Consider the following 72,089-nt stretch of genomic DNA (forward strand, 5'->3'; position numbering starts at 1 on the left):
TAGTCTATTATCAGGTAAAATCATATGCTTATTATTCATAATTTCTCAAATATTTATTAGCTAATCATTCAGTCGAATACCCTATGCTACAGCCATTTAATCTGTCTTTGAGCGTTAAGGGACATTAATGGCTAGTACTGTCCACGACATGATGTTATTTTATTTTTCGATCTTGAAATACAAGGGCAAATGTTATTAATCAGTGACTGAAATTGTGCGCTACCTGATATTCACTGCCGGACTTGGAGAGCGCTCAAAGCGTTGTAGAACGCCCCTCTGAATAACGGGGCATGGTTTTGGCTTAACTGCGTTGGGGGGAAAGAAAGACGCCACCAGCAAGGGGGGAGGAAACAGGAAGTGTTTGAGATTCAGTGAGTGCCAAAAGATACAGTACTTCCTTCAGGCCGATGTTGAGAGAGAGAAGACAGACTCTCCTACAGAAGATGTGGAGAGAGAGAGAGAGAGAGATAGATGAGGATCTAGAGATAGAAGGGGTGGTCATGGAGAGAAAGGGTTGGGGAAGAGGGATCAAATGAGATGAGAGGGAGGGAGAGATTGATAGCCATAATATGCCATTTGAAATGTCTCTATTCCTTTGAAACGTTTGTGAGTGTAATGTTTACTGTTAAATTACTGATTGTTTATTTCAATTTTGTTTAGTTATATATTTCACTTGCTTTGGCAATGTAAACATATGTTTCCCATGCCAATAAAGCCCTTTGAATTGATTGACTCCCTCTGGCCTGCAGTGTGGTCTCAGGGAGTGGTAGAGGGAGGAAGAGAAAAAGGGGTCGTTGATGTCCGCTGATGAAAGAGGAAGACAGGAGGGAGGCAGGAGATGTGCTGTTGTGTTCAGAGATGGAAAAACACAGACGCTAGACACACACACACAACCTCCTACTGACAGATTCAGTTAGCTGGGATACCCATACTAGTGGGAGCTAATAGTTCCACCTAGGTTATCTGTATGTGTGCCAGCTGTCTGAAGTAGAGGTTTAACACGGTGTAATGAATGTGTCCTCTACAACACCACAGGAAGCCAACACTGCAGGACATTAGCGTGACTTAGTTGGTAGAGCATGGTGCTTGCAAAGCCAGTGTTGTGGGTTCGATTCCCTCGGGGGACCAGTATGAATATGTATGCACTCACTATTGTAAGTTGCGCTAGATAAGAGACACACTAAATGACAGAAGTATGTATGTGACAGACAAAGTAGGAGAGAGAGGAATTGTGTATCCAAACCCCTTAGACACTACTAGATATTTAAGCATTGTTTCACCTTGCCTTCTGAGTAAAATGTTTGATTTATTCCTAACACTTTAAGCTATCCATTCCTTTTAGATCTAGGAGTGCCTACACCAAGGAAACAGAAGGTTCTATCTGGAACCTAAAAGTGTTTTTCAGCTGTCCTCATGGGAGTGCAGCACCTGACCAGCAGTATGCACCTCTGAACAGTAGATGGCAGTGTTGCTGTATGTGTCTCAGAGCCATAGACCCCAGAAATGATAAACAATTGTGTGTTTGTGTTCCAACCATAGGGTGTTAATAAAGAGTGTTTTTGAATGTCCTGATGATTAAATAATGTCAACTGTGTGATCTCCTGGTGGATGTGAGAAGCTCTAAATATGGTCCTCCATAGGGGCAATTTTAGCATGTAAATCTTGGTGGGGCAAACTAAACAAATATGTTTTAGATGAATGTCAGCAAGCCACTACACAACACTAAACAATACATTAATTGCACTATAATGGTGACAAATGATTCCCACAAACTGTTAGGAACTACATAAAGCTTTCCCAACAGCAGTCCCAACATCTTACCACTGCTACACCTGGCTATCAGCAGAGCCTTGTCTGGCAGAAAAACAGTTCATTCAGCCTCATTTACTGCCTTTTAAAAACAACATAGCTGATAAGGCTGACTTGCTTAAACAAATGTGGTTTTCAACAGATAATTGAGATGTACAAACTATGGCATAAGGGGGGGACGAGCAGATAAGAGGCAATCCGTAATTTCGATTAAGACATTAATGAACGAGCTAGGACAAATGTAATCAATATAACTGTTTGTTCAGCACTTTTGAAATGAATTCAGAACATGGGAATTCAGAACATGGGTCTTTCTTACAGTATTCACCCTGTACACCAAGTCAGAACCGTAGGATAAATAAAGGGGGCATCTAAGCAGACAATGAAAGCTCTTACTAAATTATGACATTTCTATAAAACAGGCTATAGGCTACATGTGCACCACCAAGTCAGAACAGTAGGCTAAATTATGAGTGGAAAAGGGACACAATTATTAGGGTGAGGCACGTGGGCTATTAACAGCTTACAACACAACATACACAACATACTTTCTTAGCTACAGTATACATATCTTCCTGGCATATTACATAATGTATGCAGCAGCATATAATGCATTTTTGGACTCACCTTGTACTGTGCTCACTTGAACAGGAAGGTGGTGTGGCGGTCCTTTGTGGGCAAATTTTGTCATCAAACTTTGTTATCAAATTCTGGCACTATATGGATTTTTGGTGTTTTCAAGACAACTGGGAACTCTGGAAAAAAACAAGGTGGAATCATGACGTTAGTGATTTTCAGGTCGGAGCTCTAGAAAGAAGCCCAAGTTCCCGACTTCTGAGTTGGATGACCAATAAGAATGTATTTTCCCAGTCGGAGCTTGTTTTCTTCTGAGTTCCCAGTTGTCTTGAACTCACTAAAGTCTGAGATTTCCCAGTTCCTAGTTTCCATTTGTTTTGAATGCGGCAGAAGTCATGCTGGAATGCTCCAATGTTGAAGCTTGGAAAAGAGACCCTTCAACGCAGACTTAGACCACACATACACTCCACTGAATAGCGGGCTAGTGATTGCTTTGCAATGCTTGCAGTTAGACACGGATTCCTTCCAAACCACTCATTGTTGGATTTACGATTTCCAACTTGTTATGTAATGTTTATGTCCAATGGCCAATTAGCACTGATACCTTTTATCTATAATTTCTTCTCTTCATATGACACGTTTTGAAAAGGATTTGCCAGTAGATTGTCGACGTGATTCATGATGATGCCTGCTAGCTAAGATTTTGAAAGTATGATGTTGACATGATCGGTCCAATCAAAGCTACGGTTGATATAACGTGATTTGACGTCATTTTATCTGTGGCCAATGACATTGAGCCTTCTTGGACGGGCACATCTAATGTAACTCTATGATAGCACCAAAGGGGCTTGAATTTTCAAGCTCTCTCCGTAGATTTTGCGGGGACATAGTGTCCCCATGAGTGACAGAAAACTGAGCTAATCATGGCGCAACTAGAGAACTTTACCAAACCCTAAGCTCTGTATTTCCACTGGCTGCTCCACCACCACAGGAAGCACTGAGCTAGGCTGAAACACCTGCATTTTGGAGCTGCCTTACTCAAGGAAGCAAAAAAGAGACCATGTTTGTATGCAGCTTCATTAACTCAAATTTTTTGTTTTTTTTGTTGATTTTTTGCAAACTGATATGTGACACGTATTAATGTAAAAATAACATGCAAAACAGGCATTAAAAATAACATTCCCCACCTGCCCTGAATGACGGGTTGCCACTGGTCCTCTATCCTCCAGAGACCCAGCCATTCATTTTTGTCCTCTCCAATGGACATTAGTTTTTGGTCTGTATCTAAATTTGGAAAGTGTTCAGACCCCTTGACTTTTTCTACATTTTGTTACGTTACAGCCTTATTCCCCCAAAAAGTATTAACCTCATCAATCTACACACAAAACGGCATAATGACAAAGCGAAAACAGGATTTTAGAATTTTTTGTTCATGTATTAAAAATTAAAAACACAAATACATTTTTTACATAAATATTCAGACCCTTCTCTATGAGACTCGAAATTAAGCTCAGGTGCATTCGGTTTACATTGATCATCCTTGAGATATTTCCTCAACTTGATTGGAGTCCACCTGTGGTAAATTCTATTGATTGGACATGATTTGGAAAGGCACACACCTTTCTATATAAGGTCCCACAGTTGACAATGCACGTCAGAGCAAAAACCAAGCCATGAGGTTGAAGGATTTGGCTGTAGAGCTCCGAGACCGGATTGTGTCGAGGCACAGATCTGGGGATGGGTGCAAAAACATTACTGCAGCATTGAAGGTCACCAAGTACACAGTGGCTTCTGACGTTCTTAAATTGAAAAAGTTTGGAACCACCAAGACTCTTCCTAGAGCTGGCTGCCCAGCCAAACAGCAATATGATGAGAAGTGCCATTGGTCACTCTGACATAGCTCCAGAGTTCCTGTCGAGATGGAAGAACCTTCCAGAAGGACAACGATCTCTGCAGCACTCCGTTAATCAGGCCTTCATGGTAGAGTGGCCAGACGAATGCCACTCCTCTGTAAATCGGCACGACAGCCCACTTGGAGTTGCCAAAAGGCATCTAAAGGACTCTTAGACCTTGAGGAACAAGATTCTCTGGTCTGATGAAACCAAGATTGAACTCTTTGGCCTGAATACCAAGCCTTGAGAAAATCTGGCCCCACCCCTACGGTGAAGCATGGTGGTGGCAGCATCATGCCGTGGGGATGTTTTTCAGCGGCAGGGACTGGGAGACTAGTCAGCGTCGACGGAAAGATGAACGTTGACCTTCAGACAGGACAACGACCCTAAGCATACAGACAAGAGAATGCAGGAGTGGCTTCAGGACAAGTGTCTAAATGTCTTTGAGTAGCCCAGCCAGAGACTGGACTTGAACCTGATCGAACATCTCTGGAGAGACCTAAAAATAGCTGTGCTGCGACGCTCCCCATCCAACCTGACAGAGCTGAGAGGATCTGCAGAAACTCCCCAAATACAGGTGTGCCAAGCTTGTAGTGTCATACCCAAGAAGATCCGAGGCTGTAATCGCTGCCAAAGTTGATTCAACAAAGTACTGAGTAAACGGTCTGAATACATGCAAATGTTATATTTGAGTTTTACATTTTTTTATACATTTGCTAAAAAAAAATTAAAAACCTGTTTTTGCTTGGTTAATATGGGTTATTGTGTGTAGAATGATGAGGGGTGGGGGAATCATTGATTCCATTTTAGAATTAGGCTGTAATATAGTAAAATATGGAAAAAGTCAAGATGTCTGAATACTTTCTGAATGCACTGTATGCCACTGTGTTAGTCCTGTTGTACATTTTGAGAGGACACTCTGGGATGTTCAATGATTACACCTTGATAGTTTTCTTTCTGCTTCTTCAAAATGGCTGCAATCACAATTAGCTAATGTTAATGTAATTGTGTAATTATAATTTTTGTGAGTTTGATATTGATAATTGTTTCTTAAAAGTAAATATCTCAGGAACAGTTTCAGTTTTCAGAGCAGTGCAATCTTCTTCTTTTTTTTACATTAAATAAGAGCTAAATAAGAGCTGGTTGATACATGTTCTCTGGGGTGGACATCAGGATGCACCAACTATGTTTTTTACCTATAGATCTCCATCTGGGTCATGATTGGCTGCCAAACGCTGACACACATACATATTTTATTTATTTATTTATTTCACCTTTATTTAACCAGGTAGGCAAGTTGAGAACAAGTTCTCATTTACAATTGCGACCTGGCCAAGATAAAGCAAAGCAGTTCGACACATACAACGACACAGAGTTACACATGGAGTAAAACAAACATACAGTCAATAATACAGTATAAACAAGTCTATATACAATGTGAGCAAATGAGGTGAGAAGGGAGGTAAAGGCAAAAAAGGCCATGGTGGCAAAGTAAATACAATATAGCAAGTAAAACACAGGAATGGTAGTTTTGCAATGGAAGAATGTGCAAAGTAGAAATAAAAATAATGGGGTGCAAAGGAGCAAAATAAATAAATTAATTAAATTCAGTTGGGAAAGAGGTAGTTGTTTGGGCTAAATTATAGGTGGGCTATGTACAGGTGCAGTAATCTGTGAGCTGCTCTGACAGTTGGTGCTTAAAGCTAGTGAGGGAGATAAGTGTTTCCAGTTTCAGAGATTTTTGTAGTTCGTTCCAGTCATTGGCAGCAGAGAACTGGAAGGAGTGGCGGCCAAAGAAAGAATTGGTTTTGGGGGTGACTAGAGTGATATACCTGCTGGAGCGTGTGCTACAGGTGGGAGATGCTATGGTGACCAGCGAGCTGAGATAAGGGGGGACTTTACCTAGCAGGGTCTTGTAGATGACATGGAGCCAGTGGGTTTGGCGATGAGTATGAAGCGAGGGCCAGCCAACGAGAGCGTACAGGTCGCAATGCTGGGTAGTATATGGGGCTTTGGTGACAAAACGGATTGCACTGTGATAGACTGCATCCAATTTGTTGAGTAGGGTATTGGAGGCTATTTTGTAAATGTAAACATAGTTGAGAGCACACAAATAACTGCTGCTGCTATTGTTGTTGGCTTTCTCTCGTGATTTGTCTGAGATCAAAGTTGGTCTGGAAACAATTAGGGCTGAAAGAAACAAATCAAGGGCAGAAGGTCTAATGGTAATGAACCAACATCCTATATCTCTCAGCAGATATAAGATGGAGGACAATGCTCCTCTACCCATCACTTTTAGTCTTTCTCTCTCTTTTCTTTCTCCTCCCTCCTACTCTCTCTCCCCACCTCTCTCCCTTCCTCTCACTCCCCTCCCCCACATTCCTCTATCCTTCTCCTTCCATTATGCTTCTCCACCTCTCTCTCTCCCCTCTGTACAGTGGGTGGTATTTATATCATCTAGGTCCCAGTGCCTCCTGGGAGAATGGTTCCATATCCAGGTCAGAACTCAGCATAGCCCCAATACTCTCTACAGCCCACTCTACTCTGTTCCACTCTGTTCTATTCCACTCTGCTCTGTTCTATTCCACTCTGCTCTGTTCTGTTCCACTCTGCTCTGTTCTACTCTACTCTGTTCCACTCTGCTCTGTTCTACTCTACTCTGTTCCACTCTGCCTGTTCTGTTCCACTCTGCCTGTTCTGTTCCACTCTGCCTGTTCTGTTCCACTCTGCTCTGTTCTATTCCACTCTGCTCTGTTCTATTCCACTCTGCTCTGTTCTGTTTCACTCTGCTCTGTTCTGTTCCACTCTGCTCTATTCTGTTCCACTCTGCTCTGTTCCACTCTGTTCTGCTCTGTTCCACTCTGTTCTGTTTCACTCTGCTCTGGTCTGTTCAACGCTGTTCTGTTTCCCTCTGTTCTGTTCCGCTCTGTTCCACTCTACTCTGTTCCACTCTACTCTGTTCCACTCTACTCTGTTCCACTCTGCTCTGTTCCTCTCTGTTCTGTTCCACTCTGTTCTGTTTCACTCTGCTCTGGTCTGTTCAACGCTGTTCTGTTTCCCTCTGTTCTGTTCCGCTCTGTTCCACTCTACTCTGTTCCACTCTGCTCTGTTCCACTCTGCTCTGTTCCACTCTAATCTGCCTACCAGGAGGAGAGGCAGATCTGGCTGCAGGTAAGCTGCTCCACTTTAGTTCCTTTTGTGAATGGTGAATATGCTGTACTGTACAGTACATTTCAATGTGGAAATTAATTATACTTAGGAAACTGTTATGTAGGCTGAAAGTAATTTATTCATTGATTGATTTTCTAATAGTTTGATTGATTGGCTAGCAGCTAAGCAGTCGGACAGGGTGTGTCTCCTTTTCCAACCACGGGTCCAGAACAGTGTACATTAGCGTAGTACACTTCTTGTCTTCTTCAGTCACCTCTGGCTTTGTAGCAATATGGCTAAGAGTCTGGACAGCAGGTTTCTCTGTGTGAGCATCAATAGCCAAACAGGACAGACCTCAAATGGACTGATTGGCAGCCCGGCCACCTTGGCACCAGTCTTCAGAACAGCTCTTCGGGGTATTAATGGTTCATTATTAGCACAATATGATAATCATTATTATTATTATTCCCAATGGATTCCCTCACTTGTCCCTGTTGTGTGTTAAATGGAGAGGGTTACATTTATTATCACGTTCCTCTCTGTGATAGGGAGAGGGGGAGTAGCCTGACTGTGATGTAAGTGTTTACACCAAGGTAGTTTATACAGGATTACAGTGAGATAATCCAATTTCAGTATTTAGTGACATTAGCTGCCATCTGTACTCTGTTAGCATGCTGAGAACACAGGTTTATGCCAGCCAAAGTCCTTCTCAAAGACATTTCAATAGGATGGAGAATATACCTGAATATGACATGAAAGTTTTTCGTGCACGCGCACTTTCACTGTAGTCGCGTCAGGTGCTGATTGAAGGGAGCGCGCGCTGTTGGCGCAAGGTGTGGCGAGTGGACAAATGTGTCCTTTCTCCAATGAACCGAGGACAATTCAATCAGCGCTTCTAAAGCCGCGGACGAAGGGACAATACTGGTGATTATAAATACTGTTAAACTTGAATAGCGATATGAATCAATTTGACCTGATTTTGAATGCGTTGTAGTTGTCTTTCAGCGTTGCGAACAGTTGTGACGGTCTCACGAACTTCACGTTTTCAAGACCCAATAGGCCTATAACATGTTATCGTCGAATATAATCTTGAATTTAACAGTAGCCTACTGTACGATAAGTAGGCCTACATGTCGTTATATTGCTGTTTTATGTTATAATTAGGTCATTTCATTTGATTTTAGCTACTTTTTCACCGCACCCCTTTTGATTTGAACAAAACTTAACACATATTTGCCCATTGTAGAAGTAAGTGGTCAGAAAGTGGTATTTCTTTGGGACCTAAATGCCAAAACATTTAGGAGATGGAGGTGCTCAAAATTGACCCATTTTGCATACCCCACCATACCATGAGACATCCAGGTCTTCATCACTGGAGAAGATGAATGGTTGAGTTCGATATGAATTTTAAAAGCTTAACATGGTTATCAAACAATTGAATCATTCCTTGAAATGTGTTTTTATAAATAACTTTTTTTAACGTGAATTCTCAAAAAATGCATGAACTCAAATTATATATTTTCAAATGTTGTAATTTAATCCCTAATTTACATTATCTGAGGTAGCCAGAATATATTGCAAACCTACACTTGCTTACAGCTGCACGGGGTCAGACAGGCTTCCTGTTTAGATTAAGAGCCCATGTAGCCAGTCTGAGATATGGCTTGGTGAATGAACCTCATTCCAGGGATGAGCAATGAATTGTACTGTGAATAGTACCATTATCCCAACTGTTAAATGAGAAGATTGAACAACTGCTATGAAATTCAATATTCTCGGTGTAAATTGGGTTCATGGGACAATTCGGCGTATAAAGCATTTCTCGTCCCTGGATTGAGGTACATTTTGCGAGTCATATCCCGGTATCTTAATCTAAACATTAAGTCTGTCTGACCCCAGTGCAGCTGTAAGAAAGCGTAGGTTCAGAATCTATTCTGACTACCTCCTGAGGTGTATGTGTTGTTTGCCCACCATCATTTGAGACACCGCATACTCTTGGTTACTGGGTGGTTGTCATTTCAATCATAGAAATAGAATTAATAGAATGAACCTATCCCTTCAGACCACTGCAATTTAGCTGGTACACCATTGAAATTTAAATTAAATACAGATTTTTACTTCCAATAACTACCACAAAGATGGCCACTGTCGAATGTCAGCTTAAAGGCCCCCCAGCAGAGGGCAACTTTTATTTAACCTTTATTTAACTAGGCAAGTCAGTTAATAAGAACAAATTATTATTTTACAACAATGGTCTACCCCAGCCAAACCCTCCCCTATCCTGGACGACACTAGGCCAATTATTCGCCACCCTATGAGACTCCCGATCACGAACGGTTGTGATACAGCCCGGGATTGAACCAGGGTCTGTAGTGAAGCCTCTAGCACTGAAATGCAGTGCTTTAGACTGCTGCATCATATATAATTCCACAAAGTTGTTTTTATTTTCTTATACATAGGATAGACACTTGTGGTTTCTACAGTAGCTGCGCCATGGTTCAGGCTGCCAAGTGTAGGCTACGGCAGAAAGCTGTTTGGCTCAGGCTGCAAAGTGTAGGCTACGGCAAAAAGCTGTTTGGTTCAGGCTGCCAAGTGTAGGCTACGGCAAAAATGTGTTTGGCTCAGGCTGCCAAGTGTAGGCTACGGCAGAAAGCTGTTTGGCTCAGGCTGCCAAGTGTAGGCTACGGCAGAAAGCTGTTTGGCTCAGGCTGCCAAGTGTATGCTACGGCAGAAAGCTGTTTGGCTCAGGCTGCCAAGTGTATGCTACAGCAGAAAGCTGTTTGGCTCAGGCTGCCAAGTGTAGGCTACGGCAGAAAGCTGTTTGGCTCAGGCTGCCAAGTGTAGGCTACGGCAGAAAGCTGTTTGGCTCAGGCTGCCAAGTGTAGGCTACAGCAGAAAGCTGTTTGGCTCAGGCTGCCAAGTGTAGGCTACAGCAGAAAGCTGTTTGGCTCAGGCTGCCAAGTGTAGGCTACGGCAGAAAGCTGTTTGGCTCAGGCTGCCAAGTGTAGGCTACAGCAGAAAGCTGTTTGGCTCAGGCTGCCAAGTGTAGGCTACGGCAGAAAGCTGTTTGGCTCAGGCTGCCAAGTGTAGGCTACAGCAGAAAGCTGTTTGGCTCAGGCTGCCAAGTGTAGGCTACGGCAGAAAGCTGTTTGGCTCAGGCTGCCAAGTGTAGGCTACGGCAGAAAGCTGTTTGGCTCAGGCTGCCAAGTGTAGGCTACGGCAGAAAGCTGTTTGGCTCAGGCTGCCAAGTGTAGGCTACAGCAGAAAGCTGTTTGGCTCAGGCTGCCAAGTGTAGGCTACAGCAGAAAGCTGTTTGGCTCAGGCTGCCAAGTGTAGGCTACGGCAGAAAGCTGTTTGGCTCAGGCTGCCAAGTGTAGGCTACGGCAGAAAGCTGTTTGGCTCAGGCTGCCAAGTGTAGGCTACGGCAGAAAGCTGTTTGGCTCAGGCTGCCAAGTGTAGGCTACGGCAGAAAGCTGTTTGACTCAGGCTGCCAAGTGTAGGCTACGGCAGAAAGCTGTTTGGCTCAGCTCAGTCGCGACTTGCAAGAGGAAGAAGACTGAAAAGTATTAGTGTTAAACGCTCGTGGGTGTTTAAATGGGAATGTCTATTCTATGTCTATTCTATGTATATTTCTATGATTTTTAATAGGTTTCCTATTGACAGTTTAATTGACGGTGTAATTTAAAACTGATATTCAATTCAACATTATCTGATGTGTGGACCTCCAACTGTCTTTGTGGTACCATTTGAAAGTTTAAAATGTCCATTGTATTTCCATTTCAGTACATTTATCAGGCATAACATGACAGCCACCCTGTATTCAAGAGCATCTCTCAACCTGGCCGGCACGACACAAACACCTCCGATGTAAAATAGGGTCTAAGCTACAACCTATGTAGAAAAAAAGTAATTAATTTACGTTAAAGGCAAAAAATGTTGTTTTTTAATAAAGAATTTAACAATTTGACAATCATTTTTTGAAAGCTTTTAAATGATATCAAACTCAAGTGTCTTATATTTTCCAGTGATGAAGATATGGATGTCTCGTAATACTCGTCGACTTTGGGCACCTCCATCTCCTGAATGTTTTGGGATTCAGATCTAAAAAGTCACTTTCTGATCACTTCTACCATGGACGAATACACTATATATACACAAAAGTATGTGGACACCCCTTCAAATTAGTGGATTCGGCTATTTCAGCCACACCCTTTGCTGACAGGTGTAAAACTGAGCACACACAGCCATGCCATCTCCATAGACAAACATTGGCAGTAGAAAGGCCTTACATGAAGAGCTCAGTGACTTTCAATGTGGCACTGTCATAGGATGCCACCTTTCCAACAAGTCAGTTCGTCACATTTCTGCCCTGTAAGTGCTGTTATTGTGAAGCGGAAACGTCTAGGAGCAACACTGGCTCAGCCGCAAAGTGGTAGGCCACACAAGCTCACAGAACGGGACTGCTGAAGTGAGTAAAAATCGTCTGTCCTCTGTTGCAACACTCACTACCAAGTACCAAACTACCTCTGGAAGCAACGTCAGTACAATAGCTGTTAGTCGGGAGCTTCATTAAATGGGTTTCCATGGCCGAGCAGCCGCACACAAGCCTAAGATCACCTTGTGCAATGACAATTGTCGGCTGGAGTGGTGTAAAGCTCGACGCCATTGGACTCTGGCGCAGTGGACACGTGTTCTCTGGAGTGATGAATCACGCTCCACCATCTGGCAGGTCCCACGGACGAATATGGGTTTAGTGGCTGCCAGGAGAACGCTACCTGCCCCAATGCATAGAGGAGGAGGAATAGTGGTCTGGGGCTGTTTTTCATGGTTCGGTCTAGGCCATTTAGTTCTAGTGAAGGGAAATCTTAACACTACTGCATACAATTTCATTCTAGACATTTCTGTGCTTCCAACTTTGTGGCAACAGTTTGGGGAAGGCCCTTTTCTGTTTCAGCATGGCAAAGTGAGGTCCAGTGTGGAAGAACTTGACTGGCCTGCACATATCCCTGACCTCAACCCATCAAACACCTTTGGGATGAATTGGAATTGCGAGCCAGGCCTAATCGCCCAACATTAGTGCCCTGACCTCACTAATGCTCTTGTGGCTGAATGGAGTCCCCACAGCAATGTTCCAACATCTAGTGTAAAACCTTCCCAGAAGAGTGGATGCTTTTATAGCAGCAAGGAGGGACCAATTCTATATTAAAGCCCACGATTTTGGAATGAAATGTTAGACACGCATGTGTCCACATACTTTTGGTCATGTAGTATATGTATGGGAAGTTGAGTTAAAATCAAATGGTAGGACCCAATTATTTGTAGTTAGGGAACATCATTGCCAGGCTAATTGCGCATGGCCGGAAGTGTCTGGTGAACAAGGTTATTAGGTAGTTGGAAGTAGGTTAAACAACCATTAAATTACAATTTGATATGAAGTAAAGATTTTGCTTCTGCAACCATGTCAAAAGCACCAGTGCCATTCCATGACTTTAATTGTATTTTTTTTGTTAACTGATTCTGGCCTAGTGTGTTTCTCTGTAGACAGTGGAGTCCTGAACCTGTCTAATCAGGGATGCATGCTAACTTGACTCTCGTTCATTGAGCTCCATACCTCTCCACCTGTCTCCAGCCCCAGATGATGCGGACGGACAATAAAGGCCGGAGCGCCTCCCCCCACAGGAACGCCTACAAGTCTGACTTCCACACCATCAAATGCTCCTTGGATGCCGCGACCAGGCCTAGACCTTCTTCCCTGGGCGCCTCGATCCCTTCACCTGGCTCCATGGCAGTCCCTCACACCAGGACTAGCAGTGGAGGTAACCCTGGTGAGGGTAGCAGGGGTGGGGCCCTCAGCCCTAGAGGAACTAAGATCAAAGACAACATCTTCTTCCAGATGGACAGCCAACAGCACCTCCTCCACCCCTTATCTGAGGCCCTGCCCAAACACCCTCTCAGCTCCAGCTCTGTCCGGAGCAGTGTGGCCAGCATGTCCAGTGTAGAATTGTCTATGCTAGATAAACCGTCTAAGGCAGAAGAGATAGCAGAGATAGACAGAGCTGCTCTAGCCCAGAAGTTCTCGGTGACCCGGAAGCTCTTTGAGACGGTCATTGGGGGTCAATGTTTAAATGTCAGCCCTGGCAGAGATAGCAGGAGGTTGGTGGAGAGTGGGGAGGAAAGGGGGATTGGGAGTGCAAGGAGCAGGTTAGACAGGGAGCAGCTGACATCCATGTCAGAAAGGGAAGGAGAGGGGGAGAGAAGGAAAGAACTCGTGCACATTTCACTACCCAACATAGAACTCCATACAGCCACTTCCTCACTGGGCATCAGTTTGCCTACACCCCTTCACCCTGTTAATGGGCACAACAGTGAGACATTTTCCCCTGACGGTAGAAGTCCTACAACTGACCCCTCAGACCGCAGGAATGTGTACGGTCGAAGTGTGTTAGATGGGAGTGTGTGTGAGAACTTTGTGTTCTCCCATGTATCCAACCTTTCTGGCCCAGCACCCACCTCCCCCCACTCTCAGCCTCCATCCCCTTCTTCCAACTCCCCCAGTCCTCTCACCCCAGTCTCCCCTTGTTCTGACCAGACTGACCTCTATAGCCCTAGTAGTCCTAATGCTGACCCCCTGGACAACAGGAGTTTGTCTGAGGGGAACCACCCTAATGACCTTTACGTGACCCCTGATGTCCCTTTGACCCCCAAAGAGGGGTCAGGGGCTGGAACTGTAAGGGCGGAGCTAGTGGAGGTGAAGAACGAGTCGTCTGAGAGCGACGGTAACGAAGGAGAGGAGGAAGGCAAGAGGGAGGAGGGCAATGAGAATAACCTGGTGGATGACGTGTTTGAAGAATCCAGAGTGGAACCTAGAATAGTTGAACCTACATCAGCACAAAGAACAGTAGAACCTAGAATGGTGGAAAAGAGAACGGTTGAACCTCCAGTAGAACCCAGAATGGTAGAGTGTGTGGAGGGATTCCCTGACAGTCTTGAAGTGACGGAACAGGAAAGTGAATCAGAAAGAGACATGAAACCGCAGGAGACAGAACAGAGGGAAGATCGAATGGAGGGAGAAAACAGACTGATCAGCCAAGAAATGGAGCAGCACAGAGGAGAGGGGACAACCGGAGACGGTCAGAAAGTGGAGGTGGAGGTGAAAGGAGATGAGGCAGGAGAGCAGGAGGAAAAGGAACTTGAGGAGAGAGAAACCATGTGCAGTGACAGCAAAGAAAAGACGAGGGAGGAGGTGAGCGAGGGAGAGGAGGAAGCGAAAGAGAAGGCCGGATTGGAAGATGGAGGGATTGACTTCAGGGAAGAAGAGGAAAGAAAGTGCAGAGGGAGAGTGGAAGTGAAGGAAGAGCAGGAGAGGGAAGAGAGGGAGTGCACTGAGAGAGGAGATGAGGAGAATGGATTTGCTGCCGTCCTTGGAATTGAGAATGAGGCCTTTATGGAGGATGGGGAACTGAACTCTGAGTGTCATGACGATTTGGAATGGCACAGAAAGGACTGGGAGCAGCTTTTTATGGAATATGAGGAGATTCCCAGTCTTCCCCATGAGGATGACAATGATGTGGATTCTGCTAAGAGGAGGAAGATTAAGTTCTCTGCAGCACCAATCAAGGTAACCCCCCCGGATCACATTGACACTTCCTTCCTTCCTCACTCAAGCTCACCCCATTAGGTTTGATAAAGTGATACCAGATTTTTATTTGAGAGGAAGTCTGGCCCTCATAATTGGGGTAAGATGAAACCATGGCTAGAACAGATGAATAGATGTATATGAACATACAGCCAGTCTATTCTATTCCTTTAGGTTGAGAGGAGAGAGACAGGATCTCACATGCTCTGTCAGGTATTCAGCTCAGAATAAGTGATATATCAACAGCTTTTCTCCCCCAGGATGAGTGTTAGCTCCCATGTCTTACCAAACTGCAAGTCAGCTTATTTTAGGGCCTCATAATGAATTTATTAGTCCAGTAAGGATTTTAAATCTCCCAGACTTCTCAGGCCTTGTGTGGCTACCAAGTATACTGAGAGCCTTAATGGGTACGACACAGTTGGCACACATTTCACAGGGGGGGGTTTAGGGTTGAATTACTGTTCAAGGACCATTTTGTCTAAGATGTTCTCTGCCTCTGAGATTGAACTGCAGTAGAGCACATGGATTTGCAACAGCTTGTTTCCGATCCCATCTCACACCCCAGTCCTACTGGAGGATCTTCTAGCATAAACAGGATGGTCATGGTGTGCTAGCAGTAACCCCAGATAGCAGTGGCTAGTCAGGATCCAGACAGCCAAAGACAGGCATGCATACACACACACACACACACACACCTTGACTATGAAAGATCTAATGGTGTGTGTGTGTGTACACTCAGGTGTTCCTGACCTACTCAAATGCAGACTATGACCGGCGTAATGATGATGTTGACCCTGTGTCTGCCTCTGCTGAGTATGAACTGGAGAAGAGAGTGGACAAGATGGATGTCTTCCCTGTCCAGATAAAGAAAGGTTGTGCTCACTCCCTCTGTACTGCTTCCTTTCCTCTATATTCCTCTCTCCTTTTCTCTCTACTGTTCTCTCATTCTCATCCTTTACTGTCTCTCTGTGTGTCTCTCTGTGTGTGTCTCTCTGTGTGTCTCTCTGTGTGTCTCTCTGTCTCTGTCTCTCTCTCTGTCTCTAATTCTCTGTTTTAACACCTCTTTGTCTAACTCCCCCGTATGTCTGTCTAGGAGTGGAGGGCCTGGGTATCAGTATAATAGGGATGGGGGTAGGGGCTGACCAGGGGCTGGAGAAGTTGGGGATCTTCGTTAAGACCGTCACTGAGAACGGAGCTACACAACAGGACGGACGGTGAGAATCTAAGGTCAATGATGCCTTTCTAATGGTTAGGATGTGAGTGCGGTGCTGTAAGCTGATCCTAGATTGTGTGTGTTAGTATCCAGGTGAATGACCAGATAGTGGAGGTGGATGGGGTCAGTCTGGTCGGAGTCACACAGCTGTTTGCTGCCACCGTGCTAAAGAACACCATTGGCACTGTCAGGTATGCAAGCACAGACAGGCTCACGCTCACACACTTTCTCTTTGCAGATTGGTAATGATTTGTCATTGTCCCTCACTGCAGGTTTTTTATTGGACGGGAGAAGCAGGGAGAGGAGAGTGAGGTGGCCCGTCTAATCAATGAAAGTCTGGAGCAGGACAAGACACCGTCTACGGTAGAGGCAGGCAGGGGCGTGACTGGCCCTGCGGTAGAGGCAGGCAGGGGCGTGACTGGCCCTGCGGTAGAGGCAGGCAGGGGCGTGACTGGCCCTGCGGTAGAGGCAGGCAGGGGCGTGACTGGCCCTGCGGTAGAGGCAGGCAGGGCGTGACTGGCCCTGCGGTAGAGGCAGGCAGGGGCGTGACTGGCCCTGCGGTAGAGGCAGGCAGGGGCGTGACTGGCCCTGCGGTAGAGGCAGGCAGGGGCGTGACTGGCCCTGCGGTAGAGGCAGGCAGGGGCGTGACTGGCCCTGCGGTAGAGGCAGGCAGGGGCGTGACTGGCCCTGCGGTAGAGGCAGGCAGGGGCGTGACTGGCCCTGCGGTAGAGGCAGGCAGGGGCGTGACTGGCCCTGCGGTAGAGGCAGGCAGGGGCGCGACTTCTGTGAAATCAAACCGTCCACTTAGGAAGCAACACTGATTGACAATAAATTTCACATGCTGTTGTGCAAATGGAATAGACAACAGGTGGAAATTATAGGCAATTAGCAAGACACCGCCAATAAAGGAGTGGTTCTGCAGGTGATAACCACAGACCACTTCTCAGTTCCTATGCTTCCTGGCTGATGTTTTCGTCACTTTTGAATGCTGGCGGTGCTTTCACTCTAGTGGTAGCATGCGACGGAGTCTACAACCCACACAAGTGGCTCAGGTAGTGCAGCTCATCCAGGATGGCACATCAATGCGAGCTGTGGCAAGAAGGTTTGCTGTGTCTGTCAGCGTAGTGTCCAGAGCATGGAGGCGCTACCAGGAGACAGGCCAGTACATCAGGAGACGTGGAGGAGGCCGTAGGAAGGTAACAACCCAGCAGCAGGGCAAGGAGGAGCAGGAGGAGCACTGCCAGAGCCCTACAAAATGACCTCTAGCAGGCCACAAATGTGCATGTGTCTGCTCAAACTGTCAGAAACAGACTCCATGAGGGTGGTATGAGGGCCCGACGTCCACAGGTGGGGGTTGTGCTTACAGCCCAATACCGTGCAGGACGTTTAGCATTTGCCAGAGAACACCAAGATTGGCAAATTCGCCACTGGCGCCCTGTGCTCTTCACAGATGAAAGCAGGTTCACACTGAGCACATGTGACAGTCTGGAGACACCGTGGAGAATGTTCTGCTGCCTGCAACATCCTCCAGCATGACCGGTTTGGCGGTGGGTCAGTCATGGTGTGGGGTGGCATTTCTTTGGGGGGTCGCACAGCCCTCCATGTGCTCGCCAGAGGTAGCCTGACTGCCATTAGGTACCGAGATGAGATACTCAGACCCCTTGTGAGACCATATGCTGGTGCGGTTGGACCTGGGTTCCTCCTAATGCAAGACCTCATGTGGCTGGAGTATGTCAGCAGTTCCTGCAAGAGGAAGGCATTGATGCTATGGACTGGCCCGCCCGTTCCCCAGACCTGAATCCAATTGAGCACATCTGGGACATCATGTCTCGCTCCATGCACCACACACTGTCCAGGAGTTGGCGGATGCTTTAGTCCAGGTCTGGGAGGAGATCCCTCAGGAGACCATCCGCCACCTCATCAGGAGCATGCCCATGCGTTGTAGGGAGGTCATACAGGCATGTGGAGGCCACACACACTACTGAGCCTCATTTTGACTTGTTTTAAGGACATTACATCAGTTGGATCAGCCTGTAGTGTGGTTTTCCACTTTCATTTTGAGTGTGACTCCAAATCCAGACCTCCATGGGTTGATACATTTGATTGCCATTGATCATTTTTGTGTGATTTTGTTGTCAGTACATTCAACTATGTAAAGAAAAAAAGTATTTTTAAGAATCATTCATTCAGATCTAGGATGTGTTATTTTAGTATTCCCTTTATTTTTTTGAGCAGTGTATATATGCAACCTTGCATTTCTTATTGGTTGTACCTGTGTTGGTGTTTGTGTATCTCAGGTGTTAAATGATGGTGTTGTTGGGCTGAGCTCAGTGGAAGAGACTGTAGAAGTCCTCTGTACAGATGATGAAGAGGATGACGAAGAGAAAGAAATCACCAGCTGCATCAGATGCCAACAGGTGTTGAAGTCCATTATAGTCTGAGATGAAAGGCATTGGGGGGGTACTCTCTGTTATCCCTCAGTCGGCCTTATGCTCCTCCTACAGCTTCCAGTGTCTGTAGATGTTGTGTGAAGTGTGCATGTGTGTACTGGTCTCTCCTCAGCTCCAGTTAAAAGTCAGGACCAAATCAGACCAGCTCTGCCTAGTGCGGGAGAAGGTAGGTCACTCTGACGAGACTCCCAAAACACATGCTCACTCATTGCTTCCCTCAGAGCAGTCTGACCCATTTAGCTCTGTGTGAGACTTGCCTCTCTAACAGTCTACAGTCTGAGTTATTAGCACATTGGCCATGTTCCAATCACCTTGAAAACATAGTATGTCTTCTCTGTGTTATCACTGATCTGACGGCATTGATTCAATCTATTTAATGTAGGCTTCTGCTTTCATATATACAACTGTGTAAGATGAGTGATTGAAACATGACTGTTTTTGGGGTGTTTAGAGTGGTGAGTGAAGTGTCTAAGGGGAGTGTCTGGGGAAGGCCCTAGATGAAGGGCTCATGGTATGGGACCCACCTGTGTCCGTCTTTCTGTCTCCTCCAGCTGAGGGGGTGTGAGGAGCAGCAGGCCTTGTGGGAGAGTCATCAGGCTGAGCTGAAGGAGCGTGTCCAGGATGGAGAGGAGAAGGCTGACAAACTAGAGAAGTATTAATCAAATACACTAATCAACCCTCACTAAGTTCTGATGACGCAAATTGTGGCAACGATGATGAACATGATGATGAACATGACGATGATACATTATTTTGTATTTATTATGGATCCACATTAGCTGCTACCAAGGCCTATCCCTTCCTGGGGTCCAGCAACTTTAAGGCAGTTATATACAATTTTAAAAACTTTACATTTCATAACACATTGTGTGCCCTCAAGCCACTAATGTACTACCACACATCTACAGCACAAAATTAATGTTATTTTGTGTGTGTGTGTGTGTGTGTGTGTGTGTGTGTGTAGTCTGTTCTGGACCTGGGTACTGTGACTAAACCTCTTGTGGCAAGTCTTGTGGGGTATGCATGGGTGTCTGAGCTGTGTGCTAGTAGTTTAAACAGACAGCTCGGTGCATTCAACATGTCAATACCTCTCATAAATACAAGTAGTCAATCTCTCTACTTTGAGCCAGGAAAGGTTGACATGTATATTATTGATGTTAGCTCTCCATGTACATTTAAGGGCCAGCCGTGTTGCCCTGTTCTGGGCCAATTGTAACTTTGTGGTTCCTGACCACACGACTGGACAGTAGTACAGATGCAACAAAACTAGGGCCTGTAGGACCTGCCTTGTTGATAGTGTTGTTAAGGAGAAGTCATCACGGTTGACAACTCCATTGTGTCCTCCTCCCAGAGCGCTAAGAACCTTGGCGTGATCCTGGACAACACCCTGTCGTTCTCAACTAACATCAAGGCGGTGGCCCGTTCCTGTAGGTTCATGCTCTACAACATCCGCAGAGTACGACCCTGCCTCACACAGGAAGCGGCGCAGGTCCTAATCCAGGCACTTGTCATCTCCCGTCTGGATTACTGCAACTCGCTGTTGGCTGGGCTCCCTGCCTGTGCCATTAAACCCCTACAACTCATCCAGAACGCCGCAGCCCGTCTGGTGTTCAACCTTCCCAAGTTCTCTCACGTCACCCCGCTCCTCCGCTCTCTCCACTGGCTTCCAGTTGAAGCTCGCATCCGCTACAAGACCATGGTGCTTGCCTACGGAGCTGTGAGGGGAACAGCACCTCAGTACCTCCAGGCTCTGATCAGGCCCTACACCCAAACAAGGGCACTGCGTTCATCCACCTCTGGCCTGCTCGCCTCCCTACCACTGAGGAAGTACAGTTCCCGCTCAGCCCAGTCAAAACTGTTCGCTGCTCTGGCCCCCCAATGGTGGAACAAACTCCCTCACGACGCCAGGACAGCGGAGTCGATCACCACCTTCCGGAGACACCTGAAACCCCACCTCTTTAAGGAATACCTAGGATAGGATAAAGTAATCCTTCTCACCCCCCTTAAAAGATTTAGATGCACTACTGTTCCACTGGATGTCATAAGGTGATTGCACCAATTTGTAAGTCGCTCTGGATAAGAGCGTCTGCTAAATGACTTAAATGTAAATGTAATGTAAATGTAAGGAGGCAGAGTAGTACTTTATTATGGACAGACTTTTCCCCATCTTAGACACTGTTGTATCAATATGTTTTGACCGTTGACAATCCAGGGTTACTCCATGCAGTTTAGTCTCCTCAACTTGCTTAATTTAGTTGAGGATCCAGGTTTAGTGAATGATTTGTCTCAAATACAATGCTTTTAATATTTAGGACTAACTTGTTTCTTGACACCCATTCTGAACCTGACTGCAGCTTAGTTAAGTGTTGCAGTGATTTCACTTGCTGTGTGGCGTCATCAGCAAACATAGACACACTGGCTTTACTCAGAGCCAGTGGCAGGTCATTAGTAAAGATTGAAAACAGTAAAGGGGTCTAGACAGCTGCCCTGGGGAATGCCTAACTCTACCTTGATTATGTTGGAGAGGCTTCCATTGAAGAACACCCTCTGTGTTCTGTTAGACGGGTAACTTTCCATCCACAATATAGCAGGGGATGTAAAGCAGTAGATTATGATCGATTATGATAGATTTTTATCCATTTCGCTCAGCCAATCAGCAATTTGTGTCAGTGCCGTCGTACATGTTGAATGCCCTTCCTTAACAATCTGTTCATCTCTTTACTGTGAAATAGCCTTGTATCTGGTCAAACACCATGTTTTTCCCCAAAAAGTTTAGTAAGGATTGGGAACAGGCTGTTTGAGTCAGTAAAGGGTGCTTTGCTATTCTTGGATAGTGGAATGACTTTTGCTTCCCTCCAGGTCTGAGGACACGCACTTTACTGTAGGCTTACATTGAAGAGAGAAAATAGGAGTGGCAAAATCGTCTGCTGTCATCCTCAGTAATATTCCATCTAAGTTTTCAGACCCAGATGATGAACATGATTCGTCGTCTTCTTCTAGGTACTGGCAGGAGGCCCAGGCTCTGTGCATGATTGTGAACCAGCGATTGGCTGATACCCAGAGCCAATTAGACAGCCTGGAGGTGAAATACAGCAAGGCCAAGAGACTGCTGAAGGAATTCCAACACAGGTGAGCTCTGGGTAACATAGTTAACATGCCCCTGTAGGCCAATTGGTAATATTCAATGCCTGTTTAGAATGTCTATTTCTCCGTGTTTGATGGTCCCTCTGTCCATGTGCAGGGAGAAGGAGAGCGAGGGGAGAGAGGAGGAGCTGCAGAGAGAGATGGAGGAGAGCGAGAGGATACATGGAGAGACTGTGGAGAGACTCCAGAGACGGGTGAGACTGGAGGAGACACACCGTCAACTGTAGTGTACAGATGCTACCTCGGTGAACTAAGCATTTCTTTCTCTGTGTGTTTAGATAGGTCTACTGGAGAGAGGGGAGATGGTCCCTGAGAGTGACAACCAATCACTGGATACCTCATTTACCTCAAGTAAGACTCACTACTTGAGGGGCAGTGTGTGTGTGTGTGTGTGTGTGTCACGCGGTGCCTCTCAAACAGTGTGTGTTTCAGGTGCAGACTGGAGCATTGCGGTGCCTGTGACAGATCTGTTAGACACCAGCGCTCACAGGGCCAGAGCACAGCTCGCCCAAAAAACCAAGAGACACCCTCCCTCACGAGACAAACTCAGAGAGTCCTTCAGACAACAGGTCAGACACACACACACACACTCTCTCCTTCCAATCACATACTGAATGTTCTATCACTCCCTGTAGGGTGAGGAAGACCATATTCAGAGCTGTGGTGGGAAGAGCCAATCACTGACTGCGATCGCACCACGAGAGACGGGACGATCGGTCTCAGCAGGCGGTCACCGTGTCCACTCCAGCACATCCTCTCTGTCTGCCCTCACCTCCAAGCCCCACCCCCTTTCTTCTCACCCCCCAGCCAGGCCAGTCCCCCCCTAAAGAGGACAAGTCATCTACCACATGCAAATCAAAGAGGAGATTCCCTGACTTCAGGTAGGGCACACCAGACTTCTTCAACCCCTAACCCCCTTTCCCATAGGCGCTGTGTGTAGATCTGACAAGCATTATGGTAATAGCCCCACCTCCTAACCTCCTCTAGCGGCCTCCGCAAGTCTCTGAGGAGAGGGAGGATGTGTGAGGAGAAGAAGAACAAGGAAAGGCCCCTGGACCACAGGTACAAGAAATAACACACTACTGATCTAGCAGAGGAAACGGGTACAGTCAATACTATGCACCCACACACCTTACATTTCTTCTTTCAGTGTTTCTGCCGGCCCTGTATTTGATTTGTGTTCCTGTCTCCAGGGGTTTATCTGTTAACCTGGTAGATGCCCCCAGCGGTGGTGTCTTTCCCTCTGTCTCCTCCGTGCCCTCCTGCCTACCCTTCTCCTGGTTCGGAGAGCGAGGGAGGGAGAAGGAGAGAGGGAAGCTTAGGTCTGTCTCCAGCAGCAGTCTACCGTACATGACCACCGGAGGCAGTAGAGACTGCCAGGTGAGAGGGGAGTCTTCCATCTCAGACCACCCTGGACTTTAACTCTAATTTGGGCTCAAAGCACTTGTCCAGCTTATTCACTGGCTCAGTAACTTAGTGGCTTATTCACTGGTATGTTTTGTATACTTATTTCACCTGGGGCCTTTCATGTTATACTCTCCTCTACATGATCTTGACTGTGTGTGGTGTACCACTGTGCACTTCAGTGAGTGTCAGTCACAAATGTCTTTGCTCATTCTAGAGAGTGAATGTAGGAGACTCAGGTAGTCCCAGCTCTGCTCTCCTATCAGGGATGCTGTCAGATCTGTCTCTCTCTGCACACTCTCAAACTCCCACCTTCTCATCAGAGGTGAGTCTCCTGCTCTCTCCGTCTGTCTCATGTGGTCTCCCTTCTCTCTGTGTATCTCTGTTCTCTCTCTGACCTGATTTTTGTTCTAGTTTTCTACTATGCCCTGATTAAGTTCTCTGTAGCTCATAGAGCTGGATAGGATGGTAATTCACTTCCTCCTGAATGACCCAGAATGGGATGGAATATCATTACGATGTTAGTTAGTTTTTAATTTAGAAAAGGTTTGTTATACATCTTACTGTTGGGTTTGTGTGCGTCTGTCCCGTCCATCTCCGTAGAACCTGGATGATGACTCTGTCCCAGTTGGTAACGATTACCAATGGCAAAGCCGACCCTTGGACCAATGGACTAATCAGCAAGTCTGTCTGTGGTTGATTGGCATGAGCATGGACCAATATGTGGCCCAGTTCACAGCCAATGGTGTGGATGGGCTGCAACTTCTCAGTCTGGACAACAACAAGCTCAAGGTAGTCACGGGCCATGTCTCAATACTGACTCATCTCCTCACCTTTTGTCCTGATAACTGAAATCATAGACAATCTATGGTTGATATGACTAAATGGGTTGCCCTTCCTCCGGCTAGATCCTTGAGGAGAAGAAAGGGGGCTAGGGTATTGCGACACAGCCCTAGATTTAGATGAATGAGTTCATTCCATATGGAGCAGCCCACTGTGGCACAGAAATTAAAGTCTCACTCTCTCCTCTCTCCCTCCCTTACTCCAGGCTCTGGGTGTGTGCAGTCACAGTGACCGTGCTGCTCTGAAGAGAAGGCTGAAGGAGATGAGGAAGACTCTGGAGAGAGAGGGAAAGGAGAGAGCGAAGGGAAAGGAGGAGAGGGAACATGAGAAGAGGATGAAGGAGAGAAAGGAGGCCAGGCATAGTGGTAAAAAGGTCCGAAACGAGTCCCTCTGCTGAAGTCTGGACCCTGACCTCTAACCCCTAAACCCGGAAATGATCTTCAATCACAACTTTTTGTCTAAGTCCAACTACTATTAGGTTCATCTCATGCATTCCAGCCATTAGACAATCAGCTATAGTCTCTCTCTTATAAACTCTCTACCAGCACAGAAACGTCAGTCTCACTGTTAGTCTTCACTGTGACTAGTGAAATATACTTTTTATCTGTTTTGTAATAGTATTTATGTACAGATGTTTCTATACCAATGTTGTACAATTGATTGCAATGAAGCACTCAAATATTTTAAGCTGGGAATATTTTACATTCATTAATAAATAATGTTTTAAACGTATTGCCTTAAAGTTTTATTTGACTGTGATCAACATGTTTTTACATGTAGGTTCAATTCAATTTCCATGACATCAAAGTGCACAAAAACCAAAAGAGATTGTAACTGTACAGGGTGTAAAAACGTGTATTTTAAGAAATCCTTGCATTTTTCCACGTTACTTTACATTAATGTCAAGAACTGTCACTGGACAAATCCTCCACATTTGGTATTGAATGGGCCCTGTTTAAATACTTGACGTAACGGGTTAGAAAAGTAGAGTCTGTAATTACTCCTCTGCCTCACTGGTCCATCTCAACAATAGTAATACACCAGTACTGAACACTTTCTCAACTGTTCTGGGTGATAAAGTTGGTACATAAAGCAGAACGATGGATCAGGAAAGCTGCTGATTAGCTGCTGCTATAACATGATAAAATAGGACCCTGGTTAAACACCTGGGATGTGTAGAACGGTCTTTATACACATGAGTGCAGATGTCTTGCAACACTGTCTATTTGTTGTTTTGAGATGATTTGGCAGTGTGATTTGATACGTCCTTCCATATGTTGAGAAACTCATTCTGGGTAAAGAAAGTATTTGGCCATTGGAGTAATGGTTAGGAAACCTTCTCACACGCAATATTAACCCCCTGTCGTGACCCAAGAGTCGATTGATGCACCAGTGTTGTCAATCTAAGCTTCATAACAGAAGAAAATCCCATCAATCTGTCAGGTTTTAAGCTAGATGTGTGTTTGGCATTCGATGCGTCTCAATCAGCCAGCGTCGCACTTCATCTACGGTGAAAGGTGGTACAGCTAGAACGATGTTTGTCAGACCATGACACATCCCGAAAATCGGTCTTCTCACGAGAACGTCTGTAGCGTTCGAATGGTTTGACCAAACTATACTGAACAAAAATATAAACACTATGTAAAGTGTTGGTCCCATGTTAAATGAGCTGAAATAAGATACCAGATTTTTTCAATATGCACAAAAAGCTTATTTCTCTCAAATTGTGTGCACAAATTTGTTTACATCCCTGTTAGTGAACATTTCTCCTTTGCCAAGATAATCCATCCACCTGACAAATGTGGCATTTCAAGAAACTGATTAAACAGCATGATCATTACACAGGTGCACCTTTGTACTGGGGACACAACACAATACCACAGATGTCTCAAGTTTTGAGGGAACGTGCAATTGGCATGTTGACTCCAGGAATATCCAGCAGAGCTGTTGCCAGAGATTCTCTACCATAACTCACCTCCGGCATTGTTTTAGAGAATTCTGAACCTCGGCAAGTTCAAGCTGAACCTCGGCAAGACGGAGCTGCTCTTCCTCCCGGGGAAGGACTGCCCGTTCCATGATCTCGCCATCACGGTTGACAACTCCATTGTGTCCTCCTCCCAGAGCGCTAAGAACCTTGGCGTGATCCTGGACAACACCCTGTCGTTCTCAACTAACATCAAGGCGGTAGCCCGTTCCTGTAGGTTCATGCTCTACAACATCCGCAGAGTACGACCCTGCCTCACACAGGAAGCGGCGCAGGTCCTAATCCAGGCACTTGTCATCTCCCGTCTGGATTACTGCAACTCGCTGTTGGCTGGGCTCCCTGCCTGTGCCATTAAACCCCTACAACTCATCCAGAACGCCGCAGCCCGTCTGGTGTTCAACCTTCCCAAGTTCTCTCACGTCACCCCGCTCCTCCGCTCCCTCCACTGGCTTTCAGTTGAAGCTCGCATCCGCTACAAGACCATGGTGCTTGCCTACGGAGCTGTGAGGGGAACGGCACCTCAGTACCTCCAGGCTCTGATCAGGCCCTACACCCAAACAAGGGCACTGCGTTCATCCACCTCTGGCCTGCTCGCCTCCCTACCACTGAGGAAGTACAGTTCCCGCTCAGCCCAGTCAAAACTGTTCGCTGCTCTGGCCCCCCAATGGTGGAACAAACTCCCTCACGACGCCAGGACAGCGGAGTCAATCACTACCTTCCGGAGACACCTGAAACCCCACCTCTTTAAGGAATACCTAGGATAGGATAAAGTAATCCTTCTCACCCCCCTTAAAAGATTTAGATGCACTATTGTAAAGTGGCTGTTCCACTGGATGTCATAAGGTGAACGCACCAATTTGTAAGTCGCTCTGGATAAGAGCGTCTGCTAAATGACTTAAATGTAAATGATGTAATGTAAATGTTTTAGAGAATTTGACAGTACGTCCAACCAACCTCATAACCGCAGACCACGTGTAACCATGCCAGCCCAGGACCTCTACATCTGGCTTCTTTACTTGCGGGATCGTCTGAGAACAGCCATCCGGACATCTGATGAAACTGAGGAGTATTTCTGTCTGTAATAAAGCCCTTTTGTTGGAAAAAGCTCATTCCGATTGGCGGGGCCTGGCTCCCCAGTGGGTGGGCCTATGCCCTCCCAGGCCAACCCATAGCTGCGCTCCTACCCAGTTGTGAAATCCATAGATTAGGGCCTCATTTATTTATTTCACTTGACTGATTTCCTTATACGAACTGTAACACAGTACAATTGTTGAAATTGTTGCATGTTGTGTTTATATTTTAGTTCAGTGCATTATGACCACTGTGTGTAAAAGGGAGACTCTCACGCACATGATGGTGTTCTCTGTTTTGCTCTGCGACCCCCACAAGCGTCACAGGACTCTTCTGAAGGTATCAGTACCAGATGATATCTGTTTAAATGATGAATGTATTAAGGTCGTTTTGTGCCAAACCCCCAAAAAGGGGTTAAATGTGTAAAAAAAACGAAACATTCTGAGTTTGTTTTTAATATCTCCTAGATTTAGGACAGACACTTCAAAACACTTGTTTCTCATTATATTTTGACTGTACTTTTTGCCATTTATGAATGTGTTATTCAATGCGTTTCTATGGGCTTTAGTAGTAAAGGACAAAATCTATATTTTATCAAATATTTTTGTTATAAATATATATTTTATCAAACTTTCTTTTTTTAAAAATATATTTTAAAACTCTACATCAAATAGCTAAATGATCCATGGTATGACCATCTTAAAGCAATTCCATGTCAGTTTAGCCCCCCCCAATGTCTTAGACTCTAAAGAATTAAACATCTTAAAGAATGTATACAAAAACCCTCCAGCCTATACCATAGGCGTACATTTACAAAACATTGTACGGAGCTCTGAAAGAGAGACAACTGGGATTCTTGACCCAAAATGTACAAGAACACAACAACAAAAAACGATTTCTGTCCAGTGATCAACATGGATGTCACTATCAAGATAAAATAAAATCAGACAATATAATACTTAATAAATCCCCAAAAAGGAACAATTTGATCAAGTGTCTTATTTGACCTTATCTAAACTGCTATTGTAGCATCATCATCCCTCTTTAAAGTCCACAAATAAAGCTTTTTGACAATCCTTTTGTATTTCTATGTCCAATCCACACTGCGGAGACAAACCTTGGAATGGTTAGAGGAAGACTGTGGAATGTTAGGTAGGAATTCTGTGTCTCTGGGAATGTCTGTGGGAATGGGAGATCCAGCATTCTGCCATCATTAAAAGTAACTCATTCTCATTCCAGCAGGCTTTCATTTCCAGGATTTCCAGTTGGTCTTTCTCCTTATTTTTGATCTGCAACGCGTTGTAGCTGGGAACACGATGACGTCGTATTTGAAGAGTTAATTAAACCTCTCACCGTCATTACAGGAATAGTTCATTCCCCAAACTGAATCTATGAATTCAAAATATGAAAGCGTATGAGAAAGGTTGATTTAGGGGTGAACTATCCCTTTAAGTATGGCACTGCAAGTGCTTTTACAGAGTCGCCAATAGTCCTACAAACAGAAAGATGCTAGAAAACCAGAATGAGAGCAGTCGAGGAGCTTTGAGAGAGGAAAAGGAAGTGCTTGAAGTTCCTATAGCAACCAAAGAACCAGAAACCAGAGATGGAGAGAGAGCTGCAGGGTCTTTGGAGTGATAGACGAGCATTTCATAATGATTTTCAACCAAAGCATCAATCCGGGATGGCCATGCATGTAGAGAGTCCATAACTCCATAACAGTTGGAAAGAAGGATATGTCCAAGCAGAAACTTGAAGTGCTTTCTACAGAAACCTATAAGCTGAGCTCTTAACATTTCATTCCATCATCATAGTAGTCATCATCATAGCATTGCATTTGATTTCATAGCGCTGAGCCCCTTTACTGCCAGTCTTTTATTAAAAGCCTTTTCCTCCCCTGCGATAGAGTTAGTCTGTTCCACTGGGCCCGTCCATCCTTCATGCCACTCTGTTCCCCACCAGGCATGTACACTGAAGATGGGTCTAGATGTGTTTACCCCAGAGACTGACATCTTCTTTCTCTCTCTTTCTCTCTTTATGCATCAGACGGCGTCAATCTCTCTTTGTCAGAGGGTGGGGCATCTTCTTTCTTCTTCCCGAAGAAACCACACTAGAGAGAAGTAACGCATTAGTGTGTGTGCAAAAAAATATAGAAGTAATTTAGGTCAATAGAGTCCATATTAACAAAGGAAATGGAAGGATTAATAGTATAGATAGATAACAAAAACTGTACCATCAGAGTAAGTTAGAGAAAAAACTCAAAGAAATGGAGGAACTTATTCAAGAGAGATCCCGTGTAATATAGTATCAAAATAAAGCAAACTGGATGGAATATTATTACAATTATTTTTCGATCTTCAACATAGAAATGCTACCAAAAATAATGTACAGGAACTTGTTACAAATGATGGAGTCACTCATGATTCACCAAACTATTTTTTGAAAGAAGAAGTAAAGTACTTTAAGCATAGGCTTTCATTTCAGTCTCCTCCATCTCCACTAACCTAAGTTAATTGTATGGATTTTTTTCCTATTAATAATGTAAAAATAATGTGAAGGCCGAATTACAGAGAAGGAACTTCTTGATACAGTTAAAGGCTTTAAGTCTGGGAAAACTCCAGGGCTGGATGGCAGACCAGTGGAAGTATATCAAACTCCAGGGCTGGATGGCAGACCAGTGGAAGTATAACAAACTCCAGGGCTGGATGGCAGACCAGTGGAAGTATAACAAACTCCAGGGCTGGATGGCAGACCAGTGGAAGTATAACAAACTCCAGGGCTGGATGGCAGACCAGTGGAAGTATAACAAACTCCAGGGCTGGATGGCAGACCAGTGGAAGTATAACAAACTCCAGGGCTGGATGGCAGACCAGTGGAAGTATAACAAACTCCAGGGCTGGATGGCAGACCAGTGGAAGTATAACAAACCTTTTTTTGATATACTCAGAGGACCATTATTAGCATGTTTTAACCACTCCTATATAAACGGTAGATTATCAGACACGCAACAAGAAGGTCTGATTTCATTATTACTGAAACAGGATCCAAGTGGTATATACTGTATAAAGATCCAGTCCATTTCAAAAAATTGGAGGCCTCTTACACTCCAGTGTTGTGATGCAAACATTCTAGCTAAATGCTTGGCGCATAGAATTAAAAAGGTATTGTCAGATATTATTCTTCCTAATCAGACAGGTTTTTCACATGGACGATACATTGGAGATAATATAAGATATGTACTGGAAACAATACAATACTATGAAATATCACGGAAACCAGGCCTGGTTTTCATAGCTGATTTTGAAAAGGTGTTTTATAAAGTACTACTGGAGTTCATTTGCCATCGAAATGTTAGCTGTTAAAATTAGATCCAACAATAATATTAAGGGATTCGAAATCCATGGCTTAAAAACAAAGGGTCTGAATACTTATGTAAACAAGGTATTTCTGTTTTCTAGATTTTATACATTTGCAAAACTTTCTTAAAACCTGTTTTCACTTTGTCATTATGGGGTATTGTGTGTACATTGCTGAGGATTTTTTTAATTTAATCCATTTTAGAATAAGGTTGTAGTGTAACAAAATGTGGAAAAAGTCAAAGGGTCTGAATACTTTCCAGAGGCACTGTATATACTGTAAACAGTTTCTCTGTGCTCCCCTTGCTGTCTTACCTTCCAGAGCAGGAAGACCAGCAGGCCGAGCAGCAAAAGTCCTAACAAGATGGCCACCAGGATGATCCACCATGGCAGTCCTCCGTACTGAGCCACACGACGCTCCGGGAACACCGTCACTCTCACCTGAGAAAGACAACATCAATCAAGCATTATTTTGAAAGTAAAAGAAAGTGAAATGTATTTTGTGTTGAAATGTGAAAGTGATAAAGTACCTGTGTCTCAGCGTTCCTCAGGACCATGTTTTTAGCTGTGCCGTCCACTCTGAGAGAGGCTTTCACGATCACGTCCAGATAGTTCAGCTTAGAGTACTCCTGTTGGGAAACACAGAGGGACGTGAGTGTGGACAGGGGATTGAGGTGCAGTCAAATATCAAAGAGGTGTGTGTGTGTGTGTGTGTGCTCGCGTCTTACCTCCAGGAATGTGCTGTTCCAGAGGCGAGATCTGAGCAGGATGACTGCATTACTGTCCAGGCCCTGTAGGGAGCAGTGAATCTCCACACACTTTGCCCCATCCTCACACGACTATAACACACACACACACACCATATTACAGGGTAGCTCGTACACGACTAACAACATTGATCAACTGGGAGAGAAGGAGAGTTGTGTTACCAGAGTAGTGTATTTCCTTTTGTCAGTCAGCAGTGCGATGGTTCCCTCAGGTTTGTCAGTCTCCCCTACAGCTCGCCTCCTCCTGCTACTCTTACTCTCCTGAACACAGTGTAACAGAACTTAGATGTATGGTAATTTGGAACAATCCTCCCATTGGTAAGCACCGTACAGCAGAGTTAACTGTATTGGGACTGTTAGTGTAGTGTGTTAGAGTTTGACTGTATATGAACACTTGGGACTGTTAGTGTGTTAGAGTTTGACCCCCCAGTGCTTACTAACCTCTTTGACAGTGAGTGGGTTGATCTCTCTCTCTGGAGAGCATGTGATCTGTTCCAGACCTTGGGAGTCCATCTTCACCAGGTACAGGATCCACTTCCCCTCCACAGTTTCTTTCGGCCAATTGATGATCAGGGAGGCAGTGCCATAGGTCTTCAGGGGCTTCCCTAGGTTGATCACCTGTCAATCAAAAGACAGATCAAAGGACAGGTCAGTTCAGTATATAATTAAATATGATGAAAATCCTGTTTGGTTTATCTTTTTTTTTCTTTTTTTGTGTGTTTATGAAAATACATAATCCTTACCCTGAACTCATACTCGATCGGGCTGCCGATGTCTCCCTCTGACTTCATGTCGCTCTCACCTTTGACCTCTCCAGTGAAGTAGACCTGGGAGGGCTTGGCCACTCTGGGGAAACAGGTATACTGTGAGCACAAACACACACCTTACTGAAGTTTAGATGCTGGGAGGTCTCACGTGTAAAGCACATTAAAGTGAGCAGCTGGCAAATCATATTTTACCCTGTGAGGGACAGCTGCAGCTCGATCACCACTTTGGCCTTGGCCTTGACTCTGCCCACCTTCTGCTGGTCACTTGTCCTGAAAGGTCAGAGATCAAATCAGCACTGTTGGTCAAATCCATATCTATTTCATTATAGACATGACAGAGGAGTGTGTACCCCACTCACGTCTCCAGCTTCAGGTCTATCTCCAGCTCTGTGGTGTTCAGAGAGATGCCTGCTGTACTCAGGATTATGTAGAACGTTACCTAAACACACAGAGTGATATGTTAGCGCGCACACACACACACACACACACACACACACACACACACACACACACACACACACACACACACAAAAACACATAGCTAGTGATCATGATTAGCTGATGGCGTCTCTCACCTCTGAGTCTCGCTTGAAGGGGTTCCCCAGCTCACAGTCTGCCTGAGAGCCATTCTTATTGGCCACACAGGACACCTGCCTGTCCTGCAATCAACAACAACAGCCAATCACAATTCACTACCAGTCTAAAAGATGGAAGAGGGAAAGGGGAGAGAGAGGTAACTCACTGCGTTGGATACAGAGCGGAAGGTGGAGAGAGAGCGAGAGAGAGAAAGAGAGAGAAAGAGAGAGAAAGAGAGAGAGAGAGAGAGAGAGGGGTAACTCACTGCGTTGGATACAGAGCGGAAGGTGGAGAGAGAGCGAGAGAGAGCGAGAGTGAGAGAGAAAGAGAGAGAGAGAGAGAGAGAGAGAGAGAGAGAGAGAGAGAGAGAGAGAGAGAGAGAGAGAGAGAGAGGGGGTAACTCACTGCCTTGGGTGCAGAGTAGGAGGCGGAGTAGGAGAGAGAGGAAGGGAAGGAGGCAACCAATGCTGCCTCATGAGCATCATCTCCATTCTTATTGGTCACTGTGATCTCTAGGGCGATGTCCTTCTGGTCGCTAAGGGAGACCACTGGCACCCCATTCTCCCTGCAAGGACACCAGCAGAATATGTCAGCATTGATTACATTCACCAAGGTGATGGCTGGTGACAGGTTAATGTGTTCTACTCACATAGGTAGTAGATGGAATATGTCCTTGTTGGGTTCTCTGTAGCAGAAGCGGTGCTGAAGCTGTAAATTACTCTGACACAAATTATCACTGCCACATCCTTCCTTCAGGAAACTCACCTACACACACAGGGAACAACATGCCAATCACACAAACTCATACTAATACAGAGGGAACAGGCTTTGAGCAGGCAAAAGTTGTATATCTCTGTCACATACAGTAGGTGACCCAAAGCTGCCTAATAGGAGACTGTGTTACGGTTGTTATTGGATACCTCAGCACTGGCCGTGATAGGCTGGTTGGAGTCGAGGATGGGCGTGAGCCCTGGGAGGGCTCTTCTCTTCCTTTTGGAGTTCTGTATCTCCACAGCAACCTCAATGGGGATTCCCCTAAGCTTGTCCTTAATGTTATCCTGTTGATGACAGACACACAGAGTACAGATCAGATATACATGGTAACAGTGTAGGAAAAAGTACTCAATTGTCATACTTGAGTACAAGTAAAGATTCCTTAATAGAAAATGACTCAAGTAAAAGTGAAAGTCACCCAGTAAAATACTACTTGAGTAAAAGTATAAAAGTATTTGGTTTTTAAATATACTTAAGTATCAAAAGTAACTGGAATTGCTAAAATGTACTAAAGTTTCAAAAATTAAAGTTAAAATATAAATCATTTCTCGTTTTTTTTTATTGACGGATAGCAGGGGAACAGTCCAACACTCAGACATAATTTATAAACTAAGCATTTGTGTTCAGTGAGTCTGCCAGATCAAAGGCAGTAGGGATGACCAGGGATGTTCTCTTGATAAATGTTTGAATTAGACCATTTTCCTGTCAAAATGTAACAAGTACTTTTGAGTGTCAGGGAAAATGTATGGAGTAAAAAGTACATCATTTTCTTCAGGAATGTAGTGAAGTAAAAGTCAAAGTTGGCAAAAATATAAATAGTAAAGTAAAGTACAGATACACCCCCCAAAAAACGACTTAAGTAGTACTTTAGTAATTTTACTTAAGTACTTTACACCACTGCATGGTGATGACATACTACTGACAAAGGCTAGAGGAGACTTGTCCACATTTCACCTACAAGGCTGGTGAAAGACTGTTTGTTAACAGTCACTAGTTTCGAGAGTTGTGATGCAGTACCTGTAGAGTGAGTTTGGCAGTGATACACTCCTTCTTCCCCTGTGCACTGAGGGTGAGAACACCAGTGGACTCGTAGTCATGGTCCTCGCTGGAACGTGTGGAGAAGGTCACTCTGGGTGGAAGACCCTTCTTCCTACGCTCCGCATCCGCTTCAAAGGAATATGCCACCGCTGTGGAGGGGAGAGAGAGAGGGAGAGAGGGAGAGAGACAGTGAGGGAGAGAGAAAGAGACAGTGAGGGAGAGACAGAGAGGGAGAGAAAGAGACAAAGAGGGAGAGACAGAGAGACAGAGAGGGAGAGAGAGAGAGAGAGAGAGAGAGAGAGAGAGAGAGAGAGAGGGAGAGACAGAGAGAGAGAGAGAGAGAGAAAGAGACAGAGCGAGAGAGACAGAGACAGAGAGGGAGAGACAGAGAGAGAGAGAGAGAGAGAGAGAAAGAGACAGAGCGAGAGAGAAAGAGACAGAGGGAGAGACAGAGAGGGAGAGAGAGAAAGGGAGAGAGCAAAAGAGAGAGAGGGGGAAGTGAGAAGAGAGAAAGGTAGAGAAAGAGAGGGACAGTTACTATTGTATACTGATCTAAAGCATTAATAGGCCATTGAATTATTTATTTTGAAATCATAACACAAGAGGTGTTGTCTTACTCAGTTTGGGGTTGTAGGATTTGGGGTTGGCTGTGTAGGAGAAACAGGCCTCTACCTCCAAGCTGGGAACACAAAGTCATGAGTATTTATGAATATGGTTTAAATGGTTTATACTTTTCCATATGCAGATGAACAGCACCCACACAGCAAACTTACCAAATGTTGTTTCCACAGTTCTTCTTAGTTAGATCTATCTCCTTTGGCATTGTCTTGACAACCTTCTGGATATTGATGACTGGCCGAGCTCTGGAGTAACATCACAGGGTCACAGTGTCAAATGTTTGTTTAAAGGTCAAGAAAGTGGCCCCAAAAAAAGTATAACAAAACATTGTAGGGTAGATGACTAATTGCCATGGTTACCGGTAGACAAACACAGAGTCGGAGAGGGACCCTACGGCCAGGTCAGGGTAGGAGTTCCTGTCCAGGTCCATGTTACCAGCTAGAGAATAACCGAACAACCTCGTCTTCGATGGCACCCCTGACAACACCTGTGCCGGTTTGATGTTGATGCCCTGAGCTGAGCCGTGGTAGATGAACACCTTCCCTGACCCACTGTCATCATATGGTGCTCCCACAGCAATGTCTGACAGAGAGAGAGTCAGGATTACACACTGTCTACATGCACACACATAGGCAGAGACAGACATATGTAGACACACACACATAGGCAAAGACAGACATATGTAGACACACACACATAGGCAGAGACAGACATATGTAGACACACACACATAGGCAAAGACAGACATATGTAGACACACACACATAGGCAGAGACAGACATATGTAGACACACACACATAGGCAGAGACAGACATATGTAGACACACACACATAGGCAGAGACAGACATATGTAGACACACACACATAGGCAGAGACAGACATATGTAGACACACACACATAGGCAGAGACAGACATATGTAGACACACACACATAGGCAGAGACAGACATATGTAGACACACACACATAGGCAGAGACAGGCATATGTAGACACACACACATAGGCAGAGACAGACATATGTAGACACACACACATAGGCAGAGACAGACATATGTAGACACACACACATAGACAAAGACAGACATATGTAGACACACACACATAGGCAGAGACAGACATATGTAGACACACACACATAGACAAAGACAGACATATGTAGACACACACACATAGGCAGAGACAGACATATGTAGACACACACACATAGACAGAGACAGACATATGTAGACACACACACACATAGCTGAATTTTTAGGATTTGCACATATGAGGAACATGTTTTAACAGGGTCTGGAAAAGGGGCCTTTTAGAAACACATTTCATGCAGTTCTACTTCATATACATGATTGAAGACATTAGCAAATTATTCTTTTTAAACACTCAAATGGCCAAATGTAGGCTACTGTGCAACTCGCTTTTCAGGTAGGATGCAATTTATAATAATTTGTTTTATTATTATTATTATTATTGTATATTATTATTATTATTATTATATATTATTGTTATTATTGTAGGCCTATTCATTAATCTAAACCAGTTATTTAAATATTCAAAACGTGTTTTGTTTCATTCTGTTGAGATTTGGCTAAAGGAAGTTCGTTCTGTGTTTTCTTACTTAGTTTAAGATAGGCCTTTTGTAATATAAATATCATTAGTCTATTTCTGTCATTTGGGTATGGTATGCTCTAGCCTTTCTTGTTAATATAGTTAGAAGCTTTGGTGAAGGTTTGGTGTGGTTATTAGCCTGTTATACTGCAGGCGTATGACGGCAACTCACTTCGACTGTTGAACTTGAGGTGAGGAAGAATGTTTTAGGCCCACCAGGGTTACTCTTATGATCTAACAATATAATACTTAGATTTCTTTTTTTTTTAATCTGATTTAAAAAATTGCGAATAATCCTCCTTTAGCCTCCTTCTGTATGACTATATCTGTGTGCTCGACATTTAGTTTGAGATGGGTTTGAAGTTTGAAATTATTGTTGTAATTTGTAGGGTTAAGTAGGTACTAGCCTGTCTATGTTTAAAGCAGTTCACAAGTGTTTTGTTTCATTCTCTTTCATTTTGTTGGGCCAAATTAAATTCCAACTGTAAACTAATGTTGTGTTTGCTGAGATATAATACCCTGCTTTTATTTTCCCTATAAACAAGGTATTGACATTCATTTAAGGTGAGGAAGAATGTTTCCGGCCTACCAGAGTTACTTCCATAATCTAACAATATAATGCTTATCTTTATGAAAAAGTTATTATGATCGAAAGATAATGAATTAGCCTCCTTCTGTACGCCTATATCTGTATAGCAGACGCAGTAGCCATCTGTATCTGGCAAAGCTAAAGAAATGCATGTTGGTGTTGTTTGGTTATGCTACACATCGAAACACAACGAATAGTGTTTTAAAAATGTGTTCTAGGCTGCTTGTAAGGATGTAATGTGGATGATTTGGCCAGCATCCCTGGTTTTTTGATGGCACTGGCTGTGTGGGTGGACACCCTGATCACATCCCTGGTTTATTGATGGCTCTGGCTGTGTGGGTGGACACCCTGATCACATCCCTGGTTTATTGATGGCGCTGGTTGTGTGGGTGGACACCCTGATCACATCCCTGGTTTATTGATGGCGCTGGCTGTGTGGGTGGACACCCTGATCACATCCCTGGTTTATTGATGGCGCTGGCTGTGTGGGTGGACACCCTGATCACATCCCTGGTTTATTGATGGCGCTGGCTGTGTGGGTGGACACCCTGATCACATCCCTGGTTTATTGATGGCGCTGGCTGTGTGGGTGGACACCCTGATGGGTTATGCAGCCAACACATATGGATGACAGGTACATTTCTCAAATGTCTGATGAATGAAAGTCTTGCCAGTCATTTGTCCGGTGCCAAACGTTCCTAACACTAACCCTGATATATAGTGTATAGTGTGTATAGTATGGGCTACAGTAGGCTACAAAATAAACTTTCCAGTGACCCTGACTCACCGAATGTTGAAGATGAAGTCAGCATAGGCTACTCACCGGTGATAGCCGATGCACTTGTGCCAATATCTCAAGATAAGCTGCTCTTCACTCAGAATTGCTCAAAATAAAAAAATGGTTAGCTTCTACGGAAATATTAGTCTTCTCTTTTCAGCAGTAGGCATTTGCTTTCAAAACGGTAGGCCCATGTTTTTCTCACGATTGTATTTTGAAATTTATGAAAGGCAAACTGACAGCCGCAACCAACCATAGAAATATAATACATAGATGGCAGTTCCAATTCAAGTCAGGACTGCAGCCAATGTTAGTGTACCTGTGAGTTTAACAGTCAAGGTGGCAGTGTAAGAGGTTCCAAAATCTACTAGGGATTATATCTATGGCAACAACAAGCTGTTCTATATTTGACCTGTCTGATGCCCAGTTTGTGGCCTTCCAGACTGTAAGTGCGTGTGATAAAACTTCATCCACAGCTATTTCTTTGAAATAATGCTCTTCGGTGGAGTTTTTTGAATGATTTGATATATATCTGTTCAGATTGAAATCATTTTGGCAAAATTATTTAAATTTAACAGGGGGTGCTGCACCACCCCCAGCAACCCTACCTCCCACCGCTATGCATACCCCCCTCACCCTGATAACCGTCCAGGTTGAGATCTCCCAGGTTTTCTACAGCCAGTCCGAACATGGAGTCCTGAGGTCCGTCTATCCTGGTGGGTGTGAGCTTACTCCAGACTCCGCCCTTGTTAATATAGGCATAAATAGCTCCGCCCACCTTTCCATCCTTCTCAAAGAACTGAGGGGCTCCCACCACGATATCCTGCCACCTAGAGCAAGAGAGAGACAGAGAGAGAGAGATGACTTAGAGAAATGGAGAAATATGTTGTCTCAACAAGGAACTAATTGTCTCATCTCAAAGATCATCTGAGAGGCTCAAGCCACAATATCCCTTACTGTGGAGAGAGAGAACCCGTGATATCCCTCACTGTGGAGAGAAAGAAGCCATGATACTCTCCACTGTGGAGAGAGAGAAACTGACCATGATATTCTGTATTTGATGGATAGATGGACAGGGGAAGTGCAGTGTATAGATTTGCCTTATTGATGAAGGGAGAAACATTTGAGAAGACAGACATTTGATTTCCATAGGCATGTTTTTTCACAGGACCTCCTATTTGCAACTATTTAATGGGTGTAATAGTAAAGACCATAGGCAGCTCACGTTTCAAGTTTGGGGAAGCTTACAATTTCTTCTACCCTTTCCATCGATCTGCGTGACAGTTGTGATTATTTTTATATGCTAATTTTCGTGGAACAGTAAAATGATAAAGAGTCGTTCAGTTAAGCTAAGGCCGAAAGCACCAGAGTCTGCCATATGGACAGCTCAAGAAATGAGCGCATAATACTCAGAGATAGCCTACAGTATAGGCCAATGCAGCAGTAGGCCTATAAATCCTCTTAGAGTCTAAAGTCTCAATCCACTGCATCCACCTACAGTGGGGCAAAAAAGTATTTAGTCAGCCACCAATTGTGCATGGTCGTTTTGTTCGATAAATTCCTTCTTTATATCTCCAAAATGTCAATTTATTTGGTGCGTTTATTCAGAAATACACCGGTTCCAACTCGCCCAACATGACTACAAATAAGTTACCTGTAAACTTGGTCCAAATATTTCAAACAACATTTATAATCCAACCTTAGGTATCCTAAAATGTAAATAATCGATACAATTTAAGACAGGATCATCTGTTTTCAATACCGAAGAAAAATACCACGGAGCAATCTCCTGTGTACGCGCAACAAAAGACTTGAGCCCTTCAGAGTGACACTCAAAAAGAACAGCCGTACTTCTTCATTCCTCAAAAGAAAAACATCAACCAATTTCTAAAGACCGTTGACATGTAGTGGAAGCCATGGGAACTGTAACCAGGGCCCTTATAAAAGGATTCCCAAAGAAAACCAATAGAAAACACACACAAAATAATTCCCTGGATGGATTGTGCTCAGGGTTTCGCCTGCCAAATCAGTTCTGTTATACTCACAGACATTATTCTAACAGTTTTAGACACTTCAGAGCGTTTTATATCCAAATCTTCTGGGCCTGAGTAACAGGCAGTTTACTTTGGGCACACTTTTCATCCGGACTTGAAAATAGTGCCCGCTATCCCTAAGAGGTTTTAACTTGTTTCTCAGAAGTGTTGCAGGTTGTGAACTTTGCAAACAACACTCCAAGAATGAAAACAGTAAATGACTGTAATTAATATGTGCATTAACAGAAATTCATGTAACCAAATGATCGGGGAATTAACGGTACATTTACTAGGCCTACTGGTGACATATGTAATGGGGAAAGTATATGAAATAAGCAATCAAAGGGAAAACAATTCACACAATGAAACAATGAATGCTCAAGAATTGGCGGGAGACAGCTGAGTGCATTCTGGAGAGAGACGCTGTCACGACTTCTGCTGAAGTCGGTTCCTCTCCTTGTTTGGGCGGTGTTCGGCGGTCGACGTTTCATGTTCCATTTGTTTTGTCTGGTTGTCGGGTTTCAATTCCCTTATTACATGTTGTATATGTTCCCTCTGTTTCCCACATGTCCTTGTCGGGAATTGTTTATTGTAAGTACGTGTGCTTTATGTGACTGGTGCGATACGGGTGTTTTGTTACTTTTGTATGCCGGCAGTTATGTACATTAAACGTCTCCGGCTATTTACCAAGTTCTTCTCTCCTGCGTTTGACTTCCATGCCACCAGTTACACACACCTTGACAGACGCGCCATATCTTCGCCACACACCCCTCTCCTCCTCGTTGCAAATGTTTTGATTATGCTCAAGACACATTATCTACCACAGATTTGAGATGCTTTTCACAACTCGATCGGCTAGGTATATTGCTATTCACAATGCCCAAATAGCGGGATTCCCAAATAAGCTTAGCCTTACACACTTGTGATTTGAAACAATCCACAGGTATTATTAAAAACAAGCTACTGAGCCTCTGCGGCTAAGTCATGCTCTCTGGTGAAGTATTTTGAATGTTTTTACTTAGACCGTAGTAATTATATAAATCAATTTACTTTAGGGGAAGCCATTAACCTAACAGTGCACTGTGTACCCTGCCAACTTTCCTTTTAAATTCGCAAGAGTCTGAAACCAAAGATCTGTATATAATAACAAGATGCTCATGTTTCCGCCCTAACAATGGGAGTTGTTGTCCCAAAGGCGGGAAGGCAGGCGACAAATTTGGGTCTGCATATTATACCGATAGGAACGCATTGGACTTATTCTGGACAGATTTTGGCGAGAGTGAGCCCTCTCACTTCACCTCTTCCTCTCTGCTGAAACTCTCTCACCGGAGAAAGCATCAGAGTGAGCAAAACAGCGCCCCTCTGTGTTACTATATGTAGCCCATGTATCTGATTCTGTCTAGTCAGAAATAGTATGACATGCCATACTCTTCTACACATACTGAGACAGATGGGTGCAGTTTCGCTCGCTCGGATGCTTTATCTGAGATTAAAGCTTCTTTCTGTCGGCATGAGTCTCGGTCATATAAATGATCAATATGTTATTTGGACAGGCAAGGAGGTACAGTAGGGCGGACCAGGTCCCCTAAGCCCCGCCCATTACGCCGGCCCTGGAGGTCTTGTCTTCTCATACCCGTCTCCAGTGAGATCCACCACAGTGAGGTCGTAGCCGAACGATGAGGCTAACCCCTCCCCTTCCAGGATGTACTCTGGTGACAGCATGGAGGACTCATCGGACTCCTTCTTTAGCAACACCACTTCTCCGCTGTGATGGGCTCTCGGAGCGCCTGCAACCACTGTCAGCTGACCCTTCTTAGTGATGGCCTTCCCTGAGTCCAAAGAAAAGCCTGATAGGAGAGAGGTAATTCACCAATCAATCAATCCGTCAGTCAATGTATGTCCACATAAATACAGACATGTTTCAGGTGAGATGGTGCCATACTAAATGTTTGATGCACTGCACGGTCACAGATATGGATGGAACACTGACTGAGTTTACACAAGCAGCCCGATTCTGATCTTTTTTCCACTAGTTTTGTCTTTCACATCAGAACTTTTCACATCAGCTCTTCTTCAGAGCTGATCTGATTGGTCAAAAGATGAATTTATGAAGAACATAGCAGAATTGGGCTGCCTGTGTAAACGCAGCCAGTGGCTGACTGTAGATGTATATGGACAGGCAGTAAAAGGTAATGTTATAATAATGTTGTGCTGAACGTGCATGACACAACATGAAGGGACCAAACCAAACAGAAACACTAACAAACAGCACCTGGACTTGGCATCACACCAACCCATTCCCAACACCACTGATGACACCAATATGTTGCATTCGGATCGGCCAAAGCTAGGCCCTGTACAGGTTCACTGATTTCTCCATCATATATCTATACCTATTCATGCCCAGTTGGTTGGAAGTGGATGTGAGTTATAGCTCTGGTTATCTGCACCACACCTATCTCAGGTCGATGCTCATGACGAGCGCAATGTTCCACTGTGCATGATGACGACTAGGGCACGGATTTAAATGATTGGCTCTGGAGAGCATGATGTCATCACGCAGGTAGTCTTACAATTCTACGTAGCTATTGGCTGTCACATCAGTCTCCATAGCAACCTGGGAAGGAAGTGACTTGTACACAAACGGTTCACACTGGAGCTGGACACACTGGTCATGAAGAGCACACATTGAGGGGGGAGAGGAGGGAGCCAGAGAGGGATGAGGGATGGGGTACCTACCCAGGTAGCTGTTAGGGGGCACAGGGACCAGGTCTGGGTTTAACTGGTTCTCATCGCCCACCTCATAGGGCCCATCTTTATACGAACGCATCTCCAACAGAGTGCTGTTCTTATGCTCTACTCTCACCATACCTGGTAGGAGGGAGGGAGGGAGGGAGGGAGGGAGGGAGGGAGGGAAAATGAGAAGAATAAATGAGAGGAGGATGAGGATGAGGGATAGGAAAGTGAAGAAAGGGGGGATGGAGATGAGAAGATGAGGACAAAAATCTCAACACAAGCGTATAATAAATGGAAAAGCGTTTGATAAATAAATAACACACAATAAATAAATAACACACAATAAATAAATAACACACAATAAATAAATAACACACAATAAATAAATAACACGTGATAAATACAATAAAAGTTCAAAAGTAACGTACATGTTGATGTGACCCTAATCAAAATTCTACATTTTATCATTGTGGTTTTGCTTCCAGCAGAGGTCACTGTGGTTAATACATTTGAGCATGATTAAGAGAGGAAGGGCCCATGCGGACTATGCTAATCTGCCTAACCCTAACCTCTGACCCTCACCCTAACCCTACCTCTAACACCTGACCCAGACATAACCCTGACCTTATCCCCTAACCTTACCCTGACCCCTAACCCTACCTCTACTTGAAGGTAACAGTGCTCACTGTTGACCCTAGTGGCCGGTTTCCACATCATCTCCCAACGTCCTCAGACACAATACTGACTTGTATCACAGGTGACATGCCTGTGAATACTGCATTGTTGGGTAGGCCTTGCAAGTTAAGCATTTCATTTTACTTGTGCATGTGACAAATACAACTTGAAACCCTGAAAGCTATCTGATCTTGTCTAGGGTTTTGAATCCAGGAATACTCACTCACACGCCACACCCCTACCTTTCCAGTCATATGCTCCAGGAGCTCCAAACACTAGGTATTCATAGTCCCTAGTGAAGGTGGCAGACAGACCCTGTTGGCATGAGCCAAACCTCTCATGCCCGCGTGCCCGCCCCTCACAGAACCTCCAGTTCCCTCCATCCTCATCAGACCGGGCATTGATTGTCAGGTCCTGGCTCAGCACGTAACACCTTCCTGTGATGTCACGAGATTCCTGGGGCGTGTTCACAAACAGACGCAGCTGGTAGCGGTGGGCACACGTCTGGAGAGAGAGAGGAGAGGGATTGGTTAATGGAGCTGTCAGTCAAGTCAATGGCCAATCAGTTTGAAAGTGCACACACACTTACCACAATCTTTCCTCCTGGTCCCTGGCTGTTCACTGTTACACCCATCCACTGGTTCTCCTTGCTCTCAGCTTTCAGGTTCTCTACACACACAAAACCATCATCAAATCTTAATGATTCTGCCAACAGACGATTTCCTTGGAAGGATCTGTGTAGACAGATGAAGACAGAAAATAAGTGTGTGTTCATGTGTTCAGAGGTGAGCTCACCATTGTTGTCAAGCTCCACGCGGTTACAGCTGGAGGAAGTGGTGTCACAGTTGTAGAGTCCTCCTGTGACCTTTGACTTCTGACCTCCCAGAGCTTTGGCCCTCGGAGCACCAACAAGCAACCTGTAACAAACACCACAATGCCATGTTAGAATACAGGAAACAAACACGCACACATGAGACACACAGACACACACTCAATGAGGACCAGCCTTTCAATAGTCCTCTCAATGAGGACCAGCCTATCAACAGTCCTCTCAATGAGGACCAGCCTTTCAATAGTCCTCTCAATGAGGACCAGCCTTTCAATAGTCCTCTTAATGAGGACCAGCCTATCAACAGTCCTCTCAATGAGGACCAGCCTTTCAATAGTCCTCTCAATGAGGACCAGCCTTTCAATAGTCCTCTCAATGAGGACCAGCCTATCAACAGTCCTCTCAATGAGGACCAGCCTATCAACAGTCCTCTCAATGAGGACCAGCCTATCAACAGTCCTCTCAATGAGGACCAGCCTATCAACAGTCCTCTCAATGAGGACCAGCCTATCAACAGTCCTCTCAATGACGACCAGCCTATCAACAGTCCTCTCAATGAGGACCAGCCTATCAACAGTCCTCTCAATGAGGACCAGCCTATCAACAGTCCTCTCAATGAGGACCAGCCTATCAACAGTCCTCTCAATGAGGACCAGCCTATCAACAGTCCTCTCAATGAGGACCAGCCTATCAACAGTCCTCTCAATGACGACCAGCCTATCAACAGTCCTCTCAATGAGGACCAGCCTATCAACAGCCATCTCCACTCCCCTCCCTCCCTTCATGCACACACACACACACACACGCGCGCGCGGTTTATTTTTTTGGAACCACAGACTAGAGGACACACCCGCTGAAAAATCTGAATAAATGTTTTTATAGTAATAAACATATTTTTTATCTCGTTATTTATTCTTTTTTTTTATTTTTACAAAAGGTAGTGTGAAGGCGTTTTTACTAGTCCTGTATTAATGGACTGATATAGCCGTATGTAGCATGGGCAAAACATTTTTTTGTCTGAAAATGTTATCTTTTCACAAAAGTAGTGCACTGGGCCTTTGCTAGTCCTGTGTTATCGGTCCACTATAGCCATATGTAGCACAGGGTACATTGATAGGGCAGAGAGACATTTATCTTGTCAGAATATCCATAGTCTTTGTTCCAGTTTAACTTGAAGAGGATATTATGCCTACCTACTTACAGAAAGTGTGTTTGCATGTTTTATTTGTTAATATCACCAGATAGGTGCAGTGGAATGTCTCGTTCGGATGAAGATATAAGACATTAGGTCATTTCGTCAAACTTGTGAAGCTTCTATGTTTATCAGTTGCTCATTCAACGTATTTGCTGCTACTTTACTCAAACTGTTTTAACAGTTTTCCTTCCTGAGTGTTTTACATTCCCTGAGATCAACCATAAATATTTACATTCCCTGAGATCAACCAGAAATATTTACATTCCCTGAGATCAACCATAAATATTTACATTCCCTGAGATCAACCAGAAATATTTACATTCCCTGAGATCAACTAGAAATATTTACATTCCCTGAGATCAACCAGAAATATTTACATTCCCTGAGATCAACCAGAAATATTTACATTCCCTGAGATCAACCAGAAATATTTACATTCCCTGAGATCAACTAGAAATATTTACATTCCCTGAGATCAACCAGAAATATTTACATTCCCTGAGATCAACCAGAAATATTTACATTCCCTGAGATCAACCAGAAATATTTACATTCCCTGAGATCAACCAGAAATATTTACATTCCCTGAGATCAACTAGAAATATTTACATTCCCTGAGATCAACCAGAAATATTTACATTCCCTGAGATCAACTAGAAATATTTACATTCCCTGAGATCAACCAGAAATATTTACATTCCCTGAGATCAACCAGAAATATTTACATTCCCTGAGATCAACCAGAAATATTTACATTCCCTGAGATCAACCAGAAATATTTACATTCCCTGAGATCAACTAGAAATATTTACATTCCCTGAGATCAACCAGAAATATTTACATTCCCTGAGATCAACCAGAAATATTTACATTCCCTGAGATCAACCAGAAATATTTACATTCCCTGAGATCAACTAGAAATATTTACATTCCCTGAGATCAACCAGAAATATTTACATTCCCTGAGATCAACCAGAAATATTTACATTCCCTGAGATCAACCAGAAATATTTACATTCCTGAGATCAACCAGAAATATTTACATTCCCTGAGATCAACTAGAAATATTTACATTCCCTGAGATCAACCAGAAATATTTACATTCCCTGAGATCAACTAGAAATATTTACATTCCCTGAGATCAACCAGAAATATTTACATTCCCTGAGATCAACCAGAAATATTTACATTCCCTGAGATCAACCAGAAATATTTACATTCCCTGAGATCAACCAGAAATATTTACATTCCCTGAGATCAACTAGAAATATTTACATTCCCTGAGATCAACCAGAAATATTTACATTCCCTGAGATCAACCAGAAATATTTACATTCCCTGAGATCAACCAGAAATATTTACATTCCCTGAGATCAACTAGAAATATTTACATTCCCTGAGATCAACCAGAAATATTTACATTCCCTGAGATCAACCAGAAATATTTACATTCCCTGAGATCAACTAGAAATATTTACATTCCCTGAGATCAACCAGAAATATTTACATTCCCTGAGATCAACCAGAAATATTTACATTCCCTGAGATCAACCAGAAATATTTACATTCCCTGAGATCAACCAGAAATATTTACATTCCCTGAGATCAACCAGAAATATTTACATTCCCTGAGATCAACCAGAAATATTTACATTCCCTGAGATCAACCAGAAATATTTACATTCCCTGAGATCAACCAGAAATATTTACATTCCCTGAGATCAACCAGAAATATTTACATTCCCTGAGATCAACCAGAAATATTTACAAGGCCAAATATTCCCAGATTTTCATAAAAAGGTCTCTCGTTTCTGCATCACCAAATTTTGCATAATGCAAAAAGTGTTGGGTAGGTGCATTTTGGGTCTGGAGGACATGGAGCATCGCTCTGACACTTCTCACAATGGTGCTCCTTTAGTAAAGTTCACATGCTGATTAATTAGTGTTAATTTAGTATAAAGGTTCTGTTACACCACCTCATTTCTTATATTTTTGGGGGACATTTCGCTGAATAGTCTAAAAGAAAATCTAATGTGGCCAAACCTCAACTGAACAGCTTTACACAACTAGTCAGGGTGTGTGTCTGTGTGGGAGTATGTCTGTGCCTGGGTGATTACCTCAGCCCAGGTAATCAAATGACTGCTTTCACACTGATCTCAGAACAATGAGGATCCTTTGTGTTGCCCCCTGCCATACATACATGTACACGCCACAGGAGGTTGATGCCCTTAACTGGGGAGGACGGGGCTCGTGGTAGTGGCTGGAGTGGAATCAGTGGAATGGTATCAAATACATTAAAACACAAGGTTTCCAGGTGTTTGATGCCATTCCATTCTCTCTGTTCCAGACATTATTATGTCCTCCCCTCAGCAGCCTCCACTGACACACGCACGTGAACATACATTAACAGTCAGGAGAATAGGCAGAAAGAAGAGGTATCCCTTAGTCATGCCCCTACTGCAGTCTATGATCAGAAAACCCTCCTTAAAACATAAAACATTAGGAGATGAGAAAATATCTGATCCTGAATCAGTGGATAGCAGAAACTTGTACCTTCTCCTTAGACTACGGAGGTCCAGTAACATTAAAGAGACAGTCAACAGGAACCACCAAAACCGTACATTATGCTGATACTGTATAACTGCATAGAGTACATAACTAGTTACACAGTAAATGCAGTAAAAGTATATGAAACAATATTGTATTTGTACATGGTCTCAATTGTTCATTTACCTCTGTGCAATGTAAAGCGTGTGTTGCCCATTACCCAGTAGCCTGCCACTGGTAAGTAAAACACAGGGAGTGTGAGAGGGAGACATGGAGAGTGAGAGAGGGAAACAGGGAGTGTGAGAAGGAGACAGGGAGTGAGAGAGGGAAACAGGGAGTAAGAGAGAGGGAGACAGGGAGTGTGAGAAGGAGACAGGGAGTGAGAGAGGGAGACAGGGAGTGTGTGATGGAGACAGGGAGTGTGTGATGGAGACAGGGAGTGAGAGAGGGAGACAGGGAGTGTGAGAGGGAGACAGGGAGTGTGAGAAGGAGACAGGGAGTGAGAGAGGGAAACAGGGAGTGAGAGAGAGGGAGACAGGGAGTGTGAGAAGGAGACAGGGGGTGAGAGAGGGAGACAGGGAGTGTGTGATGGAGACAGGGAGTGTGTGATGGAGACAGGGAGTGAGAGAGGGAGACAGGGAGTGTGTGATGGAGACAGGGAGTGAGAGAGGGAGATAGGGAGTGTGTGATGGAGACAGGGAGTGTGTGATGGAGACAGGGAGTGTCAGAGGGAGACAGGGAGTGTCAGAGGGAGACAGGGAGTGTGTGATGGAGACAGGGTGTGTGTGATGGTGACAGGGAGTGTGTGATGGAGACAGGGAGTGTGTGATGAAGACAGGGAGTGTGTGATGGAGACAGGGAGTGTGTGATGGAGACAGGGAGTGTCAGAGGGAGACAGGGAGTGTCAGAGGGAGACAGGGAGTGTGTGATGGAGACAGGGAGTGTGTGATGGAGACAGGGAGTGTGTGATGGAGACAGGGAGTGTGTGATGAAGACAGGGAGTGTGTGATGGAGACAGGGAGTGTGTGATGGAGACAGGGAGTGTGTGATGGAGACAGGGAGTGTGTGATGGAGACAGGGGTGTGTGTGATGGAGACAGGGAGTGTGTGATGGAGACAGGGGGTGTGTGATGGAGACAGGGAGTGTGTGATGGAGACAGGGAGTGTGTGATGGAGACAGGGAGTGTGTGATGGAGACAGGGAGTGTGTGATGGAGACAGGCTGTGTGTGATGGAGACAGGGAGTGTGTGATGGAGACAGGGAGTGTGTGATGGAGACAGGGAGTGTGTGATGGAGCCAGGGTGTGTGTGATGGAGACAGGGAGTGTGAGAGGGAGACAGGGAGTGTGAGAAGGAGACAGGGAGTGAGAGAGGGAAACAGGGAGTGAGAGAGGGGGAGACAGGGAGTGTGAGAAGGAGACAGGGACTGTGAGAAGGAGACAGGGAGTGAGAGAGGGAAACAGGGAGTGAGAGAGAGGGAGACAGGGAGTGTGAGAAGGAGACAGGGTGTGTGTGATGGAGACAGGGAGTGTGTGATGGAGACAGGGAGTGTGTGATGGAGACAGGGAGTGTGTGATGGAGACAGGGAGTGTGTGATGGAGACAGGGAGTGTGTGATGGAGACAGGGGTGTGTGTGATGGAGACAGGGAGTGTGTGATGGAGACAGGGGGTGTGTGATGGAGACAGGGAGTGTGTGATGGAGACAGGGAGTGTGTGATGGAGACAGGGAGTGTGTGATGGAGACAGGGAGTGTGTGATGGAGACAGGGTGTGTGTGATGGAGACAGGGAGTGTGTGATGGAGACAGGGAGTGTGTGATGGAGACAGGGAGTGTGTGATGGAGCCAGGTGTGTGTGATGGAGACAGGGAGTGTGAGAGGGAGACAGGGAGTGTGAGAAGGAGACAGGGAGTGAGAGAGGGAAACAGGGAGTGAGAGAGGGGGAGACAGGGAGTGTGAGAAGGAGACAGGGACTGTGAGAAGGAGACAGGGAGTGAGAGAGGGAAACAGGGAGTGAGAGAGAGGGAGACAGGGAGTGTGAGAAGGAGACAGGGAGTGAGAGAGGGAGACAGGGAGTGTGTGATGGAGACAGGGAGTGTGTGATGGAGACAGGGAGTGAGAGAGGGAGACAGGGAGTGTGTGATGGAGACAGGGAGTGTCAGAGGGAGACAGGGAGTGTCAGAGGGAGACAGGGAGTGTGAGAGGGAGACAGAGAGTGTGTGATGGAGACAGGGAGTGTCAGAGGGAGACAGGGAGTGTCAGACGGAGACAGGGAGTGTGAGAGGAAGACAGGGAGTGTGTGATGGAGACAGGGTGTGTGTGATGGAGACAGGGAGTGTGTGATGGAGACAGGGTGTGTGTGATGGAGACAGGGAGTGAGAGAGGGAGACAGGGAGTGTGTGATGGAGACAGGGAGTGAGAGAGGGAGACAGGGAGTGTGTGATGGAGACAGGGAGTGTGTGATGGAGACAGGGAGTGAGAGAGGGAGACAGGGAGTGTGTGATGGAGACAGGGAGTGAGAGAGGGAGACAGGGAGTGTGTGATGGAGACAGGGTGTGTGTGATGGTGACAGGGAGTGTGTGATGGAGACAGGGAGTGTGTGATGAAGACAGGGAGTGTGTGATGGAGACAGGGAGTGTCAGAGGGAGACAGGGAGTGTCAGAGGGAGACAGGGAGTGTGTGATGGAGACAGGGAGTGTGTGATGGAGACAGGGAGTGTGTGATGGAGACAGGGAGTGGGTGATGAAGACAGGGAGTGTGTGATGGAGACAGGGAGTGTGTGATGGAGACAGGGAGTGTGTGATGGAGACAGGGAGTGTGTGATGGAGACAGGGGTGTGTGTGATGGAGACAGGGAGTGTGTGATGGAGACAGGGAGTGTGTGATGGAGACAGGGAGTGTGTGATGGAGACAGGGAGTGTGTGATGGAGACAGGGAGTGTGTGATGGAGACAGGGTGTGTGTGATGGAGACAGGGAGTGTGTGATGGAGACAGGGAGTGTGTGATGGAGACAGGGAGTGTGTGATGGAGACAGGGAGTGTGTGATGGAGCCAGGGTGTGTGTGATGGAGACAGGGAGTGTGAGAGGGAGACAGGGAGTGTGAGAAGGAGAGAGGGAGTGAGAGAGGGAAACAGGGAGTGAGAGAGGGGGAGACAGGGAGTGTGAGAAGGAGACAGGGACTGTGAGAAGGAGACAGGGAGTGAGAGAGGGAAACAGGGAGTGAGAGAGAGGGAGACAGGGAGTGTGTGATGGAGACAGGGTGTGTGTGATGGAGACAGGGTGTGTGTGATGGAGACAGGGTGTGTGTGATGGAGACAGGGAGTGTGTGATGGAGACAGGGTGTGTGTGATGGAGACAGGGAGTGTGTGATGGAGACAGGGAGTGTGTGATTGAGACAGGGTGTGTGTGATGGAGACAGGGAGTGTGTGATGGAGACAGGGAGTGTGTGATGGAGACAGGGAGTGTGTGATGGAGACAGGGTGTGTGTGATGGAGACAGGGAGTGTGTGATGGAGACAGGGTGTGTGTGATGGAGACAGGAGTGTGTGATGGAGACAGGGGAGTGTGTGATGGAGACAGGGAGTGTGTGATGGAGACAGGGAGTGTGTGATGGAGACAGGGTGTGTGTGATGGAGACAGGGAGTGTGTGATGGAGACAGGGTGTGTGTGATGGAGACAGGGAGTGTATGATGGAGACAGGGAGTGTGTGATGGAGACAGGGAGTGTATGATGGAGACAGGGTGTGTGTGATGGAGACAGGGAGTGTGTGATGGAGACAGGGAGTGTATGATGGAGACAGGGAGTGTGTGATGGAGACAGGGAGTGTATGATGGAGACAGGGAGTGTGTGATGGAGACAGGGAGTGTGTGATGGAGACAGGGAGTGTGTGATGGAGACAGGGAGTGTATGATGGAGACAGGGAGTGTGTGATGGAGACAGGGAGTGTGTGATGGAGACAGGGAGTGTGTGATGGAGACAGGGAGTGTGTGATGGAGACAGGGAGTGTGTGATGGAGACAGGGAGTGTGTGATGGAGACAGGGTGTGTGTGATGGAGACAGGGAGTGTGTGATGGAGACAGGGTGTGTGTGATGGAGACAGGGAGTGTGTGATGGAGACAGGGAGTGTATGATGGAGACAGGGAGTGTGTGATGGAGACAGGGAGTGTGTGATGGAGACAGGGAGTGTGTGATGGAGACAGGGTGTGTGTGATGGAGACAGGGTGTGTGTGATGGAGACAGGGAGTGTGTGATGGAGACAGGGTGTGTGTGATGGAGACAGGGAGTGTGTGATGGAGACAGGGAGTGTGTGATGGAGACAGGGAGTGTGTGATGGAGACAGGGAGTGTATGATGGAGACAGGGTGTGTGTGATGGAGACAGGGAGTGTGTGATGGAGACAGGGAGTGTATGATGGAGACAGGGAGTGTGTGATGGAGACAGGGAGTGTATGATGGAGACAGGGAGTGTGTGATGGAGACAGGGAGTGTGTGATGGAGACAGGGAGTGTGTGATGGAGACAGGGAGTGTATGATGGAGACAGGGAGTGTGTGATGGAGACAGGGAGTGTGTGATGGAGACAGGGAGTGTGTGATGGAGACAGGGAGTGTGTGATGGAGACAGGGAGTGTGTGATGGAGACAGGGAGTGTATGATGGAGACAGGGAGTGTATGATGGAGACAGGGAGTGTGTATTCTACTGATAAACAGCTCACTGCCTTTCTGCACCACCACAGCTTGTTATTAAGCAACAAGGGATAAACATCAACAGTTCTAACTAGATTCCAGAACACTTCACAGAACCCAGAAATCCTGAACGATGCCTTCTTAGTGCCAAGTTCTCTATGCTCCAACTCTATGGTCTGTTGTCAGGACTGATATGAACCCAGAGTTACATTCATTACTGCACACATAATGAATAACAATGTGCATCAAATAATAAAACAAGTCTTTCTTATTGGACAAGTACAGGTATTCTCTCAATGTTTCAGTCCCTTTTCTTCCGTTTGGTACCTAGTTTAAACAACCCAGTTCTGCGTATGGGCGACTGACTGACTGTGTGTTTGGTACCTAGTTTAAACAACCCAGTTCTGCGTATGGGCGACTGACTGACTGTGTGTTTGGTGCGCAGTTGTAAAGGTTATTTATGTCCGTAGCATTCCTTCAGACATCCCTCTTGGGTTTGATGTTGGCTAACCAGGAGCAGCCTGCAGGAGAGAAGGAGGGGCAGAGGCAGGGAGAGGTGTGGTTGGGGTAGAAGGTGTGTGTTTATCATAGTAAACTTACAGAGCGCCATGACTCTGAACTAACCTTTGAACTCTAACCCTACTGCTAAAACCTATCTACAGTATCTAGCATCTGAGAGATCAAAGAGTGCTGGACATAGGAACCTCACAGCTCTACACACTAGACCTCTGTCTGTAGAACATGGTGGAATAGATTATCTCTCTCACACACACACACACACACACACACACACACACACACACACACACACACACACACACACACACACACACACACACACACACACACACACACACACACACACACACACACACACACACACACACACACACACACACACACACAATCTCTCAGTCTCTTTGTCATATGCTTTCACTCACCCCCCCCTCTCTCTCATTCTTTCAGTAACTCTCTCTCATTCTTTCAGTAACTCTCGTTCTTTCAGTAACTCTCTCGTTCTTTCAGTAACTCTCTCATTCTTTCAGTAACTCTCTCTCGTTCTTTCAGTAACTCTCTCTCTCGTTCTTTCAGTAACTCTTGTTCTTTCCGTAACTCTCTCTCTCTCTCTCTCTCTCATTCTTTCAGTAACTCTCTCTCTCTCATTCTTTCAGTAATTCTCTCGTTCTTTCAGTAACTCTCTCTTGTTCTTTCCGTAACTCTCTCTCTCTCTCTCTCTCTCTCTCTCTCTCTCTCTCTCATTCTTTCAGTAACTCTCTCTCTCTCGTTCTTTCAGTAACTCTCTCTCTCTCTGTCATTATTTTAGTAACTCTCTCCATCTCTCATTCTTTCAGTAACTCTCTCTCTCTCATTGTTTCAGTAACTCTCTCTCATTCTTTCAGTAACTCTCTCGTTCTTTCAGTAACTCTCTCTCTCTCTCTCATTATTTCAGTAACTCTCATTCTTTCAGTAACTCTCATTCTTTCAGTAACTCTCATTCTTTCAGTAATTCTCTCGTTCTTTCAGTAACTCTCTCTCCATCTCTCATTCTTTCAGTAACTCTCTCATTCTTTCAGTAACTCTCTCTCATTCTTTCAGTAACTCTCTCGTTCTTTCAGTAACTCTCTCTCTCTCTCATTATTTTAGTAACTCTCTCTATCCATCTCTCTCATTATTTCAGTAACTCTCTCTCTCATTCTTTCAGTAACACTCTCTCTCTCATTCTTTCAATAACTCTGTCTCTCTCTCATTCTTTCAGTAACTCTCTCTCATTCTTTCAGTAACTCTCTCGTTCTTTCAGTAACTCTCTCTCTCTCGTTATTTCAGTAACTCTCTCTCTCTCTCTCATTCTTTCAGTAACTCTCTCTCTCTCGTTATTTCAGTAACTCTCTCTCTCTCTCTCTCATTCTTTCAGTAACTCTCTCTCTCTCATTGTTTCAGTAACTCTCTCTCTCTCATTGTTTCAGTAACTCTCTCTCATTCTTTCAGTAACTCTCATTCTTTCAGTAACTCTTTCAGTTCCTCTCTCTATCTCTCTCTCTCATACATAGAGCACAGCCAACTCTCTGCAGTTCTGACAGACTTTGGAACGCAACATATACACATGCGCTCCAGATCCCTCACACGTCAGCATGTACCTGAGACACACACACCTTGCAAGCTCCCTCCCTTGTCTGCAGGTATCTAAAACACACTTACGCAAACACACACCTGTAGGGCATGGGATTGTAAATGAGTCAGGTTGGCAGATCTTGGCGTGCCTGTCGGGCGTGGCACAGGTGTATGACTCACATTTCACACACACCCTGGATGCAGGAAACACTTCCAGGGAACACACACCCCAACTGACTTGCCTAGTTAAATAAAGGTTCAATAAATAAAATATTGAAAAAAGCACACCCCCAGCAGGACAGACAGTAATTTCTGCAATACTGATCTACTGAGTCAGGCAACTAAGAAGTGTAGCCTCTGGAAACACCATAGGGCAGCAGGTAGCCTAGCGGTTAGTGCATTGGACCAGGAAACGAAAGGTGGCTGGTGTGTGTGTGTGTGTGTGTGTGTGTGTGTGTGTGTGTGTGTGTGTGTGTGTGTGTGTGTGTGTGTGTGTGTGTGTGTGTGTGTGTGTGTGTGTGTGTGTGTGTGTTTGTGTGTGTGTGTGTGTGTGTGTGTGTGTGTGTGTGTGTGTGTGTGTGTGTGTGTGTGTGTGTGTGTGTGTGTGTGTGTGTGTGTGTGTACTTGTGGTTAGATGAAGTTCAACTTCCATATATGATAACTGTATAAACTGAAGTCATGTTTTCTACATGAGAACTCATTGAGGGAATCCCCTGTAAGCCTGAGTATGAAACCATGTTTTTGTCTCTACCGCCTGAATGTTCACAGGGCTGATGACCACTTGCCTCAAATATAGACAGTCTAAAACTGGAGCAAATTGTGTGATTGAGTTCGTTCAGTCCAGTTCAGTTCAGAACTAAGAATGCTCATCATTACAGAAAGTTACAGACCTGACTTATAACATTCCAGGCCTAGTTAAAAGGGGAGAATATATTCTAAAGGCAAATTCATTCCAATGACGCTTTATTCATTCCAATGACGCTATGTCCGCTTTGTCCATAAGTCATGGATAACATTATGGTATTGAATGGGTCAGACAGCTGATCCTAAGTGAATAGTTAACAGCCTAGTCATTCCTACTGTGCTAACTGAAGGAGCAGGGTTCAATTAGGCACAAGATTAATGTTACCACAACTTGTATTTCTCCCTCTCACACACACACACACACACACACACACACACACACACACACACACACACACACACACACACACACACACACACACACACACACACACACACACACACACACACACACACACACACACACACACACACACACACACACACACACTGAGTCTTTTACTGGGCTAAAAGAAGTGGTCTTTCACATCAAGCTAGGTGAATTGGGTTAAGTTTAGAATAAGGGTTAAGGGTAGGCTTATCTAAAATACTACAGCTGTCCCCAGCCATCCTCCCCGACCAACCTGTCTAATTTAATTTCTGTCTAAAGTAACTAGACCATTAGTAAGTACTGCATCATATGTCTTGGAGGTGCTCAGAAATACTTAAGCATGGTATGTATGGCTCTGAGGCCAGGCTGCCTTAGCCTACCTTATGTGACCCAAATGACAACGGCAAGCTCTGTATCTACAGGTTCACTTTACTCTACTTTGAGGAATGAAGAAACACAGCATATGGTGCACAGGAAGAGACAAAAATAATAATATGATGTTGAGTACCTCCATAAATAAATTACCCTGATCTGTGGCTAAATGAAACTCCCAAAGGGCCATTTGTATCCAGAGCTAGTAGAATTAAGCAATACGTTCCAAGCGTTTGTTTTATATGGTCAAAATACCACGGCTAAGGGCTGTTCTTAAGCACGAAGCAACATTTGTGATATCACCATTATCACAAACCCCCGAGGTGCCTTATTGCTATTATAAACTGGTTACCAACGTAATTAGAGCAGATTTAGTCAAACCCGCGGTATTCGGTCTGATATACCATGGCTGTCAGCCAATCATCATTCAGGGCTCGAACCCCCCAGTTTATAAATCTCTGTAGAGCAGAGGAATATGTCGTTTTGGAATCAGGTAACTTTTTAGTTGTGAAGGTAGACTTCACCAAATGACATTGCCATGACGTTGGCTTCCGAGTGGCGCAGCAGTCTAAGGCACTGCATCTCAGTGCTAGAGGCATTACTACAGGCCCTGGTTCGATTCCAGGCTGTATCACAACCGGCTGTGATTGGGAGTCCCATAGTGCAGCGCACAATTGGCCCAGCGTCGTTAGGGTTTGGCTGAGGTAGGCGGTCATTGTAAATAACAATTTGTTCTTAAATAAAATTAAAAATAAGCAGCAGCCCAGGATATATTATGTTGAGTGAGATGCAAGACTTCCCTCTCACAAAATCACACATAGTATCTGCACATGAGCACAGGTTCGCTTCACGCTGTTTTCAGCATGGTAGCCAGGGCACCAATCTGAAGGCGAATGAAACGCACACTTCTTATAGCGAGGTGCTGCCTAGCGGACTAGAACACCTGGAAAAGAAAAGGAGAGCCGCACACTATAGGAGCTCAGATGCAATAACCAAATAACCAACTTTTCGACAGACAAGCTGTCTTCATCAGGGCACCAAAACAGCAGACAAGTTGAGCCTCCCACTTCAAAGCCCTTAGTTGTTGCGGAAATTGACCCACTATTCTGTTTACTTTCTGCATCTACGTCATATTGCTGAGTCTACCTTTAAGTCATGAACTGCAGTAAGATTGGAGGGGCTCGCGGACAGGCACCAACCTGCAAAGGGCAGTGAAAACCCACCAATAATGAACCGGTAAGACAAACATGCCAGTCTGAAACTTCAACTACATTTAGACAACTAAATTAGAGTGAACTCATTCAAATATTTCCTGACTAAAAGTAAGAATGAGGTTGAGACAAGAAACTTTTGCAATGAACCTGCGAGCCTGTGAAGTAGACTGCAGTAGCAGTAACCTGGTAAACATTTGGTTCCACAGCTGGAATGGAAAACAAAAGAAAACAAATCTAAATATATTTTTGACATTTATTTTTAAAGTAAGGATACTTACATGATCTTATCCACCGGATCTAACTGCCGGTGCATGGCGAGAGAGAAGCCGAAAAGACTCCCGGGCTCTCCATTCTTTATCAGGACGTTTTCTGTGTCCAGGTTGAAAGATGATATTTGCGTCCATTCCAGGAGAAAGAGAAGCGATAGAGATGAGAGGAATTGTATCCATCTATCCCCCATGGCAGCAAGGAGAGTTTATTTCTGTGTGATTGAAAATAAACACTGTTATGTCTCCCGGTAACTCCACCAGTTGATCTGTGGTATAACTCACGCTCCAGTTAAGTGATGTCTGAATGTAGCATGCTTTGCTCACTCTGGGTTTTGGGTAGGATGTTGCCCACTGGAAGCTTGTGCCGCGCCCCTCCTACACCCCCACTCTCCCTCTACCTCTCTGTCCCTCCTCTGTTCCCTTACCTCAGGTGTTGTCAGTGCTTAATTTGTAAATAGGGAGGTGACCTAGGGGGCTCAGAAGTAAAAGAACACAATCGCTAATTTTTTCCACCTTTATAATAGAGCATTGTATGCATATCATGACATTTCATAGTGGCATAGAGTAGAGTAGAAGTTGCTACACATGGGGAAATGTTTTAGTAGTAAGGGTTTGGGAAAAATGTGACCTTTTATAAAGGTATTTCATGCAATTCTACATCATTTAACATAACTTTTTTTTTACCGTACACATGATCGAAATGACAGGCTACTTTGACACTGACAAACTATGATCACTAACAATAGGCAGGACAAATCCGTTTCGGTGATTTCTGTAAATCATCTAAATCAATCAATCACAGCACGTTTTTGGACTCATTCAGCAGTTTTGACCTGATTAAGTACAATAGCATTGTTAATTACTGTTAACTTCATTTCCATTCCTAAAACTTGAAAATCAAAGTTGAAACTTGACAATGATGCTGTCGCTACTTCCTGTTGTCAAGATATACTGATAAATAGCCCAATGTCAAAACACAGTTTTAAAGTGTCCAAATCAATAACCCATATGCAGAAACAGTTTGTGATATATGTCACGACTTCTGCCGAGGTCGATACCTCTCCTTGTTTGGGCGGTGCTCGGCGATCGACGTCACCGGTCTTCTAGCCATCATTGATCTATGTTTCATTTTCCATTGGTTTTGTCTTGTCTTCTTACCCACCTGGTTACAATCTCATTCATTATATGTTGTGTATTTAACCCTCTGTTTCCCCTCATGTCCTTGTCAGAGATTGTTTATTATTATGCTCATGTTTTATGGATTGGTGTGCGACGGGTTCTTGTACCCACATTTATTTTATTATGGACTTTGGTTTTGGAGTTTGTGTTTTAAGTTATTAAACTACTCCATTATACCAGGTTTGATCCTCCGGGCGATTTACTTCCATTTATCTCTATTTCTGACTTGTGTAACTCTTCTACTTGGCTGGTTACTGTTTGTAAGGATTTGTCTGCTGGGCTATGTTCTCAAATCATCGTACGGTATACTTTCGCCGTAAAGCATTTTTGAAATCTGACACCTTGGTTGGATTCACAAGAAGTTCATCTTTAAACCTATGTAAAATATGTTTTGTTTTCAAATTTTTGTAATGAGTATTTCTGTATTTGAATTTGGCGTTCTGCAATCTCACTGGATGTTGGCCAGATGGGACGCTAGCGTCCCACATACCCTAGAGAGGTTAAGTGATAGTTTGACTTTCAAATCCATGTATTGGTGTGTGGCCAGCAACTTTTATAGAGAGTCCGGTGTTGTGCCGAATTCTGACAGAATTCTCCCCCCCTTCGCGTACACACTCAATTCTTCATTGCTGTGACTTGCTTGCTAGTTGACATTTCTGATCGCGTTAGGCTGTGTTTCATTAGATTTTTTTTATGACAGTTCGATTGCAGGTAGGCACTAGTAATGTCTGCAGTTTTCGGTTTGGCTATTCTGAATCATTTTGGTAGCACATGTTGACCAGTAGTGTGTGCCACAGAAATTATTTGACTTAAGGAAATTAGAAGGGGGGAGTTCATCAAATACTTCACAAATGGTGAAGTTAAATATGGTTAACAGGAGGGCCCACCAGGCCAGCCTGGAGTTGAGGCGATTGGCTGTACAGAGATATTCCAGGTTTTATGGTCGGTCTGCTGTAGTTCTGCTCCTTCCAGCCAGTGCCTCCACTCATCTGCTCCTTCCAGCCAGTGCCTCCACTTCACCGCCAGAAGTTCTCGGTTTCCAACATAGTAGTTCCTTTCAGCAAGGTTGAGACGATGGGACAAGAAGGCTTAGGGATGAAGCTTCTGGTCCTGGGAAGATCGCTGGGACAGGATGGCCCCCACTCCAACATCTGAAGCATCCACTTCCACCACCAATTGACGCAAGGGTTCCGGATGGATGAGGATGGGTGCTGTTGTGAACCGATGCTTCAGGTCTCCAAAGGCTTTGTCGACAGCTGGAGACCATTTGAACGGTACCTTGGGAGAGGTGAGTGCCGAGATGGGGGCCGCCAGGGTGCTGTAATCCCGAATGAAACGGCGGTAGAAGTTTGCAAAACTAAGAAACCGTTGCAACTGCATCCTGGACGTTGGTTGAGGCCAATCCACCACTGCTTTCACCTTTCCAGGATCCATCTGAACATTGCCCTCTGCAATGACATATCCCAGAATGGTGATAGAAGAGAGGTGGAACTCACACTTCTCGGCTTTCACGGACAGTTGGTTCTCTAAGGATGCACTGAAGGACCTGCCTGACATGAAGAACATGTTCTTGTGAAGATTGGGGAAAAAACAAGATGTCATCAAGGTACACAAACACAAACCGGTTTAGCATGTCCCGAAGCACATCATTGACCAAAGCCTGGAAAACAGCGGGGGCGTTGGTGGGTCCAAATGGCATGACCTGGTACTCATAATGTCCACTGGCTTTGTTGAAGGCTGTCTTCCACTCATCCCCCTCGTGTATCCAAACAAGGTGGTAGGCATTTCGAAGTTCCAACTTAGAAAATATGGTGGCCCCCTGAGGAGGTTCAAATGCCGAGGAGAGGAGAGTTAGGGAGTAACGATTCTTGACAGTAATGTCATTAAGTCCCCGGTAGTCAATGCACAGACGCAGGGTCTTGTCCTTCTCCACAAAGAAAAACCCTGTTCCGGCAGGAGATGCAGACTGACGGACGGCCCCAGTGGCCAGAGACTCCTCTATGTACTCCTCCATAGCTTTGGTCTCTGGTCCAGACAGAGAATACAACTGACCCTGAGGTGGTGTAGTGCCTGGGAGAAGATCGATGGCACAATCATAAGGACGGTGCGGGGGAAGGGAAGTAGCACGTGCCTTACTGAACACTCCCAGGAGGTCATGGTATTCAGTAGGAATAGCAGAGACATCCAGTCTTGCTAACATCCCGAGGAAGATGACTTGAGGAAGGCTGCGCTGCTTGAAGGCAGTGGGAATGGCAAAATGGGCTCCAACCCAGGATGGAGCTTGTGGTCCAGTCAATCACAGGATGGAGCTTGTGGTCCAGTCAATCACAGGATGGAGCCTGTGGTCCAGTCAATCGCAGGCTTGTTTTCGAGTTGCTGTGCATTTTGTTGCCAACCTATTTTGCTACCTGACAACTTTACGGTTTTCATTTTTAATTACCGTTCATATATTTATTTATTTTTTCCTCAACTTTTTCACTCCGGACGCTTTATCTGGACACGATTCGTCAGGACCTCCAACAGCCGAAGCTAAGTAGTAACATTAACATGATGCCTTCTAATTGCAGCCGCTGTACTCGCCTTACGGCGAGGATAGCTGTGCTGCAAGCCCAGCTTCAGACGCAATCGTTAGGCAAGGGTAATTTCAGTGTAGGAAAGGATGAAACAGCGTCTGTGCCACCAGTAAGTACAGATAGTAGTATAAATCCCCTGGCACAGTCCCCGCAGCCGGACAACTTTCTCACGGTTTCTGGAAGGAAATGCTGTAGGAACGCTCAACCGGTGTCGCTCATTCAGCCGTCAGAAACTTTAAACCGGTTTTCCCCATTAAGCAGCGGGTCGGAGTCAGAGGCCGATTCTTCTCTGGTCTCTACTCCTCCCGTTACGGGGTCTGAGACGCCGAAGCTTCCCACCATTAGCTCTGACAAATTGAAAACTCTAGTCATTGTTGACTCCATTACCCGCAGTATTAGACTTAAAGCGAATCATCCAGCGATCATACACTGTTTACCCGGGGGCAGGGCTACCGACGTTAAGGCTAATCTGAAGATGGTGCTGGCTAAAGCTAAAACTGGCGAGTGTAGAGAGTATAGAGATATTGTTATCCACGTCGGCACCAACGATGTTAGGATGAAACAGTCAGAGATCACCAAGCGCAACATAGCTTCTGCGTGCATATCAGCTAGAAAGATGTGTCGGCATCGAGTAATTGTCTCTCTCCCCTCCCAGTTAGGGGGAGTGATGAGCTCTACAGCAGTCTCACAACTCAATCGCTGGTTGAAAACTGTTTTCTGCCCCTCCCAAAAGATAGAATTTGTAGATAATTGGCCCTCTTTCTGGGACTCACCCACAAACAGGACCAAGCCTGACCTGCTGAGGAGTGACGGACTCCATCCTAGCTGGAGGGGTGCTCTCATCTTATCTACCAACATAGACAGGGCTCTAACTCCTCTAGCTCCACAATGAAATAGGGTGCAGGCCAGGCAGCAGGCTGTTAGCCAGCCTGCCAGCATAGTGGAGTCTGCCACTAGCACAGTCAGTGTAGTCAGCTCAGCTATCACCATTGAGACCGTGTCTGTGCCTCGACCTAGGTTGGGCAAAACTAAACATGGAGGTGTTCGCCTTAGCAATCTCACTAGGATAAAGACCACCTCAATTCCTGTCATTACTGAAAGAGATCATGATACCTCACATCTCAAAATAGGGCTACTTAATGTTAGATCCCTTACTTCAAAGGCAATTATAGTCAATGAACTAATCACTGATTATAATCTTGATGTGATTGGCCTGACTGAAACATGGCTTAAGCCTGATGAATTTACTGTTTTAAATGAGGCCTCACCTCCTGGCTACACTAGTGACCATATCCCCCGTGCATCCCGCAAAGGCGGAGGTGTTGCTAACATTTACGAGAGCAAATTTCAATTTACAAAAAAAAAAATGACATTTTCGTCTTTTGAGCTTCTAGTCATGAAATCTATGCAGCCTACTCAATCACTTTTTATAGCTACTGTTTACAGGCCTCCTGGGCCATATACAGCGTTTCTCACTGAGTTCCCTGAATTCCTATCGGACCTTGTAGTCATAGCAGATAATATTCTAATCTTTGGTGACTTTAATATTCACATGGAAAAGTCCACAGACCCACTCCAAAAGGCTTTCGGAGCCATCATCGACATCGAGTGGGTTTTGTCCAACATGTCTCTGGACCCACTCACTGTCACAGTCATACGCTGGACCTAGTTTTGTCCCATGGAATAAATGTTGTGGATCTTAATGTTTTTCCTCATAATCCTGGACTATCGGACCACCATTTTATTACGTTTGCAATTGCAACAAATAATCTGCTCAGACCCCAACCAAGGAACATCAAATGTCGTGCTATAAATTCACAGACAACACAAAGATTCCTCGATGCCCTTCCAGACTCCCTCTGCCTACCCAAGGACGCCAGAGGACAAACATCAGTTAACCACCTAACTGAGGATCTCAATTTAACCTTGCGCAATACCCTAGATGCAGTTGCACCCCTAAAAACTAAAAATAATTCTCATAAGAAACTAGCTCCCTGGTACACAGAAAATACCCGAGCTCTGAAGCAAGCTTCCAGAAAATTGGAACGGAAATGGCGCCACACCAAACTGGAAGTCTTCCGACTAGCTTGGAAGGACGGTACCGTGCAGTACCGAAGAGCCCTTACTGCTGCTCGATCATCCTATTTTTCTAACTTAATTGAGGAAAATAAGAACAATCCGAAATTCCTTTTTGATACTGTCGCAAAGCTAACTAAAAAGCAGCATTCCCCAAGAGAGGATGACTTTAACTTTAGCAGTGATAAATTCATGAACTTCTTTGAGGAAAAGATTATGATTATTAGAAAGCAAATTACGGACTCCTCTTTAAACCTGCGTATTCCTCCAAACCTCAGTTGTCCTGAGTCTGCACAACTCTGCCAGGACCTAGGATCAAGAGAGACGCTTAAGTGTTTTAGTACTATATCTCATTGACACAATGATGAAAATAATCATGGCCTCTAAACCTTCAAGCTGCATACTGGACCCTATTCCAACTAAACTACTGAAAGAGCTGCTTCCTGTGCTTGGCCCTCCTATGTTGAACATAATAAACGGCTCTCTATCCACTGGATGTGTACCAAACTCACTAAAAGTGGCAGTAATAAAGCCTCTCTTGAAAAAGCCAAACCTTGACCCAGAAAATATAAAAAACTATCAGCCTATATCGAATCTTCCATTCCTCTCAAAAATTTTAGAGAAGGCTGTTGCGCAGCAACTCACTGCCTTCCTGAAGATAAACAATGTATACGAAATGCTTCAGTCTGGTTTTAGACCCCATCATAGCACTGAGACGGCACTTGTGAAGGTGGTAAATTACATTTTAATGGCATCGGACCGAGGCTCTGCATCTGTCCTCGTGCTGCTAGACCTTAGTGCTGCTTTTGATACCATCGATCACCACATTCTTTTGGAGAGATTGGAAACCCAAATTGGTCTACACGGACATGTTCTGGCCTGGTTTAGATCTTATCTGTCGGAAAGATATCAGTTTGTCTCTGTGAATGGTTTGTCCTGTGACAAATCAACTGTAAATTTCGGTGTTCCTCAAGGTTCCGTTTTAGGACCACTATTGTTTTCACTATATATTTTACCTCTTGGGGATGTTATTCGAAAACATAATGTAAACTTTCACTGCTATGCGGATGACACACAGCAGTACATTTCAATGAAACATGGTGAAGCCCCAAAATTGCCATCGCTAGAAGCATGTTTTTCAGACATAAGGAAGTGGATGGCTGCAAAATTTCTACTATTAAACTCGGACAAAACAGAGATGCTTGTTCTACGTCCCAAGAAACAAAGATATCTTCTGTTGAATCTGACTATTAATCTTAATGGTTGTACAGTCGTCTCAAATAAAACTGTGAAGGACCTCGGCGTTACTCTGGACCCTGATCTCTCTTTTGAAGAACATATCAAGACCATTTCAAGGACAGCTTTTTTCCATCTACGAAACATTGCAAAAATCAGAAACTTTCTGTCCAAAAATGATGCAGAAAAATGTATCCATGCTTTTGTCACTTCTAGGTTAGACTACTGCAATGCTCTACTTTCCGGCTACCCGGATAACGCACTAAATAAACTTCAGTTAGTGCTAAATACGGCTGCTAGAATCCTGACTAGAACCAAAAAATTTGATCATATTACTCCAGTGCTAGCCTCTCTACACTGGCTTCCTGTCAAAGCAAGGGCTGATTTCAAGGTTTTACTGCTAACCTACAAAGCATTACATGGGCTTGCTCCTACCTATCTCTCTGATTTGGTCCTGCCGTACATACCTACACATACGCTACGGTCACAAGACGCAGGCCTCCTAATTGTCCCTAGAATTTCTAAGCAAAGAGCTGGAGGCAGGGCTTTCTCCTATAGAGCTCCATTTTTATGGAACGGTCTGCCTACCCATGTCAGAGACGCAAACTCGGTCTCAACCTTTAAGTCTTTACTGAAGAATCATCTCTTCAGTGGGTCATATGATTGAGTATAGTCTGGCCCAGGAGTGGGAAGGTGAACGGAAAGGCTATGGAGCAACGAACCGCCCTTGCTGTCTCTGCCTGGCCGGTTCCCCTCTTTCCACTGGGATTCTCTGCCTCTAACCCTATTACAGGGGCTGAGTCACTGGCTTACTGGGGCTCTCTCATGCCGTCCCTGGAGGGGGTGCGTCACCTGAGTGGGTTGATTCACTGTTGTGGTCATCCTGTCTGGGTTGGCGCCCCCCCCCCCCATGGGTTGTGCCGTGGCGGAGATCTTTGTGGGCTATACTCAGCCTGGTCTCAGGATGGTAAGTTGGTGGTTGAAGATATCCCTCTAGTGGTGTGGGGGCTGTGCTTTGGCAAAGTGGGTGGGGTTATATCCTTCCTGTTTGGCCCTGTCCGGGGGTGTCCTCGGATGGGGCCACAGTGTCTCCTGACCCCTCCTGTCTCAGCCTCCAGTATTTATGCTGCAGTAGTTTATGTGTCGGGGGGCTGGGGTCAGTTTGTTATATCTGGAGTACTTCTCCTGTCCTATCCGGTGTCCTGTGTGAATCTAAGTGTGCGTTCTCTAATTCTCTCCTTCTCTCTTTCTTTCTCTCTCTCGGAGGACCTGAGCCCTAGGACCATGCCCCAGGACTACCTGACATGATGACTCCTTGCTGTCCCCAGTCCACCTGGCCATGCTGCTGTTCCAGTTTCAACTGACCTGAGCCCTAGGACCATGCCCCAGGACTACCTGACATGATGACTCCTTGCTGTCCCCAGTCCACCTGGCCATGCTGCTGCTCCAGTTTCAACTTCCACCTGACTGTGCTGCTGCTCCAGTTTCAACTGTTCTGCCTTATTATTATTCGACCATGCTGGTCATTTATGAACATTTGTACATCTTGGCCATGTTCTGTTATAATCTCCACCCGGCACAGCCAGAAGAGGACTGGCCACCCCACATAGCCTGGTTCCTCTCTAGGTTTCTTCCTAGGTTTTGGCCTTTCTAGGGAGTTTTTCCTAGCCACCGTGCTTCTACACCTGCATTGCTTGCTGTTTGGGGTTTTAGGCTGGGTTTCTGTACAGCACTTTGAGATATCAGCTGATGTACGAAGGCCTATATAAATACATTTGATTTGATTTGATGGAGCTTGTGGTCCAGTCAATCACAGGATGGAGCTTGTGGTCCAGTCAATCAGCCAGGAAAATCCCAAAACAACAACATGGGGAGATGTAATGGGCACAGAGAGAGGCTGAGTGGGAATACCAAGCTCCGAAGCTACCGGGGCATCCATAAGGTTTTCATCAGCCGTAGAGCACTCGGAGAGCACCAGACCAGACCTCCTCTCACTCCTACTTTCCCTTAGGCATCCATCAATTTTAATGGTTAAAGCGATAAGGGAGTCGAGGTCCACCGGCAGTTCCCGAGCAACTAGCTCATCTTTAACCTCCTCAGATAATAAGTGCAGAGAAGTATGGAAAAGAGTCTCCGGATTCCAGGCACGCTCGGCGGCAAAGGTTCGAAAGTCCACCGTGTAGTCTGCCACACTACGGGAGTTTGGACGTAAGTCAAACAGTTTGCTGGCTGCCTTTCTCCCTGATACCGGAGACTCTAAAACTTCTCACCTCTGCCATGAATTCCTCCAGATGAAAGCAAATGGCAGATTGTGGCAGATCCCCCACATTAGCGTAATTATATACTCTATCTTTTCGATCAGTCTGAAGAAAACGAAGATGGCTGTAATCAAAAATAAGAGAGAACTGAGAAAGAAAACCCCGGCAGGTACCAGGATTCCCCGAATATCGCTCTGGAGGAGGTAAGCGGGGTTCACGGGGAGTCGGGATAGGCTGAACAAACTCTCCACAGGTAGGGAAAAAAATACTGGGTGATTGGGTTTTTTCCAGAGGTGGCAGACAGTCTCTGAACTAACTCCCTGATTTGCTCCATAATAGCCTTTAACCCATGGTCGTGGCGTTCTGTCAAGGATCTGAGCCCTTCCAAAAGGCCCTGTAGCAACTCCTCATGTCTCTCAATGGTGGCTACCTGCAGGGAGACAGCGTGGTGGAGCTGGTCCAGGTCTGCTGGGTCTGGCATGGCCAGTTTCTACTATAAGGACACAAGGCAAGACCCAGATGCAGACACAGGAGGCAGATGGTTGGAGTTTAAGATGTTTAATAAATACAAAAAGATAATAGACAAGAGAATGGTCATGGACAGGCAAAAAGTCATAACCAGGTCAGAGTCCAGGAGGTACAGAGTGGCAGGGAGACTCGAGGTCAGGGCAGGTAGAATGGTCAGGCAGGCGGGTACAGAATCCAGAACAGGCAAGGGTCAAAACCCGGGAGGACTAGAATAAGGAGGCAAAGCAGGAAAACGGGAAAAACAGTGGTAGTCTTGGACATACAAGACAAACTGGCACAGAGAGACAGGAAACACAGGGATAAATACACTGGGAAAAACAAGCGACACCTGGAGGGGGTGGAGACAATCACAAGGACATTACAGGGTTGGTCATTTTACATTCTAGTTGATTTGAGAAATGCAGACTGTATCTTTGTAAGTTTAAATTAATATCAGAAATGTATGCTATAGATTGACAGCAGTGTCGAGAAGGTCTTAGCAGGGAAAGACTTAACAGAAGTTAGGCTGAAGCTCAACGAGGTTCTCCAGACTGCCATGGACAACACTGCTGTGGTCCAGAGGAAATCCACTAAAAAAACAAAAGGCACAGTGCCAAAACTTAATGTGGTGACAGAGTGTGGAGTGTAAATTTCCAAAGCCAGCATAGGAGAGGGGGAAAACTGGATCCCAACTTTCTTCACCCATAAACGATTTGAGGTCTCGAAGGGAAAAGTGTGGACTTGGAAAATGACAAAGTGGTTATCTTCCCTAAAATAAGCATGGATCACCTGAGGCCTCATGGAGAGGAGTCTCCTCGGATCCCTCATAAAATACAATCAACAGCCCCCAGAACCACCACACCAGCAGGTGCAGCCTCCACAGCCACCACACCAGCAGGTGAAGCCTCCACAGCAGCAGCCTCCACAGCCACCACACCAGCAGGTGAAGCCTCCACAGCCACCACACCAGCGGCCTCCACATCTACCACACCAGCAGGTGAAGCCTCCACAGCCACCACACCAGCGGCCTCCACATCTACCACACCAGCAGGTGAAGCCTCCACAGCCACCACACCAGCGGCCTCCACAACTACCACACCAGCAGGTGCAGCCTCCACAACCACCACACCAGCAGGTGCAGCCTCCACACCAGCGGCCTCCACAACTACCACACCAGCAGGTGAAGCCTCCACAGCAACCACAGCAACCACACCAACAGCCTCCACCTCCAAAAGTCCCACACCAGCTGCTGCGGCCTCCACAGCCACCACACCAACAGCCTCCACCTCCAAAAGCCCCACACCAGCGGCTGCAGCCTCCACAGCCACCACATCAACAGCTTCCACCTCCACAACCACCACACCAGCAGGTGCAGCCTCCACACCAGCGGCCTCCACAACTACCACACCAGCAGGTGAAGCCTCCACAGCAACCACAGCAACCACACCAACAGCCTCCACCTCCAAAAGCCCCACACCAGCTGCTGCGGCCTCCACAGCCACCACACCAACAGCCTCCACCTCCAAAAGCCCCACACCAGTGGCTGCAGCCTCCACAGCCACCACATCAACAGCTTCCACCTCCTCAGCCACCACACCAACAGCCTCCACCTCCAAAAGCCCCACACCAGCTGCTGCAGCCTCCACAGCCACCACACCAACAGCCTCCACCTCCAAAAGCCCCACACCAGCTGCTGCAGCCTCCACAGCCACCACATCAACAGCTTCCACCTCCACAGCCACCACACCAACAGCCTCCACCTCCAAAAGCCCCACACCAGCTGCTGCAGCCTCCACAGCCACCACACCAACAGCCTCCACCTCCAAAAGCCCCACACCAGCTGCTGCAGCCTCCACAGCCACCACATCAACAGCTTCCACCTCCAAAACCACTACACCAGCAGGTGCGGCCTCCACAGCCACCACACCAGCGGCCTCCACAACTACCACACCAGCAGGTGAAGCCTCCACATCCACCACACCAGCGGCCTCCACAACTACCACACCAGCAGGTGCAGCCTCCACAGCCACCACACCAGTGGCCTCCACAACTACCACACCAGCAGGTGCAGCCTCCACAACTACCACACCAGCAGGTGAAGCCTCCACAGCCACCACACCAACAGCCTCCACCTCCAAAAGCCCCACACCAGCTGCTGCAGCCTCCACAGCCACCACACCAACAGCCTCCACCTCCAAAAGCCCCACACCAGCTGCTGCAGCCTCCACCGCCACCACATCAACAGCTTCCACCTCCTCAGCCACCACACCAGCAGGTGCGGCCTCCACAGCCACCACACCAGCGACCCCCACCTCCTCAGCCACCACACCAGCAAGCACCACCTCCTCAGCCACCACACCAGCGACCCCCACCTCCTCAGCCACCACACCAGCGACCACCACCTCCTCAGCCACCACACCAGCGACCCCCACCTCCCCAGCCACCACACCAGCGACCCCCACCTCCTCAGCCACCACACCAGCGACCACCACCTCCTCAGCCACCACACCAGCGACCACCACCTCCTCAGCCACCACATCAGCGACCACCACCTCCTCAGCCACCATACCAGCGACCACCACCTCCTCAGCCACCACACCAGCGACCACCACCTCCTCAGCTACCACACCAGCGACCACCACCTCCTCAGTCACCACACCAGCGACCACCACCTCCTCAGCCACCACACCAGCGACCACCACCTCCACAGCCACCACACCAGCAACTACCACCACCATGTATGTATGTAATCATGTCAGGTTTATCCATTTATATTTCTCAGTACACTTACAGGTACATTTTTCCAGGTGTTGCAGGGGCTTGGGGAGGAAAAGATGTATACAGTTGAAGTCAGAAGTTTACATACACCTTAGCCAAATACATTTAACTCAGTTTTTCACAATTCCTGACATTTAATCCTAGTAAAAATTCCCTGTCTTTAGGTCAGTCTTGATCACCACTTTATTTTAAGAATGTGAAATGATCCCATAGAATTGGAAATTGATCCCATCGATGAACCAGACTTGTGGAGGTCTACAATTTTTCTTCTGAGGTCTTGGCAAATTTTTGATTTTCTCATGATGTCAAGTAAAAACGCACTGAGTTTGAAGGTAGGCCTTGAAATACATCCACAGGTACAACTCTAATTGACTCAAATGATGTCAATTAGCCTATCAGATGCTTCTAAAGCCATTTTCTGGAATTTTCCAAGCTGTTTAAAGGCACAGTCAACTTAGTGTATGTAAACTTCTGGCCCACTGGAATTGTGATACAGTGAATTATAAGTGAAATAATCTGTCTGTAAACAATTGTTGGAAAAATGACTTGCGTCATGTACAAAGTAGATGTCCTAACTGACTTGCCAAAACTGTAGTTTGTTAACAAGAAATTCTGGAGTGGTTGAAAAACGAGTTTTAATGACTCCAACCTAAGTGTATGTAAACTTACGACTTCAAATGTATGTGCTGTTGTCTAGAATCAGCCCATTTAAAATCTTTTATCAGGATCTCCACATAACTGGTCCAAATATTGAGCTGGAAGGTGTTGCACATACAGTGTATGTAAACACTGTACCGGTATGTGATTAATCTGTGTATTTATAAGGAAAACCTCAATTGTTGGTTTTCCATGAAACAGATTTACCTTCCTTGTCTTTCTTTTTTTCTGTCAGACCATCAATGCATACATGGTACAGATTTTAATACGCAGTCACCCGAGCAAGCTTTCTACGTTGACGCCTTGTTACGCCCTGACCATAGTTTGCTTTGTATGTTTATATGTTTTGTTTGGTCAGGGTGTGATCTGAGTGGGCATTCTATGTTGGATGTCTAGTTTGTCTGTTTCTGTGTTTGGCCTGATATGGTTCTCAATCAGAGGCAGGTGTTAGTCATTGTCTCTGATTGGGAACCATATTTAGGTAGCCTGTTTTGTCATTGTGGGTTGTGGGTGATTGTCTATGTTATGTTGCTTGTTAGCACAGTGGTTCATTAGCGTCACGTTGTTGTTTTGTTTTTCGAACACTTACCACACCGCATCTTGGTCCGATCCTTACTCCTCTTCAGATGAAGAGGAGGAAATCTGCCGTGACATGCCTTTGAAATGACTGGCATTTGGGGGAGCAAGAAATGAAAACTTAAATTTGGTTGGATTATTCTCATAATATGATGATATTATGTTATATTTGACAGATTTTGATATCAAGCAACTGTATCCTTGCTCTTTTAAATTTCAGATTGATCCAATGATGTACAAGTACATCATCAATGAACACAACCACTGGACTGTGACGGTACGAGCCGCTAAGGCAGAACTAAGAACTAAGAAAGAAATAATACAGAATATATATGTGAATTCATTCACGTGTGTGTATTTATGTGTGAATGTAATATGCATG

General features: G+C 45.4%; 2 protein-coding genes across 2 annotated transcripts; one reads left to right on the top strand and one right to left on the bottom strand.

Annotated features, from left to right (window-relative positions):
* The first annotated feature begins 8,107 nt into the window (after nucleotides 1-8,107).
* Nucleotides 8,108-24,843, top strand: LOC115114722 (neurabin-1-like). Its single transcript, XM_029643195.2, is given in 20 exon segments — nucleotides 8,108-8,351; nucleotides 13,057-15,045; nucleotides 15,803-15,935; nucleotides 16,157-16,277; nucleotides 16,363-16,467; nucleotides 16,549-16,639; nucleotides 18,574-18,693; nucleotides 18,839-18,892; nucleotides 19,278-19,378; nucleotides 21,727-21,855; nucleotides 21,968-22,064; nucleotides 22,149-22,221; nucleotides 22,303-22,439; nucleotides 22,506-22,657; nucleotides 22,659-22,751; nucleotides 22,858-22,932; nucleotides 23,064-23,250; nucleotides 23,492-23,599; nucleotides 23,878-24,066; nucleotides 24,323-24,843. Coding segments are annotated over 19 exon segments (4,140 nt in total). The 5' UTR covers nucleotides 8,108-8,351; nucleotides 13,057-13,062; the 3' UTR covers nucleotides 24,515-24,843.
* Nucleotides 24,844-28,375: 3,532 nt separating this feature from the next.
* Nucleotides 28,376-58,220, bottom strand: LOC115114712 (integrin alpha-6-like). Its single transcript, XM_029643182.2, has 24 exons — nucleotides 57,877-58,220; nucleotides 44,280-44,401; nucleotides 44,074-44,153; nucleotides 43,727-43,988; nucleotides 42,813-42,944; nucleotides 41,707-41,920; nucleotides 38,677-38,870; nucleotides 35,425-35,647; nucleotides 35,221-35,310; nucleotides 35,065-35,126; nucleotides 34,427-34,596; nucleotides 33,556-33,693; nucleotides 33,285-33,400; nucleotides 33,041-33,200; nucleotides 32,635-32,718; nucleotides 32,419-32,498; nucleotides 32,252-32,329; nucleotides 32,036-32,138; nucleotides 31,734-31,910; nucleotides 31,455-31,553; nucleotides 31,254-31,364; nucleotides 31,056-31,154; nucleotides 30,841-30,966; nucleotides 28,376-29,279 (listed from the first exon to the last, which is right to left on the bottom strand). Exons 1-24 carry the CDS (start codon nucleotides 58,056-58,058, stop codon nucleotides 29,205-29,207), a joined length of 3,177 nt encoding a protein of 1,058 aa, XP_029499042.1. The 5' UTR covers nucleotides 58,059-58,220; the 3' UTR covers nucleotides 28,376-29,204.
* Between the last annotated feature and the right edge of the window lie 13,869 nt (nucleotides 58,221-72,089).

Source organism: Oncorhynchus nerka, linkage group LG9b, assembly GCF_034236695.1.
Source record: "Oncorhynchus nerka isolate Pitt River linkage group LG9b, Oner_Uvic_2.0, whole genome shotgun sequence".
Lineage (NCBI taxonomy): Eukaryota > Metazoa > Chordata > Actinopteri > Salmoniformes > Salmonidae > Oncorhynchus > Oncorhynchus nerka.

What these genes read in the sequence shown, in the direction of transcription:
- LOC115114712 (XM_029643182.2), bottom strand. Translation starts at nt 58,058, where the DNA reads ATGGGGGATAGATGGATACAATTCCTCTCATCTCTATCGCTTCTCTTT. An exon ending in GATCCGGTGGATAAGATCAT is followed by an intron (nt 44,402 to 57,876) that starts GTAAGTATCCTT and finishes TGTTTGTTACAG; the next exon opens with GTTGCTTGTTGGTGCTCCGA. An exon ending in GGAACAGCACATTCCTGGAG is followed by an intron (nt 31,155 to 31,253) that starts GTAAGACGCGAG and finishes GTTTCCCAACAG; the next exon opens with GAGTACTCTAAGCTGAACTA.